Source organism: Protopterus annectens, chromosome 5.part0 (genome assembly GCF_019279795.1).
Source record: "Protopterus annectens isolate FY-2018-M chromosome 5.part0, PAN1.0, whole genome shotgun sequence".
Classification (NCBI taxonomy): domain Eukaryota; kingdom Metazoa; phylum Chordata; order Ceratodontiformes; family Protopteridae; genus Protopterus; species Protopterus annectens.
In genome coordinates, this window is record NC_056735.1 from 1,767,094,375 (window position 1) to 1,767,166,463 (window position 72,089).

Sequence of the window (72,089 nt, forward strand, 5' to 3'; positions counted from 1 at the left end):
CCTTTTTCATTCTCCAGAGTACATCCCACACTTTCTCAAGTCCCACTGATATGAGACATGCAAGCCATGTAGTGCAGCATGCCACATCTTTACCACCCACTCAGTGAATTACTTCATGACAGCTCTGCAGATTTTCTCTCCTTAAAATTGAAATCACTCACACATATTTCACTGCCTTCCAAATTGTTTACCCTTACCATACCACCCCATGATTCATTTATTAACTTCAGTATTCTTAAGTTAAAAGTCTACCTATCTATATCCTTTTTTTCTAACTAGATATGACTGGATCATCTAATATGTTTTTTATGTTCTAGCTTAGCCATGTCTCTCAAAGTCTGGTTACCATACTATGTCTTTTCTGTACCCCTCTCAAGTTCATTTGCAGCATGGTTGGCATATGAGTTAAGGTTTCTACCTTACAGACACAAAGTAGAGTGTTTGATTATAATCTTTGGTTATTGACTAAGCTTGTAATAGTCTGCAGACTAATAACCTAGTATTTACCTATAAGTGCAGCCTGCATAGCTGATTACAGTACTACAGATGGTATTTTACTGACATTTGTTAGCAGATCCCACCTCTTGAATTAATACCATTGAAAAGATACCCCAGTATTCTTTTAGATTTTGAGACAGTCCTCCTGCACTGACTTGAGCTTCATCTATTTGCTACCACCACAAAATGTTATTGTCTTCTCCTTTAACTCCTAACTGTTCACTCTCCATTTAACTCATTGTCTTGGGTTTGTACTTAAATGCATGACCAATTTTGCATTTTAGCAATGTATCAGATTCACTACTTTATTTCATGTTTAGTACTTTACTGAGATTGATAGAGTTTGGTAAGTTGTGCATCCTGTTGTACTTGTCATCCTAGAGGCTTTAAGTGCCTTGCATTGGATTGCCTTTAGTTCACAGTCAGTATTATCTATGCTATTCCATTTTTGCATTCCAAACTATGAGTTGGCCTATGACACTGTGTTTGGGAGATTAGCATCGACATGTTGAGGTGATCTACACTGCATTTGCCTATTGCATTCAGTCATGCTTTTTTGTTGCCCCTGTGCTGGGATACTGTAGTGCACTTCCTTGATTAGAAGGGTGGCAGTGTCATGAGCTAATCTATTTGTCCTGTTGACACACTTGCGTTATCTGATGCTGCATCCTTTTGTTCATTGTGCTTGCCTGTTCTTCATTATGGCTCGGTATCCAAAAGAAAGGGACAAAAAGTTCCTGGCAAAGATAAAATAAGCGAAACCAAAAACAGAAAGTAAACTTCATCAGAATTAAACAGTATACAAAAGCATAGCTTAAACAGTATGGTAAAACCTGTTACAAGATAAAAAAAACACCAGACATGTTGACTACAATGTTAAGTTCTTTAAAAATATTAGTTAAAAAAAAAAATATATATATCTACCTTTTTTCAATGAAAACACGTTTCTTTGAAGAACAGAAGTACAAAACCATTTCAGCAAAAGTGCACTTAACCGAAAGTGCACTTTTGCAAATTACACTCTAGTGAACACTGGTTCATCGAACCGGTAATAAAAGAAAACAAAACACTGCACCACGGAATCATGGTACAGTGAGGATAAGGAAATATATCCTTCTTCCCACTGTAGTGTGATCTTGGAGTTATTATATATAAATTCTAGAGGTGTCCGGCAAAGTAAAACACATTTTTGCAAGCCCTGCTGCACCCCGGTCTGCACCCCCCACCCCCACCCACATATATATATATATATATATATATATATATATATATATATATATATATATATATATCTGAGATCATACTACAGTGGGGAAAAGGATATATTTCCTTATCTCCACTGTACCATGATTAGGTTAACTGATTTTTGGGAAAGTGCACTTTTGGTTAAGTGCACTTTTGCTGAAATGGGTTCGTACCTCTGTTCTTCAAAGAAATGTGTTTTCATTGAACAGAAATAGATATTTCAAGATCAATGTACATACACACACATATTAATCTAATCTTTCCCCTATTCCTGTGCAGTGTACTGCAGACTGAAATACATTAATTTATTCCAGGTGTTTCTTCAGCCACTAACATATTTGTCAGTGCACTTCCCTGCACAATAACTGATTGTCCCAAGTTTCCTTCCATTTCACATGGTTCAGTATTACATATGACCATTTGTATCTCTTATGCTGGTGTGCTTTCTTGTATATTTCAATAATTTTTATAGTGGTACCCTGTATACACACACACACACACGCACACATGCACACACACACAGACACACAGACACACACACACACACACACACAAACATATGAGGACTAGAACACAGATCTGTGACAGAGAGGGCAGCTGCTGGCACTGTATCTCAGAAACAGCATGGTGTTTGTGAAATATGGTATCTGACAAGCTATAGCTCAGCTTGGGAAGGAACAGTGGAATGAAAAGTTTTGAAATCAGAGTGAATAGTAAAGAACCAGAATTTGGCCATCTGAGAATAGGACCATCTGAAGACTGGGTTCGTAAGAGCCTGTGATAAGTTGCTTAGGGCAGACTACCTTATGAGCAATATGAAAATGAGAATGAATTTAGCAGTAAAACAGAAACTCTGTCAAACACAGCTTAGGTGAGAGCTACCATCATTCAGTTAAGTAATACATGTTAGGAGAGGACTTCAGTTATCCAAACTCTCTTTTAAGTAACTACAAATTGGGTTATTGTTTGTTAGGTCTGACAACTCTTGTAAAAGCAATGTGACATTTTTATCAGGAGCAAATACTTCCCCATATTCATAAACTGCACAGAGGCAATGCTTTAAATCAGCTTGAGTAAAATCAGTTTCAATTGTCTACTGGTGTTTCTGGCACAGCCTGTGGAAACTAAGTAACAGATTTTTTTTTTTAAGATGATGTACGTTTATTCTATCTGTGGTGGTGGTGCTGCGGTAGCGTTGTCGCCTCACAGTAAGACGTTGTCTTGTTCGATTCTCAGATAAAGTATCTTCTGCGTGGAGACATGCGTGAATGGGCGTACCTTCGTTGAAGGTTATGCGTCAGAGCTGGCAACTCGACACGTAAAAACCTGCTGCCAATCATTAGCGGACCGGAGTTCCGCTGTGGCGACCCCTAACCGGGAAAAGCCGAAAGACACAATAACAACAACATCCATTCTTCTTGAATTCACATAAATCAATTCTGTTTTCTAGCAGTTGTGAAGGCAAGGCAGTTATTCATGAAAATCAAAATGCTTTCCATGATCCGTTTTGTCCACATATCATTGTCCAGAAATACTCAGTACAACTTCAATCTATGACAACATTTGGGTTTGACATTAACTTGGTTTTGCAGGTGGTGGTGTAGGGATCAGGTTGTTTGGAGGAAAATATAATCTGAAATAAATAAATGTGTTTAGGACATAGCTTAGTTCAATTATTTCGCTTCTAGTAAGGGGACATTATAAAAATATGCAAAGAAATGCATATTTCTTTTTAAGTCATTCCTTCATTATTTCAGTATCTTTTTTTAAACTTAAGTGTTACTTATGAATATAAGTCAATGCATTTATAAACATATCCTTTATTTCTTCTTTTTTAAGTTTAACTTGTTTTCCCTAATTTGTATGTTTATTTTTGCATTAGAGGTGTTTCTATTCTTAAGTAAACAAATGAAACACAATGGGTGAGATTCAGAAACTATCTGCATGGTATACAAAGCTCACCTAAACACTTCATAAACTTGCACTAGGTACTGGACATTCAAAGAAAGACATGAATGGCTAGGTATGGACAGTATATAGCATATTTAAATGACATAGTAATGTATTCCAATGACTGAGAAAACCAGTGGCCGGATTACAAAAGAAAGTTGAAGACAGAGCACATCCGGGGGTGCACTGCAATGCACATGTGCAAAGGCAGCACAGAAATCTTATTATGTGTGCCATGCTATACAACATGTAAACAGCAAAACATGGTGTCTTGCCAGCGGCAGGTGTGCAAGAACCCCAGATGCCAAAGATGACATTCCACAGCTGTCAAAGGAAGAACAGGAGGACATGGGGGAAGGGGTAGAAATCAGCATGAAGGACAGCGGAAGGCTTCACCACACAATTAGTGGACATAATTCCATAACATACACTTAAGGAAACCATAGGAATTATGTATTCAGTATAGGATAATTACAGAATCTAAGCACACCTGCCAGATTCCAAAACACAGCAAGTACAACCAACACAGCTTAAATGTGACAAAGTGCTTCACTGACAACTTTATGAAAGCATTCATTGAAGGCCTCATTTATTGCCAGGAGAGAAAGCTCTTTCATTTGGAATTCTGTGGAATCTTGATCATACTTACAAAAAATGTGATAACTATGTAATGCATTACAACAGGCTGGGGCACTGATGAGCATAGAGAAAGATCCGTCGATGTGTCCTAGATGTCAGCCAGCTAGACATCAAGTCAGGCTACATCTTTGCCAGCTCTGTGATCAAGAAACAGTCATCGACAGGTACCAATTAGACAGAGAGCAGGTGCAGGCTGTGTGTAACACATGTGCCCTGTGCATGTACCTTGTGAGGCACCTGCATACATGCACAGGGCACATACCTGTTGAAACCAAAGTATGCCTGAGGTTACGTATACTGGCATCAGGGACATTTCAACAGCATATGGGAGATGCAGTAAGAGTATAACAAACAGCTGCTAGTTGCATACTCTCCCAGTTCCTGGCAGCAGTGTGTATCAGTGTGGATGTGTACATCCACTTTCCTGCCACAGTCAAGAGTGCAAGAATGTCATGCTCCATTTCTACTCCATTGTCAGCTTCCCCCTTGTTCTCAGAGCAATAGACAGCACCCACGTTCCTATCAAAATACCTGCCATACCCAAAGCACAAATTAATATAAATAGAAAGGGGTGACCATCACTTAATTTTCAGGTGGTGTGCACAACAGATGCCATCATAACAAATATAATGGTGACACACTCTGAGAGTGTACATGCTTCCGCAATGTGGTGAGGAAGTGGTCTGAGGGCTTCCTTCCAAAATGATGAAATACCAGAGTGGCTACTACTTGGTAAGGTCATGAACACAGCTATGCTGTAAACAGAATTCAAACCCATCAACATATGTATGATCCCCTACCCACAAACAGGTGACTGTATTTATCAACTAGAGTTGTGGCTAATGACACCATATAGAGCCACATCCAACCCTGCAGGGGATGCATGCGACAGAGCACACACTGCAGCAGGAAACATCATTGGGCATGTGTTTGGCATGATGAAATGCAGACCCAGGACATTTGAACACATCCAGGGTTGCATTGTAATGCACATGTGAAAAGGCAGTACAGATGAATACTATGTATGCCAAGCTATATAACATTGTTAAACAAAAAAACCAGGTACCAACTGCAGACCAAATGAACGTTTTACAAAAAACCTTTACTTTGTATCGTAAGCGCTTTCATGCAGACAATCTCCACACTTCTTCAGACAAAGTTACAAACATGTGGTACTCATTATATATACTCTACATGAATAATTGATTAATTAAACAATTTAGGACAATTAGTTTTATAACAATCAAGGTTCACTTATTTCCATATAAGAAGTTCCTAAAACCAAGTTTAAAATGAACTATAATAATACTCAGAAAAATTTATAATAATAATAATAGTAATGGTAATAGCCTTAAGTCTAACACCTTCTCCTATATATAAGTTTCGAATATTGTTCTGTTTATTGCCAATTTTTAAAGGATAAATTTTCTTAACGTTTCCCAGTGTTTCTAAACAGGTTTCCTGACTTATAAATATCATTTACAACAACAAGATGAATAATTTATCTCAAGAGAGCTCTAAGTTTTAAGAGACATTTAATCGAACAAGTCTCATTGAGACCTGGAAAAACTTGTGCATTTGTCTTGAGTTGCCATAGCAACTCTTGTTCTTCTAGCAGCAAGTTCCAAGGACCACCTCTTGGATCTTTTTTAATTTGCTGGACCACTAAGAATAAAAATTTATGGTCTCTATTCACTGAAATATGTTTCGCCAAGGCGTTAATGGTGTTGTTCTTGGCAATAGCATATAAATGTTCATATATGCGTTGCCTAAGTGGGCGTTCGGTTTTGCCAAAATAGAAGACATTACACGATTGGCAAATTGCTACATAAACCACACCTTCTGTTTGACAGTTATATTTATCGTTAATGTAGTATTTTTCTCCTTTAATATTAAATGTGGAACCAGTTTGAATGTGCTTGCAATAATTGCAATGTCCACATTTAAACATCCCTTTCTTAGTTTTGTGTTGCTGCAAGGGACGTTCCAATAATGTTTTGAGAGATGGTGTTCTTTTGAAGACCACTAAGGGTTTTGAACCTAAGATTTCACTACATTGGGAATCCTGCAAAATTAATTCCCAGTTTATATTTAGAATATTTCTAAATTCTAATATGTGTTCGTTATATTGGGTAGATAGACAAGATTTATAATTTGTAAAATTATTATTAATAATAACTTCCAAATCAGATCTCTCGTTAGACAATGTTGTGCATAGATCATACATTGGCATAACAGTGTTGTGATAAAGTAAAAGTGGTGCTAATAAGCCATTTTGACGTTTTTGTTGTACTTCCTTCGTCACATTGTCTAAAAGCTTACTTGGATACCCTCTATTTAAAAACATTTGTTTCAGAAGTGCACATTCTTCATGAAACAAATGATCCTCTGAACACATACGTGAGGCACGAACCAGTTGTCCTTTCACAATGCCTCTTTTTTGAAAGTAGGGATGGTTACTGGTAAAATGTAAAAGTGAATTACTATACAGTTCTTTTCTGTAGATGTTAGTAACAAAACATTTCTTAAGAAGATCTTTACCAATTGAAATGTCTAAAAAATTGATTGATTCACTTTCCAAAACAAAAGAAAATTCCAAAAAGGCAGTGAAAGAGTTCATACTTTGCATTAGGTTCTTTACTTGGTCATCACTTCCATTAACAATCATGAAAATGTCGTCTTGGTACCGGGTGTACCAAACGACTATTTGTTTAAATGCACTGTTATTAAACAGGTGGGTGCGTTCCCAGAACGCCATGACTGAGTTTGCGAATGTGCCACCACATGGGGAGCCCATCGCTACTCCGGTCTTTTGCAAGTAAATTTTATTTTTAAACAAAAAATAGTTATTGTTCAGCACTAGTTCCAACAATATGATAGGTGTACTGTAGGAAGTAACATGACTGCAATGTGATTGTCTGGACATGTATGCTGGGCTCACAGTGGAATGGCTATAAGTAGGCGTGTGTGTGCAGCTGCAGTAGAGACATCAATGTCTTATGACCAAGTGTGGGCCTAATGAGAGGAGGTCAGCCTCTGTCCATGGGAGATACTCTGCTTAGTATAATTAGGGCATTCAATACCTGGCTAGTACTACCGCACTGCTTTAATATCACTGTAACAAGACTTTCAGTGGAGTGTGCAACAGACAAGACACTGCTATTATGTGCAGCCAATGCAGCTATAATCTCACATTCTCTGTGCTCTTGACCTTCACGTAACACTTGCATCTTATGTGTTACACAATCAGTTGCACAGACAACAGCATGAAGGTCAGCTCCACAATGTCACTGGGACCGTTCATTCACCTGTAATAGTAGGTAGACATTCTTTGACACACATCCATGCGCAGCAACAACACTCCTATGTGTCCTCCAATGGAAAGTACCTCTCAGTTGTGGAGAAGAGTCACCCTTATCACCTGACTGTGTGAGGGACAATGGCTCATGGACATCATCATGTCTGGCAGGTGCCATCACCATGTCATCAGATTGCCCAGCCACATAATCCTCAATATCTGAGACTACAGCATGATCAACAAGGCTGTCCCCTTCTGGGCTGGACAATAAACTGAAATCTGTGGCCTGTGTGCCATCGGCTGTATTATCACAGTCATCCACATCACATCCCAACTCAGAATCAGTAGATGGGCTACTGGAGGAGGCAGGCAGTGGATGGGTTATAAGAAGAGACAGATGATGCAGGTTTATTAGATTAATAAACAATACATTATGCAAATTAGTACTAATAAATGGGCCAACTATATGACGACAATGTTACTGGGGATATGGACTTGCCAGGATGAAATGCCTGGGCTAGGATCATAGGCATTATATAACAGGGATATTTCATGTATGCTGTATACTGCACACAGTTGAATGGGAATAAATAAAATGGTAACACATACATGGCATGTCCTGGCGGCCCCACTACTATGGTGAAGTTTGAACTGAAACTGTCATGGGGAAGCATAAACAATACATCATCAGTAAGCAAATAAGAGCAATCATGATGTTTTCTGGCAGAGGTACAACACACATAAGATAATATGAACACATACCATTTGACAGAAGCTGCTGTAAATGTTGTTGTCCTAGTCGGGTGACAAAGATCACAGTAGTCAGTAAGTGCACAGACGTGATCATCAATACAGACATGTAATAAACATATGGAAGGTCTTACCGTGTACATTATCCCTGTTTGGGGAGTGTATCATCAGTGGTGCTGTAGATCCTGTAGAATGATAAGGCTCACTAACATCAATATGTGGAGATGCTTCACAGTCATGACTGCAGGCAAAGGAGCTGGACAAAAACAGTACAAACTAACAGGATATGAATACACGTATGTGACAAATGGTGAACATGCTGTCCAGATGTTCCCATGTATGGAAACAAACATCATGAATGACATACTTCACAGTTGTGCTCATATTTGCTGTACCCTAAAACAAGATGACCACCCATACCTGGTCTGTTTGTAGGTGCGACTTCACAGGTCATGTATTGTGATGATGTGTCTGTAATATACAGTGGCATACACAAATCAAAATTTTAGCATAATACACTATCATGATAGGTGGCAGAGGCAGACACAGCTATGCATCCAATAATAGTAGTTGGAGACCCTTATGTGACATGGGTTGATGCTGTGCTGATGTTGATGGACCTATGCAAATGAGAAAGACTAATGTCACACATGTTGCTTGTTGTCTGAGTTATGTACTGCTTTGTTAACTCAATATGCAATTACACTTACACTGGGAATCCATGCCTTGTGTCTGACCATGTGCACTGTAGTGCCAACAATTGTTCTGTTGAACAAAATAATATAGCAAGACATGAATAATTTGCACATTCAGTTAAAGTATGAGGTATTGTATATGCTGTAATGGTTTTAAGGTTGTAACTTACATGTAGGTCCTGGAACACAGGCTTCAATACCTCCACCAGATATACGCTGATCATGACTGGTGGTATGATGTGATGCTAGGAAAATCATAATATCATCTGGGGGAGTTAATGGTGGACCACCTCCTGTGGCATTCCTGGATCTCTCATATCAACATACTCCATTAGCTGCATGGTGGATTACGGCTGAGAAACGTTGGTGACAGGTCTGACAGAATCGATTGTAATCACCAACGGTATTAATCATGTTAGCTAGTTCAGTCGAAACTTTAATCTTCCACACAGTGTTTCCTGTCCATCCAAGGAGGCTTAGGCTATGCTGGCACAGAGCCTTAATTATATTGTCTTCTCGCATAAAGTAAAATTGTCAACCTTAGTTCAGTTTGACATTTAGAAGAGGTCTGAAGAAGTTCTATGTGAATGAAAGCACTTACCGGTTGTTTTTTGTTTAATTAAAAAGTGTTTATATTTTATTTTCATTATGTCATTTTGTTTCTTTAATTTTTGACTTGGGGTATAACTATCTGAGAAGCTTAGAGTTGTATCTAGAAGACAGTGTTATACACACATTATACATTTTATGGAGGATGACGATTGACATGATGATGTTAACCTCATTAGTCAACTCACTTGCTCTGCTCCCCTTACCAATGTGAGTTATTGCAAAATAATTTCTTATCGTGTATATTACTGTTATGTACTCATTAACCCCAAGTACAGTCACAAGGTGCATATAGGTTCATAGGTTGGTACTAGGCTATCAGCCCTAGGGCCTATGCATGCCTAGCCATAGCAATTCCTGGGTATTTCTTCCCACAATATTTACTTCTCTGGACCCATGTCTAGCAGGGCGACTGACATGATCCCTGGGGTGAATTTCCTATCTCCCATCCAATCATCAAGGTTCCTTTTGAAGAGGGCCAATGAGGCGCTCTGCTTAACATGTATGGGCAGTCTATTCCAGAGTATGGGGAGTCTCTGGGTCAGGAACCTATCCCTCCAGCATGTTTTGTTCATTGTGAAAACAAGGTTTAGATCCCTGGAGCGTGTGGCTCTGAGGGATTGGTATTTCTTTAAGTGGAGCATGTCCAACAGCTCAGGGTTAAACATGGCCTTGTATGTTAAGCAGAGATCGCCTCTGAGTAGACGATATGCCACAGAGTATAGTTGGAGTTTTTTTAGACGGTCAGCATAAGGCATCTGCTTTAGGCCTGTGATTCTTTTAGTGAGGTATTTCTGTGGCCTTTCCAGCTGTTGCAGATGTCTTGTGAGGTACATACCAAACGGGGCATTATACTCTATAATGGGTCTAATGAGGGATGAGTACAGTGGTTCATAGGTTCATAGGTTGGTACTAGGCTATCAGCCCTAGGGCCTATACAAGCCTAGCCATAACAATTCCCTGGCTATTTCTTCCCACATTATTTACTTTCCTGGACCCCTGTCTAGCAGGGCGACTGACGTGATCCCTGGGGTGAATTTCCTTTCTCCCATCCAATCGTCAAGGTTCCTCTTGAAGAGGTCCAAAGAGGCACTCTGCTTGACATGTATGGGCAATCTATTCCAGAGTCTGGGGAGTCTCTGGGTCAGGAACCTATCCCTCCAGCATGTTTTGTTTATTGTGATGACAAGGTTTAGATCCCTGGAGCGTGTAGCTCTGAGGGATTGGGATTTCTTTAAGTGTAGCATGTCCAATAGCTCTGGGTTTGACATGGCCTTGTATGTTAAGCAGAGATCGCCTCTGCGTAGACGATATGCGACAGAGTATAGCTGGAGTTTTTTAAGGCGGTCAGCATAGAGCATCTGCTTTAGGCCTGTGATTCTTTTAGTGAGGTATTTCTGAGGCCTTTCCAGTTGTTGCAGATGTCTTGAGAGGTACATACCAAATCGGGCGTTGTATTCTATAATGGGTCTAATGAGGGATGAGTACAGTGGGACAATGACCTCCTTTTTTCTGGATGAAAAGCTCTTTGTGATGAGTTGTGCCACATAGAAGGATTTCCTGACTGTTGTGGCAATGTGGTTATCGAAGGTGAGACCACTGTCCACCTGTGTCCCTAAGTCTCTTATCACACTTTCTGTGTTTAGTGTACTGCCACCTATATGGTAATTCATGGATACATGTTTTTTCCCAAAGGGGATAACAATACATTTCTTGGCATTGAGCTTGAGCCCATGGCTCTGGCACCAAGCATCTGTTTCTGTAAGGCCCTTTTGTAGAGTATCCACATCATTTGGTGATTCAATAATGGCTCCCAGTTTGCAGTCATCTGCAAACTTTGTTAGCCAGAGTCCCTTAGTGTTGACCTGTACTTCAGAGAAGTAGATGCCAAACAAGAGCGGCCCCAGGACTGAACCCTGAGGTACTCCACTTGTCACTTGTCTGGAGCTGGATTTGGAGTTGGCTACTTTTACACTTTGGGTTCTATCAGTAAGCCATTTAGCAACCCATTGGGTGACATAGGGATTAATGCCCAACTTAGTAAGTTTATCTATGATTCCAGAGTGGGGGATGGTGTCAAAGGCCTTGGCAAGGTCTAGATAGGCTGTGTGGACCACCTTAACCTTGTCCATGGCTCTGGAGACTGATTCAAAGAAGTCAATCAGGTTCAGGAGACAAGATCGGCCCTTCACAAACCCAAACTGGGTGGGGTCCAGTGTTTTAAGGTTGCCAATGTCTTTGTTTATAAGTTCCATGATAATATGCTCCATGGCCTTGCAGATAAGGCTTGTCAGACTGATGGGACAGTAGTTTCCGGGATCCAAGGTGGATCCCCCCTTGTGGATTGGGATAACTGTAGCTCTGCGCCACTCAGTGGGCACGAAACCTGAGGTGAGGCTATGATTAAACATGACACTTAGGTGAGGTGCCAGTTCATATTGTAGTTCATGTAGTACACAGCCCAGGATGTCATCTGGTCCCATGGATGCTGTATTCTTGGCTTTAGAGAGTGCGTTTTGTACCTGTGTGGCCGTTATTACTGGAATTTGGCAATCTTCCGGTATTGAGATGGGCCATTTAGGGGGTGAGAGGGGGGTGAAGTTGGCACTGAATCCATCTGCCAGGATACTGGCAATATCCTTCGGATCAGTATATTTAATGTCATTCTGTTTTAGCTCAGAGCAGATCTGACCATTGCCATTTAGATTCTTGACATAGTTATAGAATGCTTTGTGGTTGTCTTTGGAATCTTTGGCAATTTTATTTTCGTAACTTGCTTTGGAGGATTTTATGAGGCATCTCAGTTTCTTACTGAGGCTAGTAAGGGAGTTTTTTGCATCCTGGGATTTTCCTCTTTTCTGCAAAAGTTTCTTCCTTTTGTTGTAAAGTTTGTTTATGGCAGGGGACCACCAGATTGGCTTCGTTTTTTTGGATGAGAGCATTTTGGTTCTATTTGGGATGGCACGATTCATGCATGAGTGGATGTGCTCGTACAGTGCCTTAGTGCAGGATTCAGCAGTTGAACTTTCAGTTCCCGTCTGCATGGGTGTCATGAAGTTTGTCACTTCTGACTTGAGTAGCATGAAGTTGGCTTTGGAGAAGTTTTTTATGGTGGTTTCTTTACTGGGGGTTGGGGTGGGATGTGGATGTTAAGGATGATTAGCTTATGGTCAGACCTGACTAATGAGGGGGTGACCATAGGTATGGAGCATTGATTTCCCATGTTGGTAATGACCAGGTCTAGGATATTGGAGCCCCTGGTGGGACTATGGATTAGTTGATCCAGGGCGTTGGAATTTATGAATTCCAAGAACCATTGCGCAAAGGTGTTGGGACATGAGTAGTTTTCCCAGTTAATGGCAGGGTAGTTAAAATCACCCAGTATTAGGGTGTTTGGTTCTATCTTAATATTTTCCAGTATGTTTAGAAAGGTGTAGTGAAAATCTTGGGGTATGGTGGGGGATCTGTAGCAAGCTACAGTTTGGATTGCAGTCTTACCTAGTGTTAGTTGCACTTGGAGAATTTCAGACACATTGTGTTGGCCAACTAGCCTGGTGGTGTGAATATCCTTGGTGAATATTGACACTCCTCCACCTTTAGTGTTTCGGTCCTGGTTTGGTGGCCGAAAAGTGTGGTAAGAGTTGTAGCCTTGTATTGCAGGGGTGCTCTCTGGAGCCTTGAACCAGGTCTCAGTTACTGCACAGATATCGATGTTCTCCATTTTAGGAGTGCCTCGAGAGAGAGTGCATTTTGAGGTTTAGACTTCTAGCATTGAGTAGCATTACCTTCAGATTTTGCATGCTTGTACCTGTTACGGTGGTGGTTTTGTCCTTTGAAGTTTGCCTAAAAAAGGCACTATAGGGGTGGCAAAAGCCTTAGCCAGTAACCTGAATCCCAGGGGCAACAGGTGCAGACCATCTCTGGCAAAGCATCGTGGTCTGTCAATCATGTCATCCCAGGCAGACAGATACTGGATCCCATTTGAATGACACCATAAGCTTGGCCAATTGTTGAAGTCAATCATTTTATCCTTATATTGTGGTATCATTCTGGGTGAAGGCAGGATGCTTCTTAGGGCTAGGGTCATACCTGCCCGGGCCACATGATCCGAGAGCTCTTCTATGTCTCTTTTCATGTAGTCCAGGGAGGTATGTCTCAAGTCATTCAGTCCAACATGGACAATGACAAAGTCATATTTGTACTTGTTGTGGAGTGAATTGAGTGCATGCGTTATGTGGCGGATCCTGGCACCCGACAGGCAGCTGACTGTAATTTTCTCCTTATTCAACCTGGTGAGAGGGACATCAGTGTGTCGGACTATAGAGTCACCTATAACTAAAGTGTTAGGTACATTGTCTTACCTTAGGGGCTGTTGCTGGGTGGCACACTGGTGTTGTGAATTATGTGACACATTGGTTGTGATTGGTGTTTGCGTTTCAGCTTCAGAGGTCTTTGTTGCTTGGGCAGGTTACAGTTAAGGGCCTCTGCATATGTGGATTTAGTGTTGCTATATGTGGGTGTTGGTGGTGCGGGTTTAGAAGGGCTATGTGTTGCTTGAGGTGTAGTGTGGGTGTTAACCTTCTCCTCTTGACTGTTTAGCACAATCTTGGGTGGAGAGAGCTTTGCTTCCATTTTGGCTATGTAAGTGCATCTCTCACAGGTTGTAGTGTTGGGTGGTAGGAGGAGAGGGTTGTCTGTGTACATGAGGCAATGGCTGCATTGCCCCAGTATGCCCAGATTCACCAGGTTGACAGGAGAAATCACCGGAAGCTGACCCTTGGACATGCCTGGTTTGGGGCTTTTTTTTTTGTAAAGTATAGGAGCTGTTTCCTTAGCAAGGTATTTTGCAATTATAGGCTGTTTAGTGCCTACTATTAATTTCTCCTTGTTAACAAGGAGAGTTTAGTGTTTGTATGAGTTTAAGGCTTCCTAGTGCTTTCCAGCAGGTATTAGAGAAAGTGCTAGTCACAGTGATGCTTAAAGGTAAGATTGAAAACTCTGCAGTGTGCACTAGAGAAGTTAGATGTGAAAGTAGGTAACTTGAGTTTTACCTGTTTAAAAAGTTAAGGTTTAGTGGAGAGTTACTATTTTTAAAACAGCAAGATGGATTGAACGGGGTGGTCACTTTTGTATTTTGGTACTATGAAATACTGTAGGATGGCCAATAAATTTAAATAATTGAAGGGGTGGGATTTCAAAAATGATGATTTTGTGATTACTCACATAAGCCAGTGAAAGTAGAGAGAAATGAGATATATGGTCAGATTAACATAAGAGGCGGACAACTAGAAAGACAGTGGTATTTAACAAGACAACTTAAATGGGTGGGAGGGCGGGAAAAAATTCTGCCTGACTCAGAACAGAGAGAGCTGTGGTCTCTTTTGAAGTTTTAATATGCTGTTAAAACAGAATGCAAGCAAAACACAAGGTAAAGAAAACAAACTACAGTATTCAAAATATAGAAAGGCAATACAGTAATACAAAAAATAAAAGCAAACTAACCTTTCCTTCACAGCAAAGTGTAGCAGAGTCTGGATGAGCCTTTCTGGTAAAGCTCTGAAATGTTTTAGTTTACTCCTTAAATAGAAATTTTAGTTCCTAGCTCCACCCCCTCTGTTAACAAGTGATTAACCTTAAGGGACCTCTTCTGTCTTATGAATGAGTCCTTAATTAATCAGTTCTTATTTCTGCCTGACTCAGAACAGAGAGAGCTGTGGTCTCTTTTGAAGTTTTAATATGCTGTTAAAACAGAATGCAAGCAAAACACAAGGTAAAGAAAACAAACTACAGTATTCAAAATATAGAAAGGCAATACAGTAATACAAAAAATAAAAGCAAACTAACCTTTCCTTCATAGCAAAGTGTAGCAGAGTCTGGATGAGCCTTTCTGGTAAAGCTCTGAAATGTTTTAGTTTACTCCTTAAATAGAAATTTTAGTTCCTAGCTCCACCCCCTCTATTAACAAGTGATTAACCTTAAGTGACCTCTTCTGTCTTATGAATGAGTCCTTAATTAATCAGTTCTTATTTCTGCCTGACTCAGAACAGAGAGAGCTGTGGTCTCTTTTGAAGTATTAATATGCTGTTAAAACAGAATGCAAGCAAAACACAAGGTAAAGAAAACAAACTACAGTATTCAAAATATAGAAAGGCAATACAGTAATACAAAAAATAAAAGCAAACTAACCTTTCCTTCACAGCAAAGTGTAGCAGACTCTGGATGAGCCTTTCTGGTAAAGCTCTGAAATGTTTTAGTTTACTCCTTAAATAGAAATTTTAGTTCCTAGCTCCACCCCCTCTGTTAACAAGTGATTAACCTTAAGTGACCTCTTCTGTCTTATGAATGAGTCCTTAATTAATCAGACAATGACCTCCTTTTTTCTGGATGAAAAGCCCTTAGTGATGAGGTGTGCCACATAGAAGGATTTCCTGACTGTTGTGGTGATATGGTTATCGAAAGTGAGACCACTGTCCACCTGTGTCCCTAAGTCTCTCATCATACTTTCAATGTTTAGTGTCCTGCCACCTATGTGGTAATTCATGGGTACATGTTTTTTCCAAAGGGGATAACTATACATTTCTTGGCATTAAGCTTGAGCCCATGGCTCTGGCACCAGGCATCTGTTTCTGTAAGGCCCTTTTGTAGCATATCCACATCATTTGGGGATTCAATAATGGCTCCCAGTTTGCAGTCATCTGCAAACTTTGTTAGCCAGAGTCCTTTAGTGTTGGTCTGTACTTCAGAGAAGTAGATGCCAAACAAGAGTGGTCCCAGGACTGAAGCCTGAAGTACTCCACTTGTCACTTGTCTGGAGCTGGATTTGGAGTCAGCTACTTTTACAGTCTGGGTTCTGTCAGTAAGCCAGTTGGCAACCCATCAAGTGACATAGGGATTTATGCCCAGCTTAGTAAGTTTATCTATGATTCCAGAGTGGGAGATGGTGTTGAAGGCCTTGGCGAGGTCCAGATAGGCTGTGTGGACCACCTTACCCTCGTCCACAGCTCTGGAGACTGATTTGAAGAAGTCAATCAGATTCAGGGGACAAGATCGGCCCTTCACAAACCCAAACTGGGTGGGGTCCAGTGTTTGAAGGTTGCCAATATCTTTGTTTATAAGTTCCATGATAATGCATTCCATACCCTTGCAGATCAGACTTGTCAGACTGATGGGACGGTAGTTCCCGGGATCCAAGGTGGATCCTCCCTTGTGGAGCGGGATAACTGTAGCTGTGCACCACTCAGTGGGCACGAAAATTGAGGTGAGGCTATGATTAAACATGACACTTAGGTGAGGTGCCAGTTCATCTTGTAGTTCATGTAGTACACAGCCTGGGATGTCATCTGGTCCCATGGATGCTGTATTCTTAGCTTTGGAGAGTGCGGTTTCTACCTGTGTGCCCATGATTATTGGAATTTGGCAATCTTTTGGTACTGAGATGGGCCCTTTAGACGGTGAGAGGGGGGTGAAGTTGGCACTAAATTGAACTGCCAGGATATTGGCAATATCCTTGGGATCAGTATATTTAATGCCATTCTGTTGTAGCTCAGAGCAGATCTGAGCATTGCCATTTAGATTCATGACATAACTATAGAATGCCTTGTGGTTGTTTTTGGAATCTTTGGCAATTTTATTTTTGTAACTAGCTTTTGAGGATTTTATGAGGGATCTCAGCTTCTTACTGAGGCTGGTGAGGGAGTTTTTTGCATCCTGGGATTTTCCTCTTTTCTGCAACAGTTTCTTCCTTCTGTTGTATAGTTTGTTTATAGCAGGGGACCACCAGATTGGCTTCCTTTTTTTGGAGAACAGCATCTTGGTTCTATTTGGGATGGCATGATTCGTGCACTAGTGGATGTGCTCATACAGTGTCTTAGTGTAGGTTTCTGCAGTCGAACTTCCAGATCCTGTCTGCATGGGTGTTGTGAAGTTTGTCACTTCTGACTTCAGTAGCATGAAGTTGGTTTTGGAGAAGTTTTTTAAGGGGGTATTCTTACTGGGGGGGTGGGGGTGGGATGTGGATGTCAAAGGTGATTTGCTTATGGTCAGACCTGACCAATGAGGGGGTGACCACTGGTGTGGAGCATCTATCTCCCATGTTGGTAATGACCAGGTCTAGGATATTGGAGCCCCTGGTGGGACAATGGATTAGTTGATCCAGGGCATTGGAATTTATGAATTCCAACAACCATTGGGAAAAGGAGTTGGTACCCGAGTAGTTTTCCCAATTAATGGCAGGGTAGTTGAAATCACCCAGTATTAGGGTGTTTGGTTGTATCTTAATATTTTCCAGTATGTTTAGAAAGGTGTAGTGAGAATCTTGGGGCATGGTAGGGGATCTGTAGCAAGCTACAATTTGGATTGCAGTCTTACCTAGTGTTAGTTGCACCTGGAGAATTTCAGATGCATTGTGTTGGGCAACCAGCCTGGAGGTGTGAATATCCTTGGTGAATATGGACACTCCTCCACCTTTAGTGTTTCGGTCTTGGTGTAGTGGCCGAAATGAGTGGTAAGAATTGAAGCCTGGTATTGCAGGGGTGCTCTCTGGAGCCTTGAACCAGGTCTCAGTTACTGCACAGATATTGATGTTCTCCATTTTTAGGAGTGCCTCGAGAGAGTGCATTTTGAGGTTAAGACTTCTAGCATTGAGTAGCATTACCTTCAGATTTTGCATGCTTGTACTTGTTACGGTGGCGGTTTTATCCTTTGAACCTTGCCTAAAAAAGGCACTATAGGGGTGGCAAGAGCTTTAGCCAGTAACCTGAATCCCAGGGGTGACAGGTGCAGACCATCTCTGGCAATGCATCATGGTTTGTCGATCATGTCTTCCCAGTCAGACAAATACTGGATCCCCTTTGAATGACACCAGAAGCTTAGCCAATTGTTGAAGTCAATCATTTTGTCCTTATATTGTGGTATCATTCTGGGCAAAGGCAGGATGCTACTCAGGGCTAGGGTCATACCTGCGTGGGTCACATGATCCAAGAGCTCTTCCATGTCTCTTTTCATGTAGTCCAGGGAGGTACGTCTCAAGTCATTCACTCCAGCATGGACAATGACAAAGTCATATTTGTACTTGTTGTGGAGTGACTTGAGTGCATGTGTTATGTGGCGGATCCTGGCACCCGACAGGCAGCTGACTATAATTTTCTCCTTGTTCAGCCTGGTGAGTGGGACATCAGTGTGCCTGACTATGGAGTCACCTATGACTAAAGTGTTGGGTACATTGTCTTGCCTTAGGGGCTGTTGTTGGGTGGCACACTGGTGTTGTGAGCTATGTGTCACTTTGGTTGTGACTGGTGTTTGTTTGTGTTTCGGCTTCGGAGGTCCTTGTTGCTTGTGCAGGTTAATGTTAAGGGCCTACACATATGTGGGTTTAGTGTTGCTATGTGTGTGTGTGTTGATGGTGTGGGTTTTGAAGGGCTATGAGTTGCTTGAGGTGTAATGCAGGTGTTAACCTTCTCCTCTTGACTGTCTAGCACAATCTTGGCCGGAGAGAGCTTTGCTTCCAGTTTGGCTATGTAAGTGCATCTCTCGCAGGTTGTAGTGTTAGGTGGTAGGAGGAGAGGATTGTCTGTGTACATGAGGCAGTTGCCACACTGCCCCAGTATGCCCAGATTCACCAGGTGGACAGGAGAAATCACCGGAAGCTGACCCTTGGACGTGCCTGTTTAGGTGCTTTTTTGTAAAGTTTAAGAGTTGTTTTCCCTTACCTTTGCAAGGTACTTTGCAATTATAGGCTGTTTAGTGCCTATGATTAATTTCTCCTTATTGACAAGGAGATCTGAGTGCTTGAATCAGTTTCAGGCTTCCTAGTGCTTTCCAGCAGGTTCTAGAGCAAGTGCTAGTCACAGGGGTTCAGATTTTAGTGCTACTACTGAGAAACCAGCTAGTTCTAAGGGAAAATTTGAACAGCAGACTTTCTGGCACCTGGAATAATTTAACTGTAGCCTCGCAGTACTGCACGATGTGAAAAATGTGCAAACATTTTTAAGCCAGAAAGTTGAAAGGGATAGAAATCAGCCCAAAAAGGCTAATAGAATTACAATTTCAGAGCAGGAAACCACTCCTCTAGCGTTAGATAGGGAGTACAATGCTCACCAGTCCCACTGGTAAGCAGTAGGACTTCCCTCTACCACAGCAAGGTCCGGATAGCTCTGAGCACAGAAAATAAAGTCCTGAGACAAGCAAAGCCTGGGATATGGACTAGCTAGAAAAGGTGGGAAACGTGCAAACAAGATAGTCTTTTTTTTTTGTTGAAACAGGCTAAACAATTCAATAATACAGTAAATAAACACAGAAAAGGCTAACATACTTGCGTGTGTAGTCCTAAACAGTAAATGCAATTAAAACTCTACAAAATTAGCAATTTAAAACTTTTTAAATGAAGCAAGGCAAGTGCACAACTGAAAAACGATTTAAGAGGCAGTAACACAGCAGAATAAGTAGCTAGTCTACATATACAGAGAAGTCTGTATATACAGAAAAGCAGCTAAAACACACAAACACTTCAGATGGAGTGCAACCTAGAACACTTGAGTTGTAGCAATATTAAGGCAATTACAGTTATAATAAATGCTCTAAAATATACTCTATATTTCCAAAATGTTTGAGAAGCACAGTCATTACCAAGGAGATTCAGACAAAATTTTTTTTTTTTTTTGAAAGGGAGAAAGGAGAAACAGAAGGCATTATCAAATGTTCTCTCTGTATTAGGTAGAATGAGCTAATGACACTAGACTGGGAGTAGTGTCCCAGATCAGATCCACAGTAGGGGCGGGCAACTGCAAAGCCACCAAGTATAACAACAGCAAGACACCAACAGGGAGGGTGGGGACAATATTAAAGCTATTAGCCTACAGACAGTAAGCACTACAGAAAGCCACAAAATTAAAGTTTTTAAACAGATAAAGGAGCAATGAGACTCTACAGAATGCTTTTTTAACTGCAAACAAATCAGTCACCCGTGCAGATTAGTTAATAGCAATAAAAATACACTCAAAACTGTGCAGCAGGCAATAAAAAGTGCTATATATAAATTGCTAGTAACAATAATCAGTATAAATAATCGAAAAAAAAACCAGGATACTTATATATCTCAGCTAAGAGTTGTAGTCAGCACCTCTCCTTCACTCTGCTCAGTGTGTATAGACCATATAAGGTTACATCTGAGCACTCCCTGAGGCAATAGCTATCCTTGTATATTACATCGAGTATCATGTGGCAGCGTGACTATGTTTACAAGCACACCTTAACTCCACTGCTGAAAACTAAATTGAAAAGGCAGTGGAGTTAGCTATAGTTTACATAGGATGTTTTAAAGAGAATTGGCTTTCTGTAGTTGTCTCTCACAGCTGGCCGATTTTCTCTGCATTGCAATTTAATTTGGCAGACCTATCCGAGTGATGAAGGCACACTATTTCTTCCTTTGCCTGCATTAAACCTCCCAAAAAATTTAAAAAAATATAAAAGATCTTATAAAACTTTAATTTTAGTTACTGGTATTATAAATAAATCAAAAACTTAAGCCCGCATTGTTTCACTGGCACTGAACGTCATGTAAGCAGTGGCAGCCAATCAGATTCATGTAGTCATGGCCACCTCTTGTGCAACATGTCTGCCTACGCACCTCAGAATTCTTTGTTCTGAGGGTAAATAAATAGGAGTTCCTGTTGCAGCATTGTTCCCTTTCTCTTTAGAGTCTGCTACAGGATCTCTGTTCACAGCAAACCATTCATTGTGAGCCAGATCTCCAGAATAATTTCCTACCAAAGTGTCTTGCAGCCCAAGGATTCAGCATTCAGACAGAAATAAGGTGAGTGGAATGGAAAACTTAGGGAAGCACAGGTATTCATTTTTTTATTTTTTAGGGTAACTTTTACCCTAGTGACATGCCTTAATCGAATGATACCTGTTCTCTATTGTAGAACCTTGCTGTTTTACCTTATTTGTCCCTCACCTCCTACCTCACAGCTGACAGTGGGCAGTTGCCACCCTGGGGCATCAGGATACCTCTTAACTGTACAGATTTTTGCATAATGTCCAGGTCATTTCCCCTTTATGTCCATTTTTCATAAAATTGTGGTTTTCTGTCCAGTCATTAAAGATCATACTGACAGACAGTTGAGTTTCAGTCTTCATTCCTTGTAGAAAATTCATGCTAATGCTAAACCTCTTATTCTATCAACTTTCAGTGTAAAAAATAAATAAAACAGAAAAAAAGTGAGAGTGTGTATATGTCTTTTTATCTTTCTGTCTGCGTGTGTGAGTGAATGCATGTATGAAAGCAGAAGAGACTGTGTGTTAGAGATAGAGAGAGAGTGAGCTAGAAACTTTTTTAAAAACCTTTAGAAATCTGTGTGTTACCTCCATAGCAATCAGATTCCTACAGTTTTCCCCCACACGTTAGGCACTACCAGCTTCATGCATAACCACAACTAGAATACTGGCATTTAACCACTAGTACACTTCAGTAATGATCATGCCCCATGATCCTTTGCGCACTTAGTAATGGCTACTGTTAACCAGTACATGATCTTGTAGATGATGCTTTTCCACATAGAGCTGAAAAGTGTTGGGTCAATATTTTTTTTATATTTTATGACATGCAGTTATGGCAGGGATTTTCACATCCTGTCCTAATACCAGAGAACAAAGGCTGTAGATGAGCTAAGTTTCAATCCCTAAAATTTATTTGAAAAGGGAAGCAGATGTAAGTGTCCACATGCTTTCCCTACCAAAGGCATTGTTACCTTTGACACTTAGTACAATGATCTGTGCCTGTTAATTTAGCTAAAAGGGTAGACGACACAACTAATCTATGATGGTACTCCAGTCCCATTTTAAGTCTCCCATGACTACCAGCTTCACTCTTTATGTTGGTCATTGGCCAACATATATTATCCTCAGGAGGCTCTTCTGGTAACTCAGTGGAATACAGACACAGATAATTGCAATTTGTTTAGTGTTTCTCATTGCGGCCAGCAGGCAGTCCACTTCCAGAGGTGTATGGCAGCTGTCAGGACTCTGAAGAAGGTATGGCTGTACCACCTGAATCCATAATCTTAACATGTTGTAAGAGGGTGGGATTATTTTTGACTGTGGAATAGATGCACTTGTCCAGGTTTAACTTATTTCATACAAGTCTTTATTACATATACTGTAGGCACACAGATGAGACATTTTTAAACTTTGGTATGTTAAACCTTAAGTATGTTAAACCTAGGGTATACTTCCAGAGTGACCATAGCATTTATAAAACAGTAGAGTTAGTCTAAATATTACCACAGGTTAGGGATTAGGTGACAGGGAGTCACATTTTTAATCCTGCAATCTTTTAATGAACAACTGTTTTGGATAAATAATTTTAGCATATTTTCCTTTAGAACATCTCATGGATGTATGAAATCTTCTTATACAATGAATTTGTGTAGATTGTTGAATGTGTTATAAGAATGATACAGTTAAAAAATACAGAATGTGTGTTTGCGGGAGGAGCACTACACCAGAGCTTGGATAGTTATACATGGATATGTGAGCAAATAAATCAACACTCAGTTTAGTAACAGAATGTTATATCCATAACCAGGGCAGAGACAGGTAGGAGCTTGCCCATTTACATGTTCTTAAGGGACACAATTGGTAGCTGCAGCTGATGGGGTGCAAGTTCAGCACTGGCATTTATTTATTAAGCCAGAAGGATATCACAATTAGCTGAGACTGCTAAGAGGTGCACCTTGAAAAGAGGAGTAAGCTAAGTCTAAGTCAAAAAACTCAGAAAAATGTGGAGCTATGAGAAGGGTTATGGAATAATACAGAACTAAAGAATTAAATGTGAGGATCAGAGGGTTACGGAATAATACAGGACTAAAGAATTAAATGTGAGGATCGGGTTATGGTATAATACAGGACTAAATTAAATGTGAGAATCAGAGGGTTACAGAATAATACAGGACTAAAGAATTAAATGTGAGGATCAGAGGGTTATGGAACAAGACAGGACTAAAGAATTAAATGTGAGGATCAGAGGGTTATGGAATAAATTAGGACTAAAGAAATAAATGTGAGGATCAGAGGGTTACAGAATAATACAGGACTAAAGAATTAAATATAAGGATCAGAGGGTTACAGAATAATACACGACTAATGAATTAAATGTGAGGATCAGAGGGTTATGGAATAATACAAGTCTATATTATAAGATTGATGGTTGAAAACATCAAACACCATATGGTTGACACCATATCGTCGATGTCTTCAAAGTCGACCTAATAAAAAGACCCCCCCCCAAAAAAAGAAAAAAGATCCCTAACGTGTTTACACAGGGTGGCAAGCCCCCCTGCACCCCCACGTGGGGGGCTGCACCCCCCACAGCCCTTGCTACTTAAATATATCAACTCCGAGACCACACTACATTGCAGTAACTGGAAATCTTCCCTTACGGAGATTTCCGTTTACTCGTTCGAGATTTTCAGTGTTCGCTATTCTTATGTCGACAATGTCAGATTTGACATTGTCGGCTTTCGAGATTCTAATATAGACCCAAATAATACAGGACTAAAGAATTAAATGTGAGGATCAGAGGGTTACGGAATAATACAGGACTAAAGAATTAAAATGTGAGGATCAGAGGATTACGGAATAATACAGGACTAAAGAATTAAATGTGAGGATCAGAGGGTTACGGAATAATACAGAACTAAAGAATTAAATGTGAGGATCAGAGGGTTATGGAATAATACATGACTAAAGAATTAAATGTGAGGATCAGAGTGTTATGGAATAATACATTACTAAAGAATTAAATGTGAGGATCAGAGAGTTACGGAATAATACATGACTAAAGAACTAAATGTGAGGATCAGAGGGTTATGGAATAATACAGGACTAAAGAATTAAATGTGAGAATCAGAGGCTTTAGTGCCAGGGACTGGTTGCTTAGAAATTTAGATGGAAAAGAGAATCTCAAATCTGGAATGGAGAAATACATTAAAATACAATTAAAATAAAATTAATATAAGAATGAATGATGACAGGAATCAAAGAATCTTTACTGAGCATGTGCACAGGGATGGTCTTTGGTCAACTAGTACCCTAGGCAAAGGTCTGCACAGCACCCACCACATACACCACCTGGTGCCCCCATCTTCGTCTACCTACACCATCCAGGTTACTGGAAAAGTGCCCCTGCTAGAGTGGCTCCCTAGGCGGCCACCTAGTTGGCCTATGCCAAGGCCGGCTATGTATGTGAAATGAGCACAAAAATTAAGGTAAGAGACTAGTTGTGATGAAGGAGCTAACAAGGGAAGAACTCACCTGAATGTCAAGTTATGAAATTATGGAAATCTAATCAAAGGAATGATTATCTTACACCTTTTCTAGTAAAAAGAACTTTAGCAACTTCATACAAAATGTGACTATAGACAACATTGTAAAGGGATTATGCTACAGAGACACCCAAGTTCTGGATGAGAATTTATTAAAACAATGGATGTGATCTGGCAGTAATATGAGACTAGATAAAAGGCAAAGTGCAAGAGACTGATGATGATGAAGACAAGAAAAAATAAACTGAAATGTAGACTTTGAAGGGAAAACAGAAGATTATTAGCTGGTGCCTATTATAAAGAGGCCACTAACTGGTGGAAAGAAGAATAAAAAACTAAAAAGCAGAATTACTAGACAGATAAGGTTATCCCATTTGTCAGTAGTACTACAACAGTGATCAGTAGGACATTGAATGTTAGAATACAGTTGCATAAGAAGTTATGATATTGGTTCTTTTACTTGTGACATATAATTACCATTGTTGTCTTTGTTGATCTCAGTCCAAGACACCCCAGAAGTCAGCAGATACCCAGACATAAGTACACAAGTAGTAGTTCTGCTGATTCAGAAAGCAGTTGCCCCCTGCATTCTGCTGCGTTTGCTTCATCCTTCTGCTGTCTGTCCTTCTTCTTCTAACTGCTTCACTCTCTTATTTGATCATATACAGGCATTCATATCTTCCTGTTTCCTCTGGTATGTAGTGAAAAAAAAATACAATTTATATTGATTCTGGATTTATAAGTTTCCTTCCATATCACATACTTTTTTTTTTGGGGGGGGTGACTGGCTTTGTAATTTGTGTGGACAATTCAGATGAGAACTAATTTTGCAGTAATGTTGGCTGTGATCATCCAGATTGTTTGGGCACTATGTCTTGCTCTATTTGTACATTTCATGTGAAAGGGATGACTCAAGGATTTAAATGTTTTAACTGCTTTTACAATATCCCTGGCATTGCTCAACCAGATACATTGGACAATATTCTGACTTTGTCATTTGTGTCTGATTATAATTAGAGAACGCGCTCAGTGAGATAAATGTTACTACTATTTTTACAGTAATTCTGGCATGGATCAAACAAATTGTTGGGCAGTACTTCTGGCTCCATCATTGATGTGCACAGTTTAGGTGAGAGGAAGAGCTCAGTGATATAAATGTTATATAAATGTTGTTACTGCTTTTACACTGGTTCTGGCACTGATTAACTCAGTTTGTAGGGCAATATTTCTGACTTCTTGTATTTGTATGTACAGTTTACGTGAGAGGAAGGGCTCGGTAATATATAACTGTTATACTACTTTTATTGAATTACTCATGTGTTTCCCTAATACATGGTTATGAGTCAGTCTTATATTACACCCGCACCAGGAATGTAATGAATGTCTGCTCAACAGGTTATGTGCAGCAATTATTAACTTTGTCTGAGCATGCAGAACCTTGCAGTAATGAAATGCAAGTCATTATCACATTATTCATTTACAATCTGCAGTTACAGTATAACACTGACTCATTATTACTTGTCAGGTGAAACTCTCAGCAGCTGCCACTGTTATTCACATTACTAAAAGTCGTTTTCACATTGATGAATGCATATGCCAAATTTTGGTTTATGTCAATGTGGAGTCATGCTGAAGTCATATGAAGTAATCCAATAAATCTCTCAAACATCCCCAGTAACCTATTTGCATTTCCTCTCTGTGCAGGTGCTTCTACCTTGTGACAGTGACATGTCTTCAAGAGCAGAGGCATGACAAGTGAGAGTATGGGTGTGTGGCCATTCCTACATTCACTGGGCTGCCAGCCATGCCTCCAGAAATAACAAATACTACAACTTTAGCTTCCACACATCTAGCGTGAAGGTACACTGGATTGCAAGAAGTATGCATTGGGGTGGAATTCTGCAGTTGTTGGAAGAGAAGTGTTCCATCTACCCTGTGCCTGAGATTCTTGTGCTGCACATTGGAGGGAATGATGTCATCACTCATCCACTTGGAGAGCTGAGGTTTCAAATCAAGGTGATTTTTGAACACATGGAGTCATGGTGGCCACATCATGTTGTGTGGTCTGACATAATATCTCACCAGAACTGGAGAAATGCAAATAGCCAATGGGAAGTGCACAAGGCCAGACAGTTACAGAATGGATTCATGCATGGCTTGATGCACACGGGTAGTGGATCAACAATCAGCCATAACAGCATCACTGCAGAAGATGTTCACCTTTTCAGAAATGATGGCACTCACCTAAATGAAGATGGCATTGACCTGTTCTTGACTGATCTGGACAATGGTGTGATGGCATCCATGCATGATATATTAGTAACGTGCACCTAGTGACAAAGGATGGAAAACAACCCTGATCAAGTAGAACCACTATGGTAAGTAAAACTCTATTAAATAGTATGAAAACCTTTTTCACTAGTTACAGCACAGTAAAACAACTGTAATTGTATTCTGTACTCATATGTACAGATATTACATGTTATGACTCAGGTTAGGAAAATGATAATTTTCATATTTTGTTATACAAGTCTGCTAGGGAACTTGTCAACATTCTGAGTAAAACCTCATTTTAGGATGGCAAAAGAACTATCTGTATGCTATACACATGTACAGATATTACAATTTGTTTAGGACTCACATTATGATATTATTTGATGAGTAACTGTCATAAGGAACATATCAACATGCTGAATAAGACCTACTTTTTAAAGACAGTATTAGTACTTACAAGATGGTAAAAATACTGTATCTGTATGCTGTACACATATACAGATATCACAGTTTGTTTATGACTTAGTTTATGAAAAGTATTACTTTTTTTCATATTTTGGTAAACAACTCTGCTAGGAAAAATGGCAAGGTGATGCGTGAGATAGCCTTTTAAAGCCACTTTCAAAATGTACAACTTCATGTAATAATATGAATTGTGAGTATCACAAATGGAGAGATATCCCAGTTTGCTTGTAGGAATATGAAAATTAATATATTTGCCATAGTAGGAATATGAAAATTAATATATTTGCCAAAGTTATGTGAATATATGTGCAAGGAAGTAAGGCAAGATCAGGGGTGAACTGCAATATTCACAGTAGAACAAACATAAATTTCTACAAAAAAAAAAATTATGCTCATCTATGACAAGGACAGAAATCAAATACTTGGCTTATTTGTTGCATTATGGAAATTATTATATCTTTATTATGACTTTATCTTTGCCAGGGAGCATGGTGACGACACACATGATGTATCATTTTGAAGCTGATATTGAGCCACACAACTTGTACAATGATATGTAGTCTCTGTCTATTACAGGTGATGAGATATTATGCTTTGTTTAATTATCAGATTATGAAAACTATCTTAATCATATTTCTGAGAATATCTCTGTAAAGGAGCATCACACACTAATGGTTAGGTATTATTTTAAAGCTTACATTCATACAAACAAATTACATACAAATTGCATGGGTCTACATGGTAATCTCACCAAGATATTGTGATTTGTTTTACCAAAAAGATAAAAAAATATGCATAACATCAGCATTCCTTGGCAAATATTTAATAATTACTTAGATGTACACTATCAACATTTACAACATTGAAAAGATCAGTGTCCACTGAAACAACTTTTGCATTTACATTTTTTTTCAATAATAAGTCTTTATTGTTTTACCATTTTCCATACAAACTTAAACAAAACAAAAATATTAATAAGTTCTAACTATTACGTCTAATACAATCACAAAAACATATATACAATATTTACGTATATATTTACATGAATGCTTCCAAATGTAACAACAGATTGTACAAGAACATATGAAAAGAATTATAAATAGATCAGATATCTCAATCTTTTATTTATTGACAACTTTTTCCTTAAAGGGTATATATGTCTCACACTACACTCGATCTCTATATATTACGCCAATATGATATTAACAATTTGCTCCCAAATCTTTGGATTATTGATATTTGTATTATGATCTTTCAGAAGTAATTTGTGGGCTAATATGTGTCTTATTGCTAAAATCCTAAAATTGTCCCATGACGTTTGAGATGGATTTCACCAGTTTGTAACTATATAAAGTTTCATTAATAAAAAAATATTAATAAATATAGTGATTTGGGATCTAGGAAACTGTTTTGGAGGAATATGTAAAATCATGAATTCCCATGAAAGTGTTGAACTTTGATATCCCATCTTTTGAAGTTGTAATTTTAAGGAATTCCAAAGTTTATAAATACATTTACAACTCCAGAACATATGAAAAAGGTCTGCTGCTTGATCTTTACAATATGGGCAATTTGGAGATTTTTTAGGATTAAACTTGTGCAATCTAAGGCGTGTATAATAGGCGTTATTAAAAATCATAAGTTGAGTATACATTAATTTTTGAAAAGATATTGATTTCGTTGTTAGATTAATTGACTTCAGTAATTGCTTTTCTTCTATCAGTGGCAGTTTATCCCTCCAATATTTTGACAGAAGAACTGTATTCTGAAATTTAAGATCCTTTATTAGTTTGTTAGTGGCTGCTATAAATTTGACATCTTGTTGAAGAGTTTGCCATAAATTAAAACATTTTGTTATTTCCTCATCTTTAATTTTAAAGTCATTAAAGTAACTTATAGAGAGTTCTTTGATCTGCCTCAAAATAGTTAAATATGATTTGGGCAGATTCATTTCTTGTCTTATTGTATTAATTGACTCCTTTAAATAGGGATATATATCAAGTAAGGTTAAATTCATCATAAGAGGAAAGTTTTTAAGATTTATTAATTTATTATTAATTTTCAAGTTAGGATTTCTATGAAAAGGTTGGAAGACCATCATATGCTGCATAAGAGTTAAGGATTCAAATAAATTTTGTAATGACGATATATATAATTTAATGTGATCCATTATATCATATAATTTAAGCTTTTCCTTTCCTAAGAAAGGTACTGATTTGGGGTTAATATTCAAATTCAAAATGTATTTATAGTTCAAAGTTACCCACATTGGTGACCATTTATTACTAAATATGTCATAATTGGCAATTCTTAAGATTCTGTTTGAGTTTATTATTAAATAGTAAGTTTCAAAATTTGGTAAATCCAATCCCCCTTTATTTTTTGGAGTCATCAATTTATCATATGATATCCTGGTCTTTCTTGGGTCCCAAATAAATTTAGCCGATTCCCTATGAATTTGTTTAAAAAACCCTTTGGAAATTAACACTTGAGCAGATCTAAAAATATATAATAATCTGGGTAAAACATTCATTTTAATAATTGCAACTTTTGCTAATACAGGTAGCTTTAAATTATTCCATCTCTTAAAATCAAATAGTATGTGATCCCATACTAATTTAATGTTGGTATTATAAAAATCCTTATCATCTGTAGAAAAGGTAATACCCAAGTACTTAATTTTATCTTCAGATTTGACCTGCCCCACCAATAGGAGAAGCGAAAAGGGTTTGGGAATTTTTAAAGGAAATATACTTGTTTTTCTAAGATTAATTTTGTAATTAGATATTATTGCAAAGTCCTCCACCACTTTCAGTAATTTTTCAGTGTCTGAAATTGGTGTTGTGCAGTATATATTAAGATCATCTGCAAACGCCGCCATGGATATTTTTGTTCCATATAATATAGGGGCATTATGATATACATTCTGTTTAATGTATAAAAATAAAGGCTCTAGGTATATATTAAACAACAACGGCAACAAAGGACAGCCCTGTCTTGTTCCATTTTTAAGTTGTATTCTTTTAGAAAAACTTTTGTTGATATATAAAATGGTGTAAGGATTAGTATATAAGATTTGTAACCATAAGATAAATTCCTGGGGTATATTAAAATATGGCAAAGTGTCAAACGAGCACTCTATATTAACCCTATCAAAAGCCTTTTGCGCATCAATTATGAGTGCATAAATATTTAAATTCTTTTGTTTAGCATAAGAGGTTAATGACTGTAGTGTTAATGTATTGTCGCTTGTTTGTCTGGCAGTTATAAAACCAGCTTGTTCACTAGAAATTATTTGATTCATTATTCTTTTCAATCTATTAGCCAAAATAGAAGTCAAAATTTACATATCAACATTTAGAAGTGAAATTGGTCTATAATTATCAGGATTCTGGGTATCAACATTTATTTTAGGTATAAGAATAGTTTTTGATGCGTTAAAATGGAGATCATTAATTTTATTATTAATTATATAATTAAATACAATCGAGAGTATTTTACCGAGAATACCGCAGAAAGTTTTGTAAAATTCAGCAGTCAGGCCATCAGGCCCCGGTGCCTTGTATGATTTGAAGTTTTTAATTATATAAGTTATTTCTTCACCTGATATAGGTTTAATAAGGTCTTTGTGGGAAATATCATCTATTTTTGGGAAACTCATTTTCTGAAAAAATTCTTTATTAGACTTGTTTAAGGATAGATCCTTTTCATCAGCATAAATATCAGAGTATATTCTTTCAAAAACATTGAACAAATACGAAGCTCCGTTCAAACAAACAGATAGTCTTTAATACAACTTAAAATCCACCAGATTGAGCGCTTTCATCTGCCCTAAGCAGATTTCATCACAATAATTAGTAAACAGTGCCTCACATTTTTATACCATTCTGAACTGCAGTAATTATTCAATAATTAACAAATTGCAACAAACGAATCAATCATTCAATAAACATGTTAAAAAAACAGCAAATATAAATAATTGACTTGTCCAAACCAAGTTTAACCCATTAGTATGTTTCTATTTTTAAATCCTCTGTATAAAGTGCTACTGTGCATATAAATACTTAAAAAATATTAATGCTACATTGCATGTATGATATATTTTATAATATGTATATTATTAAATATGTATAGTAATATATTTTAAATTTTAAATTGATTAAACCTTTAAGTATATTTCTAGGTGTAATTTTGTTATCTGTGCTACAATGTGGGTTATTTTATTTCAAAAGATAAACATAAATGAACCTAACTATTTATTTAATCTATACATAATAAATATAATAAATATTATTGTTGTTAGGTATATTTCACAGGGCTAAAAATAAATAAATAAACATGCACATGAATGTGAGTGGAAGACAATGTGGAAAATAAAAATATATAAATATATATACAGAGTGGAAAATAAAAATATACATGAACATATGGAAATATAGGAAAGCATGAAATTAAAAGCTAAATTTATAACTATAATAAATGGGAAACTTATGCTACTAGTGTAGTGTGAAGAGTTGTCCTCATAAAATTCACAATCTAAAATATTATTATTGTCAAAAAATGTTGTCAATTAAAACATATAATAAATAAATATATCTAAAATTTGTTTAAAAAAATATATATATAATAATATATAATTCTAATAAATATTATGTATTGTATGAATATAAATATTGTATATTGTATAAATATTACAACAAAATCAAACTGAGGCGGCTTTGTCAATAAGTATCGCCTTTATATTAATATATTCATTGAGACCCGGAAAATAATTTGATTTTAGTCTCAACTGCCACTTAATCTCTCTCAGTAGTAGGTTGTTCTTAAAATCACCTCCCGTAGTGTCAATTTTCATTAACTCTAAAATGGCAAACTTAAAATCTGTAAAACCTACACAATTTACTGAATGTTTGTAGAGGGCACTGGTCTCCTTTTTCACCTTGATATCATTGGTGTGCTCGTAAATTCTCTCCCTCAGTGCACTCTCAGTTTTGCCTACATAGAAGGAGGTGCATTTAGTACAGGTGGCTAAATAAACTAACATCCTACTACGGCAATTGCCCTTACAGAAGGATACCTTACTATTAAGACCATTCTTAAGTATTGTATCCTCAGCCTGATTAATATATATACATTGTCGACAACTCCCACACTTAGTTGTTCCTTTCTTTACATTTTTATCAAGCATATTTCTGTCTCTCTCAAATAACCTTTTAAAATTCATGCCGGTCTTGTAGGTCAGTAATGGTCTATTTCCAACAATTTCATGTATTTCTCTATTGGTCTTCATAATAGACCAATTTTCTTCTAAAATTCTAGTGAAATAGTCTGAAAACTCATTGTATTCTATAATACATGCTTTTGAAAAATCCTTTGTATTGTGACTTTGATATTCTTTATATGTTAACTTTTGTCCTAACAGGGGCTTATATTTATTACCCCACCCTGTGTAAACTTCATCCAATATTTCACCAACTAGCTCTCTAGGATAACCTCTTTCTAAAAATGTTTCCATCAAAAATCTAAACTCATTCAATAAATCTTTACGTTCTGAGGTCATTCTTGCGATCCTAACAGCCTGTCCCTTAATAACACTTTTCTTTTGATGAAACGGGTGTAAGCTATTGTAATGGAGGTAGCTGTTGCACCAGGTATTTTTACGAAAAATATTCGACTTAAAACCTTTAACTTTTTTACTTAGAGTAATATCCAAGTAATTAATACTCTGATCCTGTACTTCATGGGTAAATGACAAAAAATTGGTAGTTCTATTAATATATTTCATAAATTCTTCCAATTCATTTTCATCGTCATCTTCCCAAACAAGGAAGATATCGTCCAAGAACCTAAGATAGACCTTAATATTTTTCTTGAATGTACTAGGAAAAATGTATTTTTCCTCCCAACCAAGGAGGACAAGATTTGCATATATGGGGGCACAGGCTGCCCCCATAGCTACCCCCATCACTTGTCTATAATATTCTCCCTGAAAGGTTATAAAATTATTATCCAGTACTGTTTCTGTCAATTCCAATACTAATAGTTTTGTATCAGTAGAAGCCTCCAGGTATCTATGGACAACATTCTCAAAATATTCAAACCCTTCATCCCTGGGAATACAGGTGAAAAGGTCCCTGACATCTACAGTAACCAGTTTACAAGTTTCAGACCACAAATTTTCATTAATTTTACCCAGGAAATCCCATGAGTCTTGAATTAAATGTTCTTGTTTTTTAACAACTTTTTTTAATATTTGGTCAATGAATACTGCCAGAGGGTGCGTCTTAGAGCTCTTAGCTGAAACTATGGGACGGAAAGGAGGTTTCAGTATATTTTTGTGAATTTTAGGTATTCCAAAGAATTGGGATATACGTGGATACTTTTGTTTTAAGAAATTGTAAATCCCAATTTCTATCCTATTTTCTGTAAGGTACTCTTCCAACAATGAATCTATCCTTTTATAAGCTGTTTGAACTTCGTTAAATGAAACTGTTATATAAGTTTCCTGGTCACTCAACATGTTGATTAACACATCATTGTATGCTTCCTGTTCAAAAATAACTACTCCCCCTCCTTTATCCGGTTGCATAAACCTTAAATCAGCCTTTTCCCTTAAGGAATCAAGAAGTTTAATTTCAGCTTGATTTAAATTATTAGTTGTAGACTTTCCCCTGAATTTACCATAAGTCTCATAGATTTCATTAGTTACTATATTTTCAAACATGTTAATAACCGGATGTAGTGGAGGATTATAAATACTACTCCTTTTTAACTTTGGAGAAGTAGTAACAATATCTCCCTCAGGGTTGCTACCCTGTAAATTTTTGTTACTTTTGTTAAAAAGTTCTTTCTGATTGTTAATTAAACTTAAATTCAACTTCCTGAGGTATAACTTCAGTTCCAACAATATATTTGCTAGATCTCCACGAGTCGACCTAACAAATTTAAATCCTCTTGAAAATAATTCAAAATGTTGTTTCTCTAATTTCAAGTTCGTGTAATTGTGTATCTTGTAACCTTTATATTGGAAGGTAATCCCATTACTTTCTTGCCTAATTGTATCTATCTCCCTCTCCTTCCCGTGTTCTTCCATGCAAAATCGCTCCCACCCAAATGTTCTTGTGGGCCTGGGTCCGAAGGAATCCGTTGTTTGCTGGCTAGTCTTTCTGATCTTCGAGGCCCTAAAAAAGTTTCTGTAGATTCATGAAAAGAATCTAATTCATCCAAATGACCATTTCTCCTGTCTATATATTTCCCTTGTTCATGTCTTTCATGAAATTCCACTCTCTTAATTCTCCCACTTTCATTATAATTAAAAGTATTCCTATCCTTCTTTTTTACCTGATTTTCTCTATTTTTCCATACTTTTTGAAAAGGAAGAGGATAGCTTTTACCTTTTTTGTATTGTTCTATGTCTCTTAATAATTTGCCCTGTTTCCTTTCGTATACCTTTTCAACTTTATTTTCTATTCTTTTCAAAATTTTGAAATATAAACCCTCATATTGTTCAAAAACTAAATCATTTACTATTTCTGTTTGAGCACAGTTAACATCATTCAACATTTTCTTTAGTTGTACTTCATTGTGTTTTATAAGTTTCGATATTAAGGCCAGACCACAGTCATCAAAAAAAGTGTAAAAATCTGCCAAAACATTATCAGTATAATTAATACCAAATGGGTATTTGTAAAATCTTAGTCCCTGAGGGACTACTTTTTTAATCAAACATTGATGCAGATAATATTTTCATATTTTGGTAAACAACTCTGCTAGGAAAAATGGCAAGGTGATGTGTGAGATAGCCTTTTAAAGCCACTTTCAAAATGTACAACTTCATGTAATAATATGAATTGTGAGTATCACAAATGGAGAGATATCCCAGTTTGCTTGTAGGAATATGAAAATTAATATATTTGCCATAGTAGGAATATGAAAATTAATATATTTGCCAAAGGTATGTGAATATATGTGCAAGGAAGTAAGGCAAGATCAGGGGTGAACTGCAATATTCACAGTAGAACAAACATAAATTTCTACAAAAAAAAAATTATGCTCATCTATGACAAGGACAGAAATCAAATACTTGGCTTATTTGTTGCATTATGGAAATTATTATATCTTTATTATGCCTTTATCTTTGCCAGGGAGCATGGTGACGACACACATGATGTATCATTTTGAAGCTGATATTGAGCCACACAACTTGTACAATGATATGTAGTCTCTGTCTATTACAGGTGATGAGATATTATGCTTTGTTTAATTATCAGATTATGAAAACTATCTTAATCATATTTCTGAGAATATCTCTGTAAAGGAGCATCACACACTAATTTTTAGGTATTATTTTAAAGCTTACATTCATACAAACAAGTTACATACAAATTGTATGGGTCTACATGGTAATTTCACCAAGATATTGTGATTTGTTTTACCAAAAAGATAAAAAAATATGCATAACATCAGCATTCCTTGGCAAATATTTAATAATTACTTAGATGTACACTATCAACATTTACAACATTGAAAAGATCAGTGTCCACTGAAACAACTTTTGCATTTACATTTTTTTTCAATAATAAATCTTTATTGTTTTACCATTTTCCATACAAACTTAAACAAAACAAAAATATTAATAAGTTCTAACTATTACGTCTAATACAATCACAAAAACATATATACAATATTTACATATATATTTACATGAATGCTTCCAAATGTAACAACAGATTGTACAAGAACATATGAAAAGAATTATAAATAGATCAGATATCTCAATCTTTTATTTATTGACAACTTTTTCCTTAAAGGGTATATATGTCTCACACTACACTCGATCTCTATATATTACGCCAATATGATATTAACAATTTGCTCCCATATCTTTGGATTATTGATATTTGTATTATGATCTTTCAGAAGTAATCTGTGGGCTAATATGTGTCTTATTGCTAAAATCCTAAAATTGTCCCATGACGTTTGAGATGGATTTAACCAGTTTGTAACTATATAAAGTTTCATTAATAAAAAAATATTAATAAATATAGTGATTTGGGATCTAGGAAACTGTTTTGGAGGAATATGTAAAATCATGAATTCCCATGAAAGTGTTGAACTTTGATATCCCATCTTTTGAAGTTGTAATTTTAAGGAATTCCAAAGTTTATAAATACATTTACAACTCCAGAACATATGAAAAAGGTCTGCTGCTTGATCTTTACACTATGGGCAATTTGGAGATTTTTTAGGATTAAACTTGTGCAATCTAAGGCGTGTATAATAGGCGTTATTAAAAATCATAAGTTGAGTATACATTAATTTTTGAAAAGATATTGATTTTGTTGTTAGATTAATTGACTTCAGTAATTGCTTTTCTTCTATCAGTGGCAGTTTATCCCTCCAATATTTTGACAGAAGAACTGTATTCTGAAATTTAAGATCCTTTATTAGTTTGTTAGTGGCTGCTATAAATTTGACATCTTGTTGAAGAGTTTGCCATAAATTAAAACATTTTGTTATTTCCTCATCTTTAATTTTAAAGTCATTAAAGTAACTTATAGAGAGTTCTTTGATCTGCCTCAAAATAGTTAAATATGATTTGGGCAGATTCATTTCTTGTCTTATTGTATTAATTGACTCCTTTAAATAGGGATATATATCAAGTAAGGTTAAATTCATCATAAGAGGAAAGTTTTTAAGATTTATTAATTTATTATTAATTTTCAAGTTAGGATTTCTATGAAAAGGTTGGAAGACCATCATGTGCTGCATAAGATTTAAGGATTCAAATAAATTTTGTAATGACGATATATATAATTTAATGTGATCCATTATATCATATAATTTAAGCTTTTCCTTTCCTAAGAAAGGTACTGATTTGGGGTTAATATTCAAATTCAAAATGTATTTATAGTTCAAAGTTACCCACATTGGTGACCATTTATTACTAAATATGTCATAATTGGCAATTCTTAAGATTCTGTTTGAGTTTATTATTAAATAGTAAGTTTCAAAATTTGGTAAATCCAATCCCCCTTTATTTTTTGGAGTCATAAATTTATCATATGATATCCTGGTCTTTCTTGGGTCCCAAATAAATTTAGCCGATTCCCTATGAATTTGTTTAAAAAACCCTTTGGAAATTAACACTTGAGCAGATCTAAAAATATATAATAATCTGGGTAAAACATTCATTTTAATAATTGCAACTTTTGCTAATACAGGTAGCTTTAAATTATTCCATCTCTTAAAATCAAATAGTATGTGATCCCAGACTAATTTAATGTTGGTATTATAAAAATCCTTATCATCTGTAGAAAAAGTAATACCCAAGTACTTAATTTTATCTTCAGATTTGACCTGCCCCACCAATAGGAGAAGCGAAAAGGGTTTGGGAATTTTTAAAGGAAATATACTTGTTTTTCTAAGATTAATTTTGTAATTAGATATTACTGCAAAGTCCTCAACCACTTTCAGTAATTTTTCAGTGTCTGAAATTGGTGTTGTGCAGTATATATTAAGATCATCTGCAAACGCCGCCATGGATATTTTTGTTCCATATAATATAGGGGCATTATGATATACATTCTGTTTAATGTATAAAAATAAAGGCTCTAGGTATATATTAAACAACAACGGCAACAAAGGACAGCCCTGTCTTGTTCCATTTTTAAGTTGTATTCTTTTAGAAAAACCTTTGTTGATATATAAAATGGTGTAAGGATTAGTATATAAGATTTGTAACCATAAGATAAATTCCTGGGGTATATTAAAATATGGCAAAGTGTCAAACGAGAACTCTATATTAACCCTATCAAAAGCCTTTTGCGCATCAATTATGAGTGCATAAATATTTAAATTCTTTTGTTTAGCATAAGAGGTTAATGAATGTAGTGTTAATGTATTGTCGCTTGTTTGTCTGGCAGTTATAAAACCAGCTTGTTCACTAGAAATTATTTGATTCATTATTCTTTTCAATCTATTAGCCAAAATAGAAGTCAAAATTTACATATCAACATTTAGAAGTGAAATTGGTCTATAATTATCAGGATTCTGGGTATCAACATTTATTTTAGGTATAAGAATAGTTTTTGATGCATTAAAATGGAGATCATTAATTTTATTATTAATTATATAATTAAATACAATCGAGAGTATTTTACCGAGAATTCCGCAGAAAGTTTTGTAAAATTCAGCAGTCAGGCCATCAGGCCCCGGTGCCTTGTATGATTTGAAGTTTTTAATTATATAAGTTATTTCTTCACTCGATATAGGTTTAATAAGGTCTTTGTGGGAAATATCATCTATTTTTGGGAAACTAATTTTCTGAAAAAATTCTTTATTAGACCTGTTTAAGGATAGATCCTTTTGATCAGCATAAATATCAGAGTATATTCTTTCAAAAACATTAACAATATCTTTGGTTTTAGAATATATTGTGTTGTCCAAATGTATTTCCGAGATTAAAGATGCTGTTTTTGATTGATTAATGATTCTAGCTAATGCCCTTGATGGTGTTTGAATATGATTAGCATATCTCGCTAACATTTTATGCTCATAAAACGTCAACCTATTATTTTGAATTAAGAAAAGATCTTTTTGACATTTGAATAATTCCGCCTCTGTTTGACTGTTGTAGTTCTGAATCAACTCTTGGTCAAGTGAATTTATTTTAACTTCCAAATCTTGTATCTCTCTAATATGCATTTTTTTGTAATATGAAGCTTTTTGCAAGAAGATCCCTCTTATTTGTGTCTTAACTGTTGCCCATTCTATATCAGGAGAATATTGTGGTTTCTCCAACTTAACTAGTATGCTATTAAGAACATCTGTAATTTCATGTATTATTTCTTCTTTATTTAATAGATTTGGGTTTAAAGACCAATTATAACCCCTGTGAAACAAATTATGTTTAAAATCTTTAGAAAAACTTAATGAAATTTTTGAATGGTCCGATAAATAACGCGCATGTATGAGAACTAATGGTTCGAAATTAGTCATTGTTTGTGAAATCAAAAAGAAGTCTATTCTAGACCACATTTTGTGACACGGTGAATAAAAAGTAAAATTGTTTGTATTGAAATGGTTATTCAGATATTTAAAAGGGTCATATAGTTGAAAATCTTCTTTCAAATCATTTAGTGCGACCACCGCTTGCCTATTGAATGACCTTTGTGGACAAGACCTATCCAACTTCGGATTCTGATAGGAATTCCAATCCCCTCCTATTATTATATAATAGTTATTATATTGGTTTAAAAGCGGGTAAAGTGATGCTATAAAACATTGTTGATTACTGCATGGTACGTATACATTACAAAGTAAAATAGGTTTATCATGGAGAGTAGATGAGAGGGTAACAAAGCACCACCTTCCTTCTTTATCTATTTTAGAGTCCAAAATCTTCCCTTGATATTGATTTTTAATAACTATAGCTACCCCTACACTATTGGTCTTACCTTCTGAGGCTATAACCTCTCTAATCCACGTCCTTTTCTTGATCTCTGCCCATTGATCATTAGTTAGGTGAGTTTCCTGAAGTAGTGTAAAACACGCCCTAGACTGCAAGAGTAAATGAAGAAATAATTTCCTCTTCTTCAAGCTCTGGAGCCCTTTTGTATTCCATGAGTCTATTTCCCACATTTTACTCTGTTATTCATTATTACAAACCTTTAAAAGGAAAAAAATCAAATGTACTCAGAAACATTTTAAAGATATATATGGTTTGAAGCATTCTTAAAATCCCGTCCCATACCAGTGCCTACCCACTCTACCCGTGGACCAGGACATGTATAGGTCTTGTACAGGGTAAATAATTATAATAATTACTAATATAAACCTTAATATATTCTTCTGGTGACAATAAATGACACATATAATATAAGCAGAACCTATAACAACTAACTCTAATTCTACAAAGTCTAATCTAAACATTCCCTACTAAACACTACTATTAATCAACATCTCTTGTATCAATTATTTTTGAGTAAATCATATAAAAAATTATTTATAGAACAACATATATAAGTTTTTTCATAACTTTGATTGTCTAACTAGAAACCTCATATAAGTATTGATTAAGCTATCCTGATAAAAATATTTCTGTATAAAAGCAACCAAAGAAAATATATATATATATCTGCTGCGTAGAGATAATTAACTTTCTTGATTTCTAAATAGACCTCTAATGAAACAATACAAATTACATATCATAAAACCTCTTGCTTATAAGATAAAATGAGAGTTCAATTTTTAGTCAACATTATTTTCTCTTGGTCAAACAGCAAACAAGGGAGAGAAAAAAATAAATAAATAAATAAATAATAACCTGCATTATTGTGAAATTATAGTCATATAAGCATCCAAAAAACCCAAATAGTTACTTTCCCTAATATCAATATTAACAGTAGGTAATGTCAGATGTTTTAGCTAATGACATCAGCAGTTATCAGTATTATAAAGAGACATCTCACATATCTGGGTCTTTACTATATGGCAGAAGAAAAAAAAAAAAAAAGTATAGTATCCAGTATAATTACTATATACAGACAACTTAATGATATTAGGGGAATAACTGGTTCCTTTCATCAGAACCTTGCCCTAAATGCTTACCTGTCTATCCATTCCTTGTTCAGCATTAATATATTTTAAAGTTAATAATGTTTAATCATTAGGGGAACTAAAAATGTAACAGCTTGTAAATATGTGCTTAAAATACTATTACACAACATCCTTCAATGTTTCTTTTACTTTTATTCAGACCAGCATAGTCCTCCTCAGTTTTCCAAGCCTGGAAATCAGCCCAGACGATCGCGAAGGGGGAATCTTAATAGAGACGAACTTCCGGAAGTGTCACAATGAATATCGCACCCTCAGAAGCACCACAATAATTTCCTCTTTCTTCGGAGAGGAGCAGCCTTCGCAAAGGCTGTAAAACTTTGGGAAATACTCGCGAATGTCCAGGATTTGAAAAACGAGCTCTTATCTCAACAAAGAGGGGCCTAACACAATAAAACAACCAAACAAAGGATTACCTAGACCTCGATTCACAGCAGCAGCTAAATCCGACCTCGGATGCCATGCCAGTCGCAACGGAAAGCCAGATCAAGTCTCTGAAGCAGGGAAAGCCTTGAAAAGCTTCAAAAATGTAACTTTTGCTTCATTTTTTGATGAAACAGAATATTTGGACCCATCAACTGTGAATATTAACGTATTGGGATATTTCATCTGGAACTTTCTGTGTTTTTCAATAAGAAATTTGCAGTAAGGAGATAACATTTGTCTAGCTTGCCTGATTTGCAGAGGTAAGTCCTGGGTCACAGAAATTCTGTTATTGTTCCACATAACATATCCTCCATTTTTTTTAATAGTTGAGAGAATTTTGCTAACATCTTGATAATTCAGTATTTTAACATATACAAGTCTTGGGCTGTTAGAAGCCTGTGCTTCCCTCAAAGCTCTGTGTGCTCTTTCTATGATTTTTTGTTTTGGCAAATCAGGATCTTTAAAAATAATTGTAAATATTTGTAGGATAGAGTAATTAAGTCATTATATTGTACAGACTCCGGTATTCATCTGACAATTATGTTGTTCCTTCTAGATCTTGCCTCTAAATCAGTTATTTTAGCTTGAATAGCAAGAATATCCAGCTCGTGTGTATCTGATTTCTTTGCTAGCAAATTTATTTTGTCTTCATTTTCTGCTATCTCTTCACTTTTATCCATTCTCTCAAGAATTTGAGTACAGGAGATTCCGAAAGTTTGTACTTGTACAGTTAATTCTTTCAGAGCTTCTTGAATGGGTAACAGAGCAGTTTTGATATCCTCCATGTTCAGCATTTGATCAGGTTTAGTTTTAGACCCTGGTTTTGATTGTTCCTGTTGTTTAATAATTTTTTGTCGTTTCGAAGTAACATCTTTTTCCGGTGATTGCAATTCTGACAGTTTCGTTTTTGTAGTAGTTGTGTCCATATTTTTGTCTTCCTTCGACATTTTGTATCAGTAGTGGAACTCAGAGTATACTGAATACACAGTTCCTTTGTTTGAGAGTCTCTTCAGAGCCAGGTAATCTGTGATAATCCTATTAAATAGTATATTTTCCCTTAGTTTGTTCACTTCTTGAAGGTTAAATGAATGAAGTTGCAGTTATTTTTACCAAGATTTATTGTTTAAAAGTTCTTGATATCACTTCAGGGTTTAGATTTCCACAGGTTATATGCAGAGATGTAGATCAGTAGTGTTCACAGAATGGCAGCCATCTTTGAATCGCATTTACATTTTTAGTCTAGCTCTTACGGTTAAAGAGTTTTGAACATTTGTTGTCTGTATGGTATCACAAATGGATTATCTGAAAAAGAGCTCAGGCTGCACCGTTGTTCTTATGGTGGAAGTAAGCAGGCAGCATTTCCTGAGCTGCTCCGGAGTGAATGAGTCAAGAACATAATGGATATTCAAACATCTACATATGTATGGCATGCCACAACATCCTCACATGTAAAAATCCTTTCCATAATTTGTATAATGCATGATATGTGGGATATGAACCCATTGCAGAGGACATTGCAAAAACATAACCCTTTTGCTACACACTCATTACTTCACATATCATCAAGTTACACAGTGAACAGTTTAAGCCATCCTAACATTCTGTGTATCAGATTGAATGTACTAACAACTACTGCTATTGTACTAAGCATCAGAGCACATATTGAAGCTATGCATTAAACTTAGAACGTATGGAAAACCTTGGAAATCATTGTTCTCCATAAGCATTATACAGACACTACAGGTAAATCACAATAAACTACAGATACCTTTTCATTCTGGCTGTATCTATAGTATATGCATTACTAAGCATCAGAGAGTATCCATAAATCATTCAGTAAACATACAACTTATGAAGAAGCAACAGAGAGCATCCGTAAACTATCCAGTAAACATATGACTTATGGAAACCCTCGGAATTCATCATTCTCCTTATGCATACCAGACACAGTCAAGGTGAACCAGACTTTACAGACGATATAATTATATGCCGTTTTCATCCACTTTTCACAGGTTCTGTTTGCTTTTAGCCAAATATCCATATGTATGCTTATTGCTCAACTCTACAAACCTGTTATGTGACTGCCCCTTTGTATGTCAGACTTGTTTGAATAAAAATGGAATGTTAACACGTATAACTTTTATAAACATTAAGTATGACATAGAGACGCAATGATGGTACTATATTCCCCAACAGTAATAGTATCAGGTGACAGCTTACCTTTGAAGTTAACTGCAAGTCCACTATACCTGAAAGTGAGTGCATCCATGAGTGCTTTTAAGTACCATTAGCACCATACATTATTAATGTGTTCAATAACATTCTAGGTTTTGAAATCCTATTTGCGCATGAACCGTGTAACTTTTAGTAATTTAGTGCATTAATCAGTAGCTCAGCATAATGGGAAGGTACTCTGCACAACTACCCAATAGGTATCAGTAAACAGGACTATCTGTGATATTGTACCCAATGCCCTGCAAAAGTTTGATGCCATCTTATATGGACCAATTTTAAAACATGATTTTGTTACATTTACTTGTCATACCATTGCTATCTGCGAACTGAGTGGGACCTCAGCAATTTACAGAAGTCTTTTTTGAACTACGTTCCTACTTCAAAAGTGAAGATGTTGACTATGAGGAGGTTTTAGCATGTGTGGACGCTGAACTAAATGGAGAAGGAGACCACTGAGATGCTCACTGTCTATGCTGAACATGGGCAGAAGATGCCAGCACACCCAAGGAATTTTGCAATAATCAAGATCTGGAACCAGATTGCAAGGGAGCACCAAAAATAGACTGTGATTTTCCAGACTAGCATCCAAGTCTGTCACTGCTAAGGTGATGCTCATTGGAGGGATGCTGAGGATCTTCACTGGAGGATCACAGAGGTTCGATCCCAATCTGCGGATGCTTACAATAAATTTCACCAGCAACTTAACACTTATATTATAGTAAAAGTATTTTGTAGCTGTATGTGTTTATGGCAATGTTTAAGTTGATTTCATGCCTGTTGGTAATGCTAAAAGTAATAGTAATGCACTTACCATTATACAAATACAGCTGTAAATGATATGCCATAAACATTCTTATCACAAGCCAGCTTGAGCAGTTATGTCAATCAGCTTAACTTAAGGAATGAGTCACAGTGATGATACCCTACGTCTGGGTTCAAAGCAAATTGCAGGTCATTTTGTAAATACTGCAGTTTACGTAGTTGGTATCGAACCTAAGTAAATTAAGCCATCTTCTCACTTGGCAGGTATACAGTACATCTTTTATAAATATGTTGAAAGGCCATATTTCACTGACATCATAAGCTCGGATGACTTCATACTTCTCTGTTATGTGTAATGGCTCAACAAGCTTCGTAGAATATATGTCCGTATATGTGAATGCTGAGTAATAGAGACACACATTGTATTATCTACATTACAAAACAGCTGAACACTGAGGCACACTACTGCTATACGAAGGAATATGTCATAAAGCCATAGAAATAATGTTGGATGTTGTAAGGCATTGTACTATCTATCAAGGGTGTAGCAAGCAAATTCCATTTTCTACTCACAAGCACTTTGTGCTAGCCTCCTTGGGCACTTATCATGTAAAAATGGACACATCTCTCAATGTTTCCCCTCAAACACTTAATAAATTTAATTAAAATTTTCATCTATTCCCCCAAAACTATTAAACATATTGTTTTTAGATTAACAATATTGTAGCTGTTGTTAAAGGCATTCATTTAGAAAGTTGTAGACATAATATGAACTAAAAACAAAAAAAAGCACGTTGATATGATGCTCAGAAAAAAAAATGTACTCAGTGGAGTACAAAGAGTATACCTGGCTACACCCATGCTATCTGTTAGATCAGACTGTTGAGCTCTAGGTTAAGGTGAATGTCTTAGAGATACATATGTGTTTAATTCCTGTTATGGAGTATTTGTATTTCATTTTGATACTTATGTTTTGGAACAGGAATGTAAGGTAATTGGTAGTTCAGATATGCAGTTTAGCTTTTTGCATATCTAATAATTGCATGGTACACTGACACCTATAGCTCTTAGACCTTGGATGGCTACACATTTGCCCATAATCTGCAACATTCTGCAAATATTCCTCAGTAATCCTGTATGTTGGGGTTATTTATCTTTCACCTAGCATAACCTGTTAAGCATAGTCCAATTTGAATGTCTCAGTTAGACGTGTAGGTTCGAATCACTGAGATTATTTCTGTATTTCAGTAGAGTAATTAAGACCAAGTGCAGCATATAGCTTGTTCAGTTATACAGTACAGCTGTTTTAAGCATCAGGTATTGATAAGGGTACATTAACATCTATCACACTTAATTTACAGATAATCACAAATATCTCTGTTATCCGCAAAGGTGCTAGAGACTTCCCACTTCTGTCACTATGGCTGCATGCGTATCTCAAAGCTAATGCATATATATCTTAGCTGTACATCCCTTTTGGCACAATATATCCAGTTGAATTTTAACTCTGACTGACCCCCTACGAAATAGTATGTGCCTACAGTGATGTACATGTTTTCTGTCTATATGTGTATGACTAGTGCATATACAGGTTCTGTTGCGGTGCCTGAGAATGTGATCTCTGCAATGTTACAGGTTTTGTTTATTGCTCTGACTAGTGTGATGACATTCAGTCAGGTTTGCATGGTGTTCTATTTCAAATGCACAACACATGTTTAAATCTGGCCCTTTACTTCAACTTTATTGATTCCTGTCTGTGAGTCTTCCCTGCATAGCCATAGAGTTCTGTTATTTAAGCTAAATGAATCCATGCAATCACAGTCAAGATGGATTAGCTAGACAGGCAGGTGTCAGAACTGATGTGCAAACTTAAATGAGAGTTATAAATTCAAATCTGTGTTCCTCCAGTTTGTATAAATTGCTTCTCATGTATGAAGTATTGACCGTTATACAGCAATGATTGAATGGGAACTTGTATGTCAAGGCTGTAGAATATGTGATGTTAAGTATTTTTTACTGTTAATTCTTCAATGACTACTTATAATCAACTGACAGTATCCTTAAGTGCCAGGTAAAACTTATTATTTTACCTTTATGCAGGTGATGAGAACAGAGCCAAGAATCAAGCCCTATCTATTGCAGATGCACAGAATGGAGGATCAGCGGAGGGTAAAAAGTATGTGTTCTAACTGTAAACATTAACTTCCCCATAAGCAATGAACTGACAACTGGATGGAAGCCAAAGGCCAAAGTAAATGAATCCAACAATGGTAGAAACCACTCCAATTCACAATTAAGTGCTACCATCCAAACATAGACCTCTTGTTCTTTTGTGGAATGTTCACCATGACCAATCACAACATTGTTAAATAGCTGCTTTTGCTTGTAGAGCCAGGCATACTAATATTAATGCAAGACTACCCATAATACATCTGAGAGGTAACTGCAATAATCATTGACATAATGTGAATAACATTATAGATGTAATGCAAACATCCACTTTTGAGTTATAAACAGGGTATGTTTGAGAAAGTAATCAAATTATTTTCTAACCAGAGCCTAAATGACAGACATATCAGTGCACAACTCTCTTAGTGCTTTTAGCTGGAGTGTTTCATGTATAAGCTATTGTGTTATTATCTGCTTTTAAAGAATAGGTAATAGCAAACATATGTCCAGCAGTGGTGCTGTTTGATTGTTAAGCTGTCCTCTGCCTGTCTGTTTTGTTGCTGAATGGGTGTCTGCTCTTTCAACATTCACTACGAGGCTGGCAGATGATTTCTGGCACATACTTCATTTCAACATGCCATGCACCTCTGTAGTAAACAACTGTGATTGATTATTTACCAGAACATTGGCTACCATTTTCTACAACTGTTATCCCCAAAACCTCTCCTATTACAAGCAGCCTTAAGGTGGTACTGCTCAGTGCTTGGATCCTAAACATAAACTCCACATCCTTCAAGCCCTCCAATCTCTGGAGAATGTAGACATTTGTCCATTACCAAGACTTGGTTTAAGGCCATAGAAATTACTCCAGAAATGCAAGGCTACAATGCCTTCCACACATTAAAACCAACAACAGCACAGACTGGGGGCAAAGGTGAAGGTGTCTCGATCTATGTTACCAACAAACGTACCTCCAGGTTGGTTAAACAGGATGAAACCATGGAGCTTACCCACTTGCAAGTCACCATAAATAAGGTCCCTCACCATATCATGGCTAGCTACAGGTCACCATCTATGCCCCTAGTCTCACAACTCTTACCTAAACCTGCTAGAGGGGTTCAACATCCAATCAAATACCCTACTCATGGGTGATTTGAACTACCCTGCTACAGATAGGGAAAAGCAAGCTGCCTTAAGCTCACAGTCATAACACTTCCTCTACTTTATTAACACAAACACCCTGGAAAAGATAGTGCACACTCCACCCAGAGAATCAAACTTACTGGATCTGTTACTCACCAACATGGGACAGTGTTTCACCCCTTGTATCACATCTTCACAAAGCTGTCTCATTTGCAACCCAGAAAATCCAGGTAAACCAGTAACAGTCAGGAACTATTCAAAGGCAAGCTACATCCTATTAAGTCACAATTTGTCAAAATTCAATGCTCGCCCCCAGCTCCGATACCACAGCTACCTATGCAGAATTGTTCACAGAGTCACAAAACAAACATGTGAATGGCTGCATAGAGGCTGCCTTACCTACCAGGAAAAAAAAAGTACTGGTGGAATCCTAATTAAGTCCAACAAGGACATCTATGAGGTCCTTAGAGGTAGCACACAACAGTGTGCTGGACTGGTGGTGAACATTACCACCTACACTGATCAGGGTGATTGGTAAGTGCCAGTAAAACTTATTTTGTACTCTTGCTGCAGGTGATGATGACAAAGTCAAGAATCAAGCCTTGTGCACTGCAGATGCACAGGCTGGAGGATCAGCAGATGGTGAGAAGTACGTGTTCTAACTATAAACATTAACTTTCCCATAAGCAGTATTATAGATGTAATGCAAAATTCCACTTTTGAGTTATGAACAGAGAATGTTTGAGAAAATAATCATATTAATTTGTAAGCGGGCCCTAAATGACAGATGTATCTGTGCAACAACTCTCTTAGTGCTTTTAGCTGGAATGTTTCACATATAAGTAATTGTGTTGTTATCTGTTTTTGAAAAACAGGCAATGGCAAATTTATATGTCCAGCAGTGGTGCTGTTTGGCTATTACATTTAGCAATGCCTGCCTATTCTATTTCTGCATGGGTGTCTGCTGTTTCAACATTCATTATGAAGTTGGCAGATGATTTCTGGCATGTACTTCATTTCAACATCTCATGCATTTCTGTAGTAAACATCTGTGATGGATAGTTTGCTACAACATTGACCAACAGTGGCTACCTTCTCCTACAATTGTTGTACCCCAAATCACTCCTTTTATTATTTCATATCTGATTGTTAAATATCCACTGATCAACATTATAGCGTTTTAATCAATCACATACATAGGTAAGAATAACTACAAATGCATAGAGTGACAGATATACATTTCTTGATCATGGACACTGTGAAATAAATTACATTGATAGATATCACGTGCAGTTACTGTGTTTATGATTGCCATATTTTTATGAGGTGTTGTACTGCATCCTAATTGTCTGATGTTGTGATGTCAGCCATTAGCCATGTTACATTGCTCATCTCATTTGCATATAACAATTTCCACTGCTTGTTCATCGCATTAGCTATTGTTGAGAAACATCTGTTATTCATGGGATGCAAAAGTGACACCTTACTTGTACATAAACGTGAGTTACACTTGAGCTTACCTCTGCTATGAACACCTCAACTCAATTGTGTCAGGCACATATATAAATAATGAACCACAGAAAGTGTATTTTTCGTATAGACTGTCTGCATGACTATGTTATAAGGTATATGTCAGGGTGCTACAACACAGGTCTCATTCAAAAATGTTATGCTGTCAGTGTCACTGCCATCTGACAATGTAGCAATTATTTTGAATCTAGACCCATGTCATCATTGTATGATGCCATGTCATGCCATGGTTATTGTGATGTGTCATGATATATATGTGTCCATCTTTTGTACAGGTTTGTTTCTCGGGCATAATGATGGCTGTTTCATATTTGCAAGAAATAATACCATTTTCTCAGATAAGCTTTGTATTGTATGACATGTAATGCTGTTGTTGTTGTGTCTTTCGGCTTATCCTGGTTAGGGGTCGCCACAGCGGAACTCCGGTCCGCTAATGTTTGGTAGTGGATTTTTACGTGCCGAGTTACCAGCCCTGACACACAACCTTCAACGAAGGCACGCTCATTCACACATGCCTCCACACAGAAGACACCCTAGCTGAGAATCGAACTGGACAACGTCTTGCTGTGAGGCTACAGGGTAAATTAAGAACAATCTGTGATGGACATACTGTGCCAAACATGGCATTCTATTGATATCACCCATACACATTGACAATAGGACATTGGGAATGTTGCATGAGCTTGCCTGTTGCCCTCAATTATTTATATTGTACAAAGTATATAGACATATTATGTGTCTTATTCTCTTTAAATATGTTAAAAATCTATGTTTTCAAGCTTTTCTTTCCAGACCTCCACTGAAAACAGGCTCATACTCAGACTTTACCTGTAATCAAATGTCAATAAATAAACATTAAATATGAAATGACACCTGCATTTATTGTGATATACCTTCAGCAAATAATTCACAGATGGTGTCATATTATTTTGTCATGTTAACAGCATAAATATATCTTTCACAGTATTCATTTGGCCATAATGTAGTGTTTTATGACAGGGGTGTATTGCACAGGAGTAACTGATTGACAATGTTTTTTATGTATTGAAATGATTTTCGTCACATATGCAGTTACAGTTACATGCAGTAATACATTACTGTGGTGTGATATAAAGAACCATTTTAACCCGTAGGTCATGTCAGTTTATTTTTATGTAGTCCTAATTGTGGGTGCAGATGGATTCTGTGTTGTTGTTGTTGTTGTTGTGTCTTTTGGCTTTTCCCGGTTAGGGGTCGCCACAGTGGAACTCCAGTCTGCTACTGATTGGCAGTAGATTTTTACGTGCCGAGTTGCTAGCCCTGATGCACAACCTTCAACAAAGGTACGCCCATTCACGCATGTCTGCAGACAGAAGATGATCTAGCTGAGAATCGAACGGGACAACGTCTTACTGTGAGGCGAGATGGATTCTGTGTATATATACATATATATATATATATATATATATATATATATATATATATATACACATATATATTTATTTATTTACTTTTTTGGTTTAACCTCGGCAGAGGAGACAACGTGCCGGACCCCTGCCAGACAAATCAAAGTCAGGGGACCAGAAAGATGATGGGATGGACCATGTCAGTGATAACAGACCCAGTCCTGCACATGCCATTGTTCCTGCTGCTTGCCATCGGAGACATCAAAACCAAGACTAGGAGATAATTTACATGACCAAATCCTGGAGGTGATGACGGATGTCTTTTAGATGTAGATGAATGACCTGATATGGAACTTCTTTCAGGACATGGCTAATTACACTGAGGAAGGCTGTGGTGTATACCAGCCAAAATCGGTTTGTTGTTTTTTCATTGAATAAATATTAATCAGTCTCACAGTTTACTGGTTCATCGTTTGGCTTTTTAATTAGCCAGGGACCTAGTTATTTGGTAGCTGTTTGTTTGTTGTTTAATCTGCAATTCAGCTGCGTTTGCTGTGCTTTTACATTAAGAAGTTGCAGGACCAGACATCTGAGTTGGGAGGCACTGGTGGAAGCTCAAAGTATGGTTGTTTATTGGCAAGATGGCATAAGATTCAGTTTGCAAGCTTTTTTCTCTGCTATAAATTAAGCAATTTGAAAGGCTCTTGGTTCACTTATGGAGAACTCTGCAATGTTTTTCCAATGTTTCAACTGCATCCAAAGCCACCCAAGAAGAGGTAAAACTATTTTCTTGATTAACTGCACTTGTACTTGCTCTATACAGTGTTTCCTACTGTGAACATTTTTAAAGCATATATTTAATTTTGTGGCAAAAATAGTCATTTTTTTGTTTACTGGCTTTTCTAGTCTGTGTGTCTCCAAACCTCTTTGCAGAAAGGCGAATTAGCCACAGAATGATTTGTTTGGTAATTTGTTGTTTAAGCTGAACTTGAGAGATGCTTTTATTGTGCTTTAACATTAAGCAATTCCAGGATCAGACATCTTGTGGCAGATGGTGTTTACCTGTTCTCTCTGAGTTGGAGAGCACCGCAGGAAGCTCAAAATGTGGTTATTTATAGGCTAGAGGACATAGGAGTCCATTTTCAAGCTTTTGTGCTTTGTGTGTTGCTGCCCACTGGGCTGTGGTGGTTAGCAGTGCCCTGTATAGTAGCAAATTCCTAAAAAGTAAAATTTACCTATAAAAGTTAGTATTAGATGAAAACATGTTAAGCAGTGTGGCATTGTGCAGAAATAAGCTGAGAGGAGCTAGCTTCTGCATCAGATAGCACTACCATATCCTAACATTATATAACATTCTACCCTAGAACCCAGTTAAAACCATCCCCTTAATCTTAAACAGCCAAACCTATTACAGGACCAGACAACATGGATATATAAATTCCAAATATCTCTGTGGCCAGCTTCATAGATTTTGGCAGCCTATGCTAATACAGCCAGTTAATCATTAAAGAAAATAACACAGTATGTGAGAGTTGTAAATACACAACTTCCACGAAGGCAAAAATCTTGCATACAAACTAGGTTGTTAGGAATACTCATACTGCATTCATCACACATACCATTTATCACACACACAGATTGTCTTATGCCGAGGCACTTAAAAGAAATCTTCCCAAATCTCAAAGACCTCCAAAGCCACTTAATGGTAACACTGCTCCTCAGCAACCACTAAATCACACACCAAAAGCAACACCACATATCTCACATAAGCCTACACCTAATGGTCCCGCAAGTGCAAAGCCCATAAGGCAAGCATACACTTTACCTAATATCTGTGTCACTGGGGACTCCATTGTGCAACACACAGATGTCTCACTCACCAGGTTGGACAAGGAGAAGATATGGGTTAGTTGCCTATCGGAACCAGGATCTGCAATATCACACAAGTACTCACGTTATTGCACCCCAGGTACCAATATGATTCTATCATAGTACATATGGGTGTAAAAAGACCTGAGACATACCTCAGTGGACTATATGAAAAGAGACATAATGAATCTGTCAGAATATGTCACAAACAGGTATGAGCCTTGCACTGAGCAGCATTCTGCCTAAACCAAGGATGATGCTACAGTATGGACAACAAATTATTTATTTTAATAATCTCCTTAGTTTCTGGTGTCACACCATGGGATCTAATATCTGTCAGCATGGGAGAAAATGATCAAAAGACCACATTGCTTTGCCAAGGATAACTTGCATCTGCCCCCCCCCCCCTCAAGTTTTCAGATATTGGCTAAAACTTTATTCACCCACTTAAACCCTTTTTTAGGCAATGCCAAAGCAGACAAAACTAACAACACAGTGAGAAAGTGTACAAGCAGCCTTAAGATGGCACTGTTCAGTGCCCAGATCCTAAACATAAACTCCACATCCTTCCTGCCTTCCTCACTCTGGAGAATGTAGACATCTGTGCTGAGACTGACACTTAGTTTAAAGCCATAGAAAGTACTTCAGAAGTGCAAGACTACAATGCTTTAAACACATTTAGACCAACAACAGCACAAACTGAGGCCAGAGGTGGAGGTGTCTCAATCTATGTTAGCAAAAAAAATACCTCCAGGATGGTTAAACAGGATGAAACCACAGAGCTCATCCACTTGCAAGTCACTATAGGTAAGGTCCCCTCTCCATATCTTAACTAGCTAAAGGTCTCATGAGTCTTACCTAAACCTATTAGAGGTGCTCATCATCCAATCAAATACCCTAATCATGGGTGATTTGAACTACCCTTCTGTAGACTGGGAAATACACATTGCCTTAAACTCACAGGCACAATGCTTTATGGACTTTATTAACACATATACCCTGAAAACTATAGTCCACACTCCAACCAGCAGATCAAACTTACTGAATTTGGTACTCACCAACATGGGAGAGTATTTCACCCCCTGTGTCACATCCTCACAAAGCTGTCTCATTTGACTGAAAAAGCAATCCCAAAAATCCAGTTAAACCAGTAACAGTCAGGAACTATTCAAAGACAAACTACATCATGTTAAGTGACAATTTGTCAAAATTCAAGGCCCCCCAACTCTCAGACCACAACTACTTATGCAGAATTATTTGCAGAGCCACAAAACAAACATGTGATTGTCTGCATAAAGGCTGCCATACCTACCAGAAATAAACCCAAAACAAACAGTAAAAACAAACTCCACTGGTGAAATCCACACCTAAACAAGGTATATAATAAAAGAAGAAAACTCATGGCCAAAATCAAGAAAAACAACTCCCTTAAGGACACCTGCTCTCTTATACAACTAAACAAGAAACTAAGAGGTCTAATTAAGTCCAACAAGGCCAACTATGTGGTCAGGATAGCTTTTCAGGCTAAGGACAATCAGAAGTTTTTTTTCAGTTACATATGGAACCTTAGAGGTAGCACACAACAGTGTGCTGGATTGGAAGTGAATGGTACCACCTACACTGATCAGGGTGATCAGTTAGTGCAAGTAAAAATGTATTTTATACCCTTTTTGTAGGCAATGAGGACAGAGCCAAGAATCAAGCCCTGTGCACTGAGAAAATGCAAAGGCTGGAGGGTCAGCAGTGGGTGAGAAGTGTGTTCTAACTGCAAACATTAACTTCCCCATAAGCAATCATAACATTGTTAAAAAGCTGATCTGAAGTAGGAGATTCATTTGTCTGCAACCTGTGGGTTATGGATCCGATATCGGATCCGAACCGGCATGGTTTACCAGCTATGGATCCAAGCTCTCAGCTCCTCCCCTCACCCATAATGCCCTGCTCTACCCTCATGACCTCAGATCTAGTTTGCCGCGCATGGTGACCAGATTGTTTTTTCCAGCTCTCCAGCTAAGTGATATATTCAGTCTTTAAATTAGTCAAATTTAAAAATTTTTGGTTAATTTGTGTGAAAGTGTAGGTTTCCCTCTTGTATTTTACCTTTTTTTTTTAGAGTTTAATCTTAATTTTATATCCCTCCCCTCGCTGGTAGCGTAGTGTGTGTGTTGGGCCTGTGAGTGATTTTTGTTTTAGTTACTTTACTTTAGTTCTAGTAACTTTTATTTGTTAGCTTGGGATGTCTGAGAAGCCCAAGGCTATTTTCTCAAAGTGCTCTGAGTGTGGCCATAAGCTTTCCCCAGCTGATGGCCACACTCGGTGTGTTAGATGCCTGGGGGTTGAACACCTCACATCTGGATGTTCCATTTGAGCAGGGTTCAACCCCAGGGCATTGAAGGAGCGGAGGTCCAAGCTTGTTTTGGCGGGCCTCTTGCCGCCGGACTCGGCTCCGACCTCCGCTCCTTCGGGGGTAACCGTCCCCACGGTTATTCCCTCTCTGGCTCCCCCTCCTCCTCCTGGGACTCAACCTCCCATTTCTGGTTCAGAGGAGAGGGATGCTAGGAAAAAGGACCGGAGGGAGAAGCACCATAAGCGGCGGGCCGAGACCTCTGTTTCGGCCCCGCCAGCCAAGCGGGCTTCTCCCCCGGCCACCTTGTCTGCTGGATCTCCTCCTCCTCGGCTCCAGTCTCCAGTGTGTTTTTCACCGGGACCTGAGGAGGAGGAGACCCGATCTCCGTCGAGGCTATCTAGGAGGCACTCAAGGCCTACCTCGGTAGCCTCGTCGAGATCAACGTACAGCCTATCGGATGCTGATCTGGACCGGATGATGAGAAGGTTCATCCAGGCCCAGATGCAGATGGGAGTGCTCTTGCCTCCCCCCCCCAAGGGGGGGAGCTCGACCCCCTTTTTCAAACCCATTGCTCCTTCTCCGACCCGCTACCCGGGTTCGGAGCAGTTGGAGCCGAGCAGCTTCGGAGCCGGGGGTGGGTCGGCGCCGATAGTACTTGGTACTTCGGATCCGACCCTGCCCTCGAGTGCATCGGATCCGACCTCTCGGAGCCTGGATCCGAGCTTCGGATCCGGGGGGATCAGTGCTCCTTCGGCACCGTCTGTGTCGGAGCGCACTGTCCCTTCGGATCCGAGTGCTTCGGCGCCGGCTGCGATCCACTCTTCGGATCTGAGGGGGAGCCGATTGTCGGATCCTTTGGTCGAGGTCGGCTCCCCTTCAGCATTTGATGTAGTGGAGAGGGCCCTGTTGAGGGTCTCCGGACCCCCGGCACTTGTTTCGGCTCCGTCCCGCGCTCCCTCTGCACTGGGTCAGGCTTCCACCATCCGGCCCTTGGGGCAGCCCGCTTCTGTGCCCCAAGCTGCTCCCCTGGAACAGGTTGCTGCTTGCGAGGAGTCCTCTGACAGCCCCCCAGAGGATATTCCTCGCAAGCATACGTGCAAAAGGAGGCACATTGACTCCCCCGAGTCTCTCACGGAAGACACGGATTTGGAGGAAGGGGAAGGCTCCCCACGGTCACCCCCCGAGGATGTCTCATTTGGAGACATCATGGAAATGCTCCGTATAAGGGGGGGGTGGTGTGCCCCCAAGTCTTCCTCGGACGAGTCCATGTTCTTGGAGGCATTTGAAGTGGGCCCTTCTACCTCTTGGGTGTCCCCTCCTGCCGACCCCCTGGTGGACCTCATTACCACCAGGGCGTGGAAGGAACCGGACACCGTGGAGCCGATCCCAAAGAGGCCCGACAGGATCCTCAGTCCACCGTCTGACCGTGCCCATTGGAGTAAGGGGCCTCCGGTAGATGCCATGTTGACGGCGGCGGCCACCAAGAGGGAACTTGCTCAGGAGAGTCCCTCAGTCCATCCCCCGAGCAAGGAGTCTTGGATGATGGACCGCTTGGGGAAGCGGATGTTTAGTTCAGCGACCTTCTTGGTAAGGGAGCTGAACTACTTGGCACACGTTATTAGGATGCAGCGCGATCTCATTAAAGAATACGCTGCATCTCCCCCAGAGTCCATGTCGGAGGAGGACAAAGTGCTGCACTCCACCCGCATGGCCACTCTTAGATCAGTTACCAATACCTCTATGCGGCTACTCTCCCATGCTACGGAAGGCGCTAGAGCCGCAGGGGCAGGTCTAGTCACTAGACGTCAGGCCTGGCTCCGTCATTGCGATTTCTCTGAGCCCTTCAAAGAGTCATTTGCGAACGCCCCCTTTGATGGTTCTGCCCTCTTTGGCAAAACCGTTCGCGACACCTTGACCCAGAGCGAGAAGGACGGGAAGATGCTGTCTGCCATCGGAATCCGCTTCTCTGCACCCCAGAGGCCCTATTCTAGGAACCAAAAGGGTCAGAAGAAGATGTGGTTCCGGAAGTCGCAGCAATCCCAGCCTGCTCCGGACAACCAGTCCTTCCGTGGCAGAGGAGGACAGGGAGGACGCCGCCCTAGAGGCAGAGGGGCTCCCAGGAACTTCGGGTCCAGAGAACCCTTCTCTGAACAGCCCGCGCAGCAACCCTGAGGGGTTGCCCGGCTGCTCCACTCTGGAGGCAGTCGGGGGACATTTTTTGGGGCACCTAGCGGCATGGGAGTCCATAACATCAGACCGCTGGGTTCTCCAGATCATATCCAGAGGATACCGTATCCCTTTTCATCACTTACCAAAATTGAAGTCCCTCCCAGACGTTCCACCCGGTCAACGGGAGGCCGCTTTGGCAGAAATTGGCCATCTGCTAAATAAAAGAGCCATCCAGCCCATCCCCCCAGACCAGATCGGATCAGGGTTCTACTCCAGGTTCTTTTTAGTGCCAAAAAATGCGGGGGATCTAAGACCAATTTTAGACCTTTCTCTCTTGAACCTGGCAGTTCCCAAGGAAAAATTCCGAATGGTCACTCTACAATCTATTCTCCCCCTTCTGGGAGAAAATCACTGGATGTGCTCTATAGACCTCAAAGATGCGTACTACCACATCCTAATGGACAGGCGCTCCAGGAGGTTTCTCCACTTCCGGCTGGGAGCCAGTCACTACCAGTTCTGGGTCCTTCCCTTTGGTCTCACCACAGCCCCCAGGGTGTTCACTAAAGTATTAGCAGTGGTAGCGGCCCACCTAAGGCTTCAGGGGGTGCAGGTCTTCCCCTACCTGGACGACTGGCTCCTTACCGCCCCAACAAGGCATCTACTACTTTTGGCGCGAGACTCCTTTCTCCATCTTGCTCCCAATCTGGGCATCACTATAAATACGAAGAAATCCATCCTAGCGCCCACACAGCTCTTAGATTTTATAGGGTCCAGGTTAGACACAAGGAGTTTAAAAGCCTTCCTCACTGCGGACAGAGTTCAAAATCTGCAGCTCCAGGTGCGGGCCATTCTCCACTCAAGTTCTGTTCCGGCGGAGTTGGTCCTGAGGGCCCTAGGGTCCATGGCGTCTGCTATAGCACTTCTTCCTCTCGCCAGGCTCAATATGCGCATCCTCCAGTGGACTCTCTTAGTACAGTGGTCGTACCTTGCTCTTCCTATGCATCATCCCATTGCGATAAGCAAGGCTTGCAAGCAGTCCCTCCTGTGGTGGCTTCACTCCCCAGATCTCCACGGAGGCCGCCCATTATGTGCTTCTCCCCCTCTCGCCACGGTGACCACGGACGCCTCCCGCCTCGGTGGGGGGGGGGCATTTTGCAGGCCGGACCGTCCAAGGCACGTGGAACGATTCAGAGACCTTACTGCATATCAACGTTCTAGAGATGAGAGCAGTGCTCTTAGCATTGCTAGCACTTCAGGACTTTCTTCCCTTGGGAACAATTGCGATTCAATCAGACAACATGTCGGTTGTCTGGTATATCAACAAGCAAGGAGGAACGAGGTCTTACCCTCTTTGTCGAGAAGCCATGAGAGTTTGGGAATGGGCAATCTCCACCAACCACTTTCTATTAGCAACGCACATTCCGGGTCGGTCCAACATCCTGGCGGACAAGCTCAGTCGCACCATTCTGACCCCTTATGAGTGGTCTCTCAATTCTCAAGTAGCGGAACGCATATTCGCACAGTGGGGAACTCCTTCATGTGATCTTTTTGCCTCTCCCTCAAACACCAAGTGCGACAGTTTTTTCGCTCTGATACCTCCTCCAGGAGGTTCCCCAAGAGACGCTCTGGTGCATGCTTGGCCACCCGGTCTTCTGTATACTTATCCACCCTTGCCTCTGATGCTCCAAGTTCTTCAGAAAGCCTCTCGGGTGGGTTGCAGAATGATTCTCATTGCTCCGTTTTGGCCTCGACAGATCTGGTTCCCCTTTCTAAGGTCTCACTCGGTGAATCCCCCTTGGATTCTAGATCCCATTCTGGATCTCATATCTCATCCATCCTGCCTATCTCCTCCAAACCTGGACAACCTGAAGCTGACCGCTTGGCTGCTCCAGTTCCACTCTTGATCAGGACTCCCGGTATTTCGTCCCCTGTTAAGGCAATCCTGGTGGCAGCTCATAAACTGTCCACTAGGAAAGTCTACCATAGCAAGTGGAAACGGTTTTCTTTGTGGGCGGAGCGGCAAGGCCTGAACCCCTTCACAGTTCCTCTCCCTTTAGTGCTTGATTTCTTAACCACTCTGTTTAACGATGGTGCCAGCAGTTCCACAGTCAAAGTACAACTTGCGGCAATTTCACATTATCACATTGGTCATGACTCCAGTCCACTCATGTCAGCCAAGTTGTGTAAAATTTTTCTTAAAGGTACTTTCCTTCTCAGGCCCCCTGTAAAACAAGCGGTTCCTCCCTGGGACCTTTCATTATTTCTCCAGGCCTTGACCGCCCCCCCCTTCGAACCAGCGGCTACGGTAGATCTAAAATTCTTGTCATTCAAGACTGTCTTCTTAGTAGCCATTACATCGGCCAAGAGAGTTTCAGAGCTCCAAGCATTATCAGCTAAACCTCCTTACTTGGTCTTTCATCCGGACCGTGTTTACCTCAGGACCAACCCGTCCTTTCTTCCTAAAGTAGCTTCTGAAGCAAACATTAATCAATCCATTAACCTTCCTGTTTTCTTTCCTAAATATGAAAACAAAGGTGAATACAAGCTTCACTCCTTAGATGTTCACAGGCAACTTAGATTTTATCTAAACAGAACGGCTGGTCATAGGCAATCCGACCAGTTGTTCATTTCCTTTGCTAAATTTAATTTGGGCAAGCCAATTTCTAAAGTCTCTCTGTCTCGCTGGATTTCACAATGTATCTTATTGGCTTATCAAGCTTCAGGAAGGCCCACACCGGAGGGTGTACCGCCCATTCAACCCGGTCAGTCTCTACCTCGGCAGCCTTTAAGGCTAGGATTCCTCTAGATGATATTTGTGCAGCAGCCACGTGGGCTTCATCTCATACTTTTATTTCCCACTACAAGTTGGATCTTGCATCTAGGGGTAGAGCATCCTTTGGCTCCGCGGTGCTCCGGAATATCCTTCCATGATGGCCACCCAAGATTCAGGTAGCTGGGGACTCTGTCCCACAGGTTGCAGACAAATGAATCTCCTACTTCAGATTTAGAAGTTATGTACTCACCATAACGCGTTCCATCTGAGTAGGTGTATTCATTTGTCTGCAACCATCCCGCCCTCCTATCCCCCTGGCCTTTCAGTTTCCTGCATATGGTGTGTTGCCCTTTTCAGGGTGTTCTTGCTGTTGGCAAACTCGATCTGAGGTCATGAGGGTAGAGCAGGGCATTATGGGTGAGGGGAGGAGCTGAGAGCTTGGATCCATAGCTGGTAAACCATGCCGGTTCGGATCCGATATCGGATCCATAACCCACAGGTTGCAGACAAATGAATACACCTACTCAGATGGAACGTTATGGTGAGTACATAACTTCTAATTTTTGCTTCCAGAATCAGGCGTACTAATATTAATGCAAGACTGCTGATAATATATCTAACAGGTAACTGCAATAATTATTGACCAAATGTGAATAACATTATAGTTGGAATGCAAAATTCCTCTTTTGAGTTATAAACAGGGAATGTTTTAAAAAATAATCATGTTGTTCTGTAAGCAGAGCCTAAAATATAGATGTATCTATGCAACAACTGTATTAACGCTTTTAGCTGGAGTGTTTCACATATGAGTTATTCTGTTATCTATTTTTGAAAATCAGGTAATGACAATTTTATATGTCCAGCAGTGGTGGTGTTTAACTGGTAAGTTTTACCTATTCTGCCTATTCTATTTCTGAATGGGTGTCTGCTGTTTCAACATTCATTATGAGGTTGGCAGATGATTTCTGGCATGTACTTCATTTCAACATCTCATGCATTTCTGTAGTAAACATCTGTGATGGATAGTTTGCTACAATATTGACCAACAGTGGCTACCTTCTCCTACAATCATTGTACCCCAAATCACTTCTGTTGTTATTTCATATCTGATTGTTAAATATCCACTGATCAACATTATAGGGTTTTAATCAATCACATACATAGGTAAGAATAACTACAAATGCATATAGTGACAGGTATACATTCCTTGATGATGACCACTCTGGAATAAACCACAGTGATGGGCTTCACATGTTGTCACTGTATTTATAATTGTCACGTTTCTCTGAGGTGTTGTACTGCATTCCACTTCCCTGATGTTGTGATGTCAACCATTAACCATGTTGCATTGCACATCTCATTTGCATATAAATATAAATATTTCCACAGCTTGTTCATTCCACTATCTATTGTTAAGAGACATCTGTTATTCATAGGATGCAAAAATGACACTTTAGTTGTACATAAGCCTCAGTTATATTTGAGCTTTCCTCTACTATGAACACCTCAACTTAATTGTGTCAAGGGCACATAAAAATAATGAATCACAGATGCAAATAATGAATCACAGTAAGTGCGTTTTGCTTATAGACTGAATGATTATGTTGTAAAGTATATGTTAGGGTGTATAACACAGGCCTCATTCAAAAATGTAATGTTGCTGGTGTCACTGTCATTTACAGTGTAGCAATTGCTTTGAATGTAGACACATGTTGTCATTGTAAGTGTCATGCCATGCATTACTTCATTAACACAAACACCCTGGAAGAGATGGTGCACACTCCACCAAGAGGATCCAACTTACTGGATCTGGTACTCATCAACATGGGAGAGTGTTTCACCCCCTGTGGCACATCCTCACAAGGCTGTCACATTTGAAGATAAAAGCCACCCAGAAAATCCACCTAAACCGGTAACAGTCAGGAACTATTCAAAGGCAAACTACATCCTATTAAATAACAGATTGTCAAAATTCAAGGCTCCCTGCAACTCAGAGACCACAGCTACCTATGCAAAATTATTCACAGAGTCACAAAACAAATATGTGAATGGCTGGATAGAGGCTGCCATACCTACCAGAAATAAACCTGAAACAAAATCAGGAAAAACAACTACCTTAAAGACAAGTGCTCTGTTATACAACTAAACAAGAAACTAAAAGGTCTTGTTAAGTCCAGCAAGGCCAAATATAAGGTCAGGATAGCTTTGCAATCTAAGGACAATCAAATGGCTTTTTTCAGCTACATCCAGAACTTTAGAGGTAGCACACAACAGTATGCTGGACTGGAGGTGAATGGTACTACCTACACTGATCAGGGTGGCATAGCAAATCTTCTGGCTGATAAATTCATCTCAAACTTCACCCCCCAGCTCCTTTGGGTGAAATCCCCTCTAACATACTTCCCTAGGTATCGCAGGGACCAGGTGCTGGGAGCACTCACTAAAGCCAAGAACACTGCCTCCATGAGTTCTGCCACCATCCACAGTTGCTTTCTGAAGAATCTAAAACATGACTTATTAGGACCACTTGAGGCACTCAGCTACACCCTTGAAACAGGCTGCATTCTAAGTGAATGGAGGACCACAAAAGTTACTCCCCTCCATAAGGGTGTAGCATCAACTGACATAGGAAACTAGAGACCTATCAGTCTAACAAGCCTAATAAGCAAAGCAATAGAACAATCATGGAAATGAAAAATATAGACATTGGCATCCTACAAACATCTGACCCATCCCAGTTCAGCTTTGATAAGTTAAGGTCATGCCCACTTAACCTGGTAGACTTCTTTGAGAGGGTCACCAAGGCAATGGACAGGGGTAAAACAATGCATACTGTGTATCTTGACTTGGCTAAGTCATTTGATACAATACCCCACAAAGGCACTGTTGACAATCTCTCGGTGCTAGGTGTAACCTCTTACATAACTTGCTGGATTGCCAGCTGGCTCATAGACAAGACCCCAGATGTCAGGAAGAATGAGACCACTTCCACCAAGAGACCAGTCACCAGTGGAGTACCCCAGGGCTTCATGCTGGGCTTGCACCTTTGCAGCATCTACTTCTTGGAAGTCATGGCTAACGTTAAAGGCTTCTGTCTCACCAAGTTCACAGATGACTGTAAACTGGGATCTGTTATAGATTCACTGCAAGACATAAACATTTTGCAAGTGGGTTTAACACAGGCCTATAAGTCGGGCCTATATTATATACTCAGAGTTTCAAAACTTCAAACCTCATATGACTGACACCATATGAGCGAAGTTTGAAACATCGAATATATAATGAAAAATAAAAAAAGAAGAAAAACTTACCTAAACGCTCTGAGCAGGGGGGCAAGCCCCCCTGCACTCCCACACCCCCACTACTTAAATATACCAACTCCAAGATCGCACTTCAGTGCAGAAAAGGGAAATCTTCCCATTCTGCACCATACGGAGCCATTTGTTTTAACCTTCAAACTTGTAAAAGTTCGATCATATGGTGTCGACCATGTGACATTCGAACTTTTACAAGTTCGAGGTTATAATAGGACCCCAATAACTCAATGTCAAAAATTACATTATAATGCTCTTTGGAAAACTGTAAATGCAAGTTAATTATTTCATTGATAAGATGCCCCTAAAAGATGACCCAATATGTAGCTAACATAATAATAAAATAATTTTTGTCGCTCAGCTAATAGGTAAGGGTATGGCAATAGGTAAGGGTATGGCATCAGGGTCCAAGGAAGTCATAGTACCACTGTACTCAGCCCTTATCAGACCTATCACTGAATACAATGCCTACTTTGGCATGCATTTAACTAGATACTTGCCACATTTGGAATGCCCACAAAGGTTTCTCACCAGGAGAATTCATAGCATGACTACCCTGTTCTACAATGATCGCCTAAAGGTTCTGTCTCTGTATTCAGTTTCCTACAGGCTGCTGAGAGGGGATCTTTGCCTGGTTTGCAGGGCTTCCTTAGACCCAGTCCTGATAGATGTTTTGCACATGCACAAAACAAACAGCACCAAAAACTCTAGATCCAGGGAACTGAACTGCACATAAACAGAATGTGCTGGAGAGACAGATGTGTGTCTCAGTGGATCCCTGCACTATGGAATAGGTTCCTCATCCATCTAAAACAGAGTTTATCTCTAACACTTTTCAAAATAAAACTTTGACAACTGGATGGGAAATCATAAATTTACCTCCAGTCTGGCCCTCATGTCCCTTATGGACAGAGGTTACTGATAAGAAAAGTATTATCTTAACCAACACCCCTCCCTCAAATACTTACCTACCTGCCTTTAACATGCCCCCCAATATACTTGGGACTCAAATTGTTTGGGGTACATGGTTTGGGGTATGCAGCTAGGCTGGTAAAGGCCCTAGTGGTCATTATGCTAGAAATAACCTATGAACCTGTGAAACTACAAGAATGCAAAATAAGCCAAAAAGTAAGGTGTACAAAAAAAGTAGTGGGACCAGTATTATCGTATGGTACAGAAACCTAGGTAGTAAAGGCAGATCAGTTGAGGAAACTAGAAGTGATGGAGATGAGATGCCTGAGATGGGTGGTAGGATGCACACTGTGACACAGATGAAGTAATGAGGACATAAGAATAGAAGCAAAAAGTAGCTCTAATTGCAAAAAAAGGTAAAAGAAAATAGATTACAGTAGTTTAGGCACACGTACAGAAAGGTAGAAGACAATTTGGTGAAGAATATTTGGGACAGACAAGGAGAACCAAGAGGAAACAAGGGCATCCAAAAAAGAGGTGGGTGGATTTAAGAGAAGACCTGTGACAGTCAGGCATGAGTGTCAAAGATGGCAAAAGAGTGGCATTAAATAAGGAAAGATGGTGACAGTTGACATGACACTCCAACCCCATGTAGAAAATGGGAAAAAGGGGGTTGACGATGATGATGAGGTATGTAGGTTATTACCAGGTATCAGGTAGATCATTAGTAGCCTGGCTAGTGCCCCTACCCCTTTCCATAATGGACTGTGGGATCAGACTTGAGGTGTATTTACAAATACCCAGCTATTCATTTAGGCTTTAAACTGAAGAATTTTACAGGGTTTCTGTCAGCAGGTTCTATTCATATTGTGGTGGAGGTTCAGAGCTCTTGTGCATTTGTTTGTGGTGTTACAGGTTTTGAAAATGTGTAGTAGTCATGCAGGACAAGGCCTTTTGAGACCTTGTAGGCTAGGCAGAATTCACCTCATAGAAGCGTGTACATGGTGCAAAAGAAAAGTAGAGCTTTAAGGTATTCTGCATAGATCAGGGAACTCATACAGTTCACATTCTTAAAACAAATAGTGATATTACTGAATTTTAACATAAAAGTCTGAAAGTTGGAAACTGCCTACCTGGTCCTGGCTAAGGTGTTCAATACCGTAACCCATTCAGGTATAGTTGACAAACTCGGCAAACTGGGCATGACTTGCTGGATTGCCAGCTGGCTCACAGACAGGACACAGGAAGTCAGGATTCATGAGACCATCTCTACTAATAGACTGCTCACCAGCTGGGTACCTCAGGGCTCTGTGCTGGGACCACTTCTATATGGCATCTACTTCTTGGAGGACAAGACTTGCTCCATTCTGTGTACTTCACTAAGCAGCTTTGTACTTTTGTTGTGGGGGCTTCATGCTGCCCCTGTTTTGGCATGTGGACATTTTTTTTGCCATTATTCTTTTTAGAAAGCTTGTACGCCTGTACTTCTCAAAAGTAAATGTCAGTCATATAGATTTTTTTTTGTAGAAAGTATGAGGATAGTGAGATTGTATTCTGGATATACAAATATAGATAACTGTGAAATTGCTTGAAGGGATGTAACAAGTAATGCTCCTGTTCAAACCATTTGTTCAACAAGTGTTACAATTTCATTGCTGAAAGCCAAGTGTTAATTTGCATTGTAGGTGAAACTGTGTACAGAAAAAATATTCTACATGATAAATGGAGGATAAGGACAGAGGGACTAAATTCCTTTTAAGAGATTTACTCCTGGAGTTTGGTGAAGATTTTGTAAACAACCCATGGCTGATTTGTGCAACAGGAGAAATAATGTCTGGGTGTTTGTCAAGGGCATCGACTGTACCTAACATCCATACTGCTCAACTGTCCAGATTTTTGCAGAATGTCCAGATTTTGGCCTCATAGTTTGGGTTTGTTCCACATACAAGTTGTGGTTTTATGGCAAATCAGGGAGGACTGAATGCAATAAATGATTAGAGGCATTTGAGTTTCAGATTTTATGTCCTTCAGGAAATGCATCCTACTGCAAAAAAACTGTTATTCTAGCAACCTTCTAAGTTTATTAGAGAAATAATTAAAATCTGTCCCTATTCTTGGGCCTTTTCCCACCATCATTTTTGACTTTATCCAGATTTTGTGTACCAAAAGATTGAGAGGTATGTTAACATCATCCTGCTGTAAATGAAAACACATGTGAAGCCTCATCTGCAATGATTTATTTAGATATGAACAAATCATCCCAGTTGAATGGTGTCTTAGCGATAGATTGTTATCAATATGATAAGGGGAATGGAAATAATGGCATACATGATAAGTTTCAAGAGCTTCAGTGTAACTCTGTTCTTAATTTGCATTATAACATTTGTATTTGTGATCACTGTTGTACATCCTGAATGTGGTAAAAGTATCAGCACTGGTGTATATCAGCAGCACCACACTGTATTGGATAAACTTGCAGATCTTTTATGAAAACCAAACATGCATTGGAAAAAGAAGACATTAGAGATTCTTTACTGTTATATGTACTTATTACTTTTTCTTTGCCAATGCATGTTGAAAATATATAATGTTGAACTGTAATCAATAAGTCACATCAAGTACTGCTAGTATGCAGAATGGAGCTAGTTTCTACCCATCTCTGACATTAACTTTGTTTACTGATAGAAAATATAGACGTCATATGAGTGTGGTTAAAATAATCAGACATACAGGGTCATATACCAAAAAAGTTGCTCTCAGTGTAAGCTTGCCATGATCCCAAAAAACTGTTATCAGTGTGAGTGACTTACTTTGGTGCAAGGCCTATCTATAAACAGGCTTACATCAGGGGTCAGATTCCAAAACATCTGCTCACTCTTTAAGTGCTGTGGCCACTTACAGTAAGAATAAGTCTTTTGGAATAGGGCCGATAGTGTAGCAATATCTTACATCTCACTTGTTATTACTAAAACCACAGTGTGACAAACAGGGCCCTCAGTAGCATGAGTATGCAAATGAAAAGTAGTAGTGCAGTGCAAAAAGGTTTTCAGATTATGAGATCTTGATTAAAATGGAACCATTCTCTGTACAAAGACCAGAGATAAAACATGCCTGAATTCCATAATGACTAAATATAGCCCAGAAACAAGTAAGTGTAAGGGTATATGGAAATGCTTCAACACAACTGCAGTCTAAAATAAACATGATGTACAGGCAGACTTTCAGTTCTATCAATGAACATAACTGTTGATTGAACCAGTCAGAATACTCCTTTTTCTGTAATAAGACAAATAACAGTGGGAGTCCAACTAATTAACATAGAGATCCACCTAAAATTAGCCGAATTTCTGCAAATCTAATGACTTTGTAACCTGTAACATCTTGTGTTGTTTTTGTCTGCCATATCTGTACAGTATGTGCACAATAGTCCAGTCCGTCTTGTTACATCTGTCCAGTATACTAGTATAAATAACAGTTGCAAATACATACAAGGCAAGCAGTACCAACATATGATTAAATTAATGATCTGGGAATAAATTATATCCTGGAAACCCAAGTTTAATTTCTTTTTCCTTAAAGAAATGTTTTTATTAATTTAACATATTTACAATATATACACAGAAAGGAAGAATTTCAACATTATATAGTGTTATACAATGTTAGAAATATATTGAATCATCAAGGCAATCATAGACAATTAACACATTAAGAGTCTTAGTATTTCAATATCAACATTTCAAGGCTGTCTCAACAACTAAAAGTCTTAGTGTGATTTATAGATATTATTCTGATCATTTCTTTTTCAGTTTTACATAGTAGTGCTGTTAAATTTCAAAACTCTTTGAACATAGGAAGTGAGTTTGATTTCCAATTGTTTTGTAACAACTATTCTAGCAACAGCCAAAAGACTACATAACATTGTTTGTTGTTTGGCTTTTACAGATAAAGGAAGCAGAACATTCATTAGTATTATTGATCTAGTTAAGGAACAATTATCAGACCATAACCCCTTAAACACGTATTTATCTCTTCCCAATAAACATTGTTTTTCACAATCCAAAAAATGTGTGTCCAATCAGCTTTTACATTATTACTGCATCTCCAACAAACTAAAGAAGTCATTTTACTAAACTTTGAGATTTTATAGATAATGACATGCCATGTATATATTTCCACATAAAACTTTCCAGTGTAAACTTGAGGAAGTTTGAATAACTGATTTAAGTAACAACATTTTATGCTTACCATCTATTCAGTCACTCAGTCCACTTCTATCTAAAAGGTTCCAGAATTTTGAATCACAATTATTATTATCATTATTTATAATTAGCTTATATAGCTTGGAAAGTGTTCCTTTGTGAGTCAATTTACCTTTGATGATAGTATTTGTATGTTATATAATGAGGGAATACTGTTATATTCCTCCTCACTCATATTTTCTACAAATTAATTTCATTTCTTAATGATGGATAATATTAACTGGTTAACAGATTCATCCAACGTAACTAATCTTTCATTAAATATTCTTGTGACTTAGTTTTTCCCTTTTCAAAGCAATCAGACCATAATACTAATCAATTTCTTTGTAGTAAATTCATTTTAACATTGTCCTGAGTTTCCTTAAATCTAGAGGTGTGCAATGGAAAAGCACAAACATTTCCATTTTTATATTAATAGGTTTTTAAAAACATATTTCTTAACTGTTTTAAGAACTGATTTCATATATGCAGAGTCTAAAGACTGAAATGAATTTATTTCTAAGGTAAATGTTAATAACTGATGAAAAGATTGTTTCATATTTCTAATTTATCATATTTTATAAACTTATAACAATTTAGCATAATCTGCTCCTGGATGGTTTTCCATTGACTAGTGTAAGTTGAATCTATCCAGAGTATAATAGAGTTAATATTTGCAGCAAAGATTCTACATCTGGAAAGCTAATACCACCATACTCCCATAATCTAATTTGATTTCTATAAGCATTCTCAGCTTTTTAGGATACCATAAGAATGAAGTTAACATTTTTTTCCATTTTTCTTTAAAAGTAGTTTTTTGTCAGGTATTAAAGTTACTGAATGTTTCTTATATATACATTTATATCAATTAATCAATATATATATATATATATATATATATATATATATATATATAGATAGATAGATAAAATCTTGGGTAATATAATCATTTTAATAAGTATAACCTATCCTCAAAAGTAAAAAAAAAAATTCCATTTTCAGTAAGAAGTAACACTTTTTCAATTATTGTTTTTCAAAGTTATTATTAATAATCTTACTGACATCTTGATTGATTTGTATTCATAATATTTTGGTTCTTTTACATACCAGTTATATTTATATTTATCTTTAAACTTGCTATTTATAATTGGTTTAACACCAAAGTTTCGGTTTTATTATTATTAAATTTTAGTAGTAATACTTCTTTAAACTTTTCAATTTCCTCATCTATTTCTTTGATTGAATAATTTAATTTGTCCATAGTTAGCAAAGCATCATCTACAAAAAGCTGTATTTTAGACTGACAATCCTTGTTTATTGAAAATCCATCAGTTTTTTCATTGCAAATAGAGGGGACAAGGAACACCCTTGCTTTGTGCCTTTGTTTAAAGTAAATCCTTAAGAAATGTAAGATCCAGTTTTAACATTTGCTTTGGAGCATCTGTACAGGTTTTTAAATATTCTAATAAATTGTTCTGGAAATGCAAATGTTTTTAAAGTTTTAAACAAGTAGTTCCAATCTAAAGAAACCAAAGCTCTCTCGATATCTAAGCTAATTAGGACCAATTTCTTGTGCATTCCTTTTGCTAAATGTAAGATAGCTACTACATTTTTATATTATCAAATGTTTATTAACTGACTATAAATACTATTTGATCTTTATTAATTATCAACTGTGTCTCATTATTGTAGCGAAGATGAAAACAAACATTTTATTGTCTATATTTAATAATGAAATATATATGAGGAAACTAACTTATTATCTTTTCTTTATGTAAATATGGGTGAGACTGGAGAAAATTACCATGAAGTTGGAATTATTTTGTCAGTCTGAATTATCCTGAAAATGTCACCAAGTAATTCTAAAATATTTAACAAAAGCAGACTGTATAATTCCATACTTAAACCATCTAACCCTGAAATTTTACCATTTTTCCCTTTTTAATTTTTTTTTAACTTCTATTAGAGTAGTAGGCTTATTCAACAGAGATATTTGTTGATCATTGCAGTTATTAGAAAAAATGTTTTTTAATACTTTCCAATTTTATTATTTGTATCTTTATTAAGATCCTCATGGATTTGTTTTTAAATATTAAGCATCTCCTCTATGCCTGATGTAAGCTTATTACTTTGAAGATTTTGGATATTATTGATTTATGCCTTTTTGCTTAACATTTTACTTCTATTAGCTAATCTATGTAGATTTTTTGAAGTCATCAAATAACTGTGCAATTTATTTTTTTTCTAAAGCTATCTACATTTTCTGTGTTAAAAATGTTTAATATTTTGTCATTCATTTTTAATGACTTTTATATTATCTTATTTCTTTGTCAGTTATTCAAACCTCACTTTGTGTATTTCATCTTGTTTTTCTAACAACTCCTTATCCCATTCGTTCATTTTATTACTAGCCCATCTTCCTACTGTATCTTTAATATGCATTTTTAAGGAGTCCCATAATATGACTTTACTAACCTGACCATTATCATTCAAAGATAAAAAAAAATCCTGATTTGTTTTTTTAGGTAACTCTTACCATCCTTTAATTCTATCATATATACTGGGATTGTATAGATAATCTGAAATTTCCTTACATCCAGTAATATATTAATGCTTAGTGCATAATGATCATATAAAGAAAAGGAATCATTCAGTTTATTAACTAAATCTGTAGTGGTATCAATCCTATCAGCTCTAGTTTTCATCCCATGTGCATAAGAATAATGAGTGAAGAACAATGACTTATATTCTGCTTTTACTATTAAATAAATTCAATTATTATTAATAATCCATCTGTTTAATGATTTAGCTGATGCCAGAATTTTAGCTTTCTTCCATTTAATTGTATCTTCTATACTAGATATGCAGTTAAAATCTCTTGCTAAAATTAAACTACCCTTCCAATGACTTTGTAGTAAGTCTAAGTGATCTTTAGCCACTCTTGCACCTATTGCTGGGATCCAGTAAAAATAGGTAGTGTATAGAGTTTGCCATTATATTTAATTAGTACAAATATATATATTCCTTTGGGATCATTAATGCATTCCTTGACCTTTAGCATTACAGTACATTTTCTCAAAGTATAACATTTCCGACACTCTTTTGTTAAAAGAAGCAGTTGATAACATTTTGTAACCTAAGTTATTTAAATACTGTTTATCTTTATCTATCAAGTGTGTCTCTTGTGAGAATATAATGTCTCCTCTATTTAATTTTACATATCTCATTAATGATTTCCTTTCGCTGCCATTATTTAATCCAGTTACATTAATAGATAATATATTAAAACTATTCATACTGTATATTTAAAAAGATACATTTTAAAAGATAATATGACACATTTACCCACCATATTAATGTAATTGTATATGACTCTTATGCATTCCTCCAACACTGTCTTAACATACCACAATTTTTGAATTATTTCTTTCTACAAATAACAAAAACACTTCTACAG